Source organism: Triturus cristatus, chromosome 6 (genome assembly GCF_964204655.1).
Source record: "Triturus cristatus chromosome 6, aTriCri1.1, whole genome shotgun sequence".
NCBI lineage: Eukaryota > Metazoa > Chordata > Amphibia > Caudata > Salamandridae > Triturus > Triturus cristatus.
Window position 1 is genome coordinate 1853110379 of NC_140589.1, and position 72089 is coordinate 1853182467.

Consider the following 72089-nt stretch of genomic DNA (forward strand, 5'->3'; position numbering starts at 1 on the left):
AGTGACCATTTAGTGTATCTGAATAGTTCTAATCCACACTTGACAAGCCGTGCGATCGTGGGCAAAGCTACTTGTGTCCCGCTGCTTCTTTTCACTTACCTGCCTAAAGCACACAGCAGCACATGTAAAACAACTGCCCACCAATATTGACTCTGCATACAATCTAGAAGTGAACAACAATGTATCATTTTATATAAAGATATACAAAATATTTATAACAATATAAAATTAGTGATGACTTGTGTGATATCATATGCTTCGGAAGAAGGTGACGCAGGTTATTGTTCAAGCAGTGATGTTAACGATGACGTCATAAATCATGTAATGAATGTTATTGATCCAGCGCAAAACCGGGAAAATGGGGAACAACATATACCGATATCCTCCCTACATTATCATCCGTCGCCTATAGATCCCTAATCCTAAACATCAAGGCACTCCACCCATTATCGCTGCTACTGTGCATACTGCATATGCTGCACTCAGAATTCCTTCGTCTGTTCTCAAGCATGACCCGTCCACAAACATCACATAGTCACTTTCTGTCAAAGGTACATCTTTTATATCAGGACGTGGTTTGGTACAGAAATCAAGCACATCCAAACAGTCATGATCCACATCGTCTCTGACTTCCACATTCTCAGCATCTGGCAATAACGTTGAAGGATTCACATTCAGACATCTTACAAGGCTCACATTTGTTGCACCTAATATGACTTTCTCATATTTAGTCAGCCGACTATGCATCATGAATTGAGTGCAGCTCCTTGTTAAAAGGATTGCCACATCATGAGGTACAAACACTCGCACAGGATATCCCATCACAATTCCTTCGCTCTGTTCCAGAATCTTACAAGTGACTGCTACAGCTTTCAAACAACCATGCAATGCTACAGCTACAGTGTCGAGTATAGCTGAAAAATATGCAATTGGTCTTCTCAGTTTTCCATGTTTCTGTATTAATACAGAGAGTGCACATACATTCCTTTCGCTGCAGTATAGTTCGAATTCCTTCTCATAGTCAGGCATGCCAAGTGCTGGTGCCTCACACAAACTGTCTCTCAATTGTTTAAAGGCTGTTAATTCCTCCCTATTTAATTCAATGGGGTCTTTTACATCACTTCTTGTCAGGCGTACCAAAGGTTTTGCAATCAGGGAAAAGTTACTTATCCACTGACGACAATATCCAACCATTCCAAGAAACATTCTCACTTCTCTTTGCGTCATTGGGGCTCTCATTCCTTTTATTATCTTGATTCTCTCTACAGTTATTTTTCTCAGTCCCTTTTCAATTTTGTGGCCTAAATATAGTACTTCTTTCTGACAGAATTGCAATTTCGATGGGGATACTTTAAGTCCTCCATCTGCTAGAAGATTTAGCAATGCTATGATATCCACTACACAAGCTTCTCGTGTTTTTGACACCACAAGCAGGTCGTCAATGTACTGTACCAGTACTGAGCTCTCGCACATCTCTAGATCTTCTAAGGACTTTTTCAAGATCTGGTTAAATATTGAGGGGCTCTCTGTATACAACTGTGGGATTCGGCACCAAAAATACGTTCGCCAAACCGGAACGCAAACATCTGCTGACTGTCTTGATGCAATGGGATGGAAAAGAAAGCATGACACAGGTCAATTACTGTGTACCATTCTGCATCATGTGGAATCTGATACAAAATCACAGATGGATTTGGTACAATAGGACAACATGACACAACGATTTTGTTTATTTTTCTCAAGTCTTGCACTATTCTAAATGTTCCATTAGGCTTTTTCAGGCCTATAATTGGTGAATTACATGGACTACTCATTATTTCTCTCAAAATACCTTGTTTAACCATTTTCTCTATTATAGGAGTAACTCCTTCAATTATTTCGGGTGTCAATTTGTACTGAGGAATATTTGGGTAACGTATTCCTTCCTTAACAGTCACTTTTATAGGATCTACATTTTTCATTAATCCCACATCTTCTCCTGTGAAATCCCAGACTTCTGCTTTTACTGTCTTTTTCAGTTCTTTTGGGAGTTCTTCAGGGTTAAATACAGCAAATGCCTCAGTAATCTCAGGTTCCCTATTAGCCATAGTCATTTTATACAGTACATCTTCATCAGGGGTCTCAAATGCTATACCATCGGAAGTGCAAAATATAGTGCAATTAATTTTGCACAGTAAATCTCTTCCTAACAAATTTACAGGGCTTGAATCGCACACAACAAAACGGTGCATTTCAAAATATTTCTCTATGTTAACTTTTACTGGTTCAGTGAGATACGTTTTAATCTGTCTGTTGGATACTCCAACTACTTGGATTGTTTCGCCCGAGAGAGGAAGGTTTTTAACATCAGCTGACCTGACAGTTGAACGAGTAGCACTAGTATCTACAAGGAAAGTAATATTTTCATCATTTACCTTTCCAGCCACAAAAGGACCTGTCTGGTCTACTTCTAGAGTTGCGCCAAGTACGCACTCTTCTTCCTCCCCTCGGCACCGTCAATGGCTTTCTTCTGGCTCACTCTCATCGCGTTGTAGCCAATACTGTGAAACAGCACTAGCGCGCGGCAGCTTAGTTACCTGTTCTTCGTTGTAGAATCCTGTCTCATTACTGTATTTCTGAGGATTTACGCTCTGTGGAAAAGACGGTTTTGGCGCCTGATTCTGTTGGGCAACAACCTGCTGCTGTTGCTGTGGTTGACAACTCACCTCTTTCTGCAACTGCGAATTCAATGATGCATTATCACCATTAGTACTCGGGGGAAATTTACACTCGTATTTCCAGTGCCCTATTCTTCCGCAATTATGACATGGCCACTTCTTTTTGGCTTCTTCTATATTAAATTGTCCCTTTCCTTTTCCAACATAAAATTTTGGTTTCATACCTGCACCATTTGCCCGTTCAATCAATTGAGCCTCCTGTCTTTCTGCCACTTTTACCTGTGCCCACATAGCCTTTTCTTTTAACTTACGCTGTTTGGCTTCAATTTCATCACTAAAATATTTTCCATGTCTCAGTACTTCATCTATTTTCTTATTTTGCCAGTCCACTGTATGCTGTTTAATCATTTCACTTATTTCTGGACCTAGCCCATATACAAATCGGTATACAAAGTGACTTAGATCTTTTTCACTCAAATTTTCATCACCACTAAACTGCTTAAAGCCGAGAATTAACCTCTCATAATAAGCATGTACCGATTCCTTAGCTTCCTGATGAGTTCTGTCAATTTTTACCCAATCAGTCTCCTTGGGAGGTACTTTATTTTTCAGAAAGGTAATTACCTGTTCATATTTTTTCATAACTTCAGGATCAGGGGCACCCGTTTTTGGGTCTCTGGGGTACTCTTGTGTAGGCCAGTTTATCATTATATTGCATTCTGTCCATAAATCTGCTGGTACTATTATGTCAAATAGACTATTTAAATCAATCCATAAAACTTTTGATAACTTTACGAACCTATCTACCTGCCTATACCACTCGACTGGCTTTTCGCGTAGTCGAGGGAAATCATTGGTAAATGACAAAATATCTTGTCTAGTCCAAGTGACATGTACATATCCTCCTCCTGGAATTTCTCTCATGGGACATTCTGTTACTACCTTTTCCTTTTCTCTTACGGGGAAGGCTGCAAACGTTTTGTCTGAGACATCATCTCGTTTTTGAAATCACCTACTCTTCCATTTATCTACATCTCCCCATTTTCTTAACAAAATGATTATGTCTTTAATCTGTGTTGTTCTTCCTGCGGTGTTCAGATTTTCAATATCTTTTTCAGAAAAATCTACTCGGTATGATTTTTGTAAAGCTTTTACTCTTTGGAAGTCTATACCCATTTCATTTGCCACTTCTTCTAGTCTTTCGAGTAGATTCCTTGCTCTCCAGGTTATACTTTTACATAAAAATAATAATTCTTCATCCTGATAGGTTTTTAACTTCTCCGTGGGGATAGTCCCTACTATTAATTCTTCCAAAACAATCTTCAGCTTGGCCACATCTATAGATTGGGATTCCGTATCTTTCTGCTGTAAACCCCTTAGCCATTCACTTAATTCTTCTGAAGTAGACCCTACACTATTTTTCTCATTAATTTGTTGTACTAAACTCTTCGGTGATCCTGGGACTGATTCTGTCGTCATTATTATTCTATCCACTAAACTTTGATCTACTGTCAAATTTGTAGGCGTACTTTGTTCTGAAATACCTGCTGTTTGTCTCCATGGGTTCTCATCTGCAATTTTTTCTGGCCTCTCGGTCTGTTTATTACTGTTATAAGGAATCGTCAGACAATGCTCACTATCCTTCTGTTTATCAAAAATAGGAATTACAGGTCCTATAGTTACAGGAACGGTTACAGCTTCCAAATTTTTTGTTAATTCCCTAATCTTCTCTGTTAACTCTAAAGTGCTTTTCGCTAGTTCAGCTGCATTTTCATTACCTGGTTTACCATGTTCTGTTTTCTCTATTTCTCTAAAAGGATTGTTTCTTCCTACTTCTTGTGGTACTGATTCAAATTTTATATTTCGTGGTGTCTCTCTTATTGGGGCACTTGGTGTCAATAATGTGGGATCTGATTGATATGGGGGTGGATTTTTATAAAACATGTTGTCAAGAACATCATCCTCCGATTCATGCACACCATACCCTCCTGTCTCGATATTATTTCTCATTTCCATACATTTTCTATTGCTAATCTCTTCAGCACTTCTCACAGGAAACAACCCATCAGTCATATTTGCGCTTCGCCATCTCCTCATTCTATCATCATGGTTCTCCTGTCCATACGATCTACCAAACATATATCTGTACCTTCCGCCACTCCTCTGTCGTTCTCTGTCATGCATCTCATCTTCCCATTCTGTCAATGCTTCAAACAGTGTTGGTCTAGGTCTCGGTTCTAGATTCATCATTCTCTCTCTCAAATTTCAAATTGAACGAACCATGTTCTGGAAAAGCTAAAACTCCATAATCTTTTGTATACTTTACCCAATTGTCCAACCAAATACAAGTATGATATCCGTATTTCGCAACCATAAAGAATGCGGGTGATTTTGGTGGGGGAAACAACTGTCCCTCTCTAGTCACAATCGGTTTGTCCTTTTTAAATAAGCTCTTAATGTTTCCCGAACCAGGACTTTTTCTCCTTTTCTGGTGGATCGTAATACATCATTTTGTCTTCCGTGTATCGCTAGATGTTCCCTACGACTATTCTGTTGTTTTAACCAATCGTAGCGCGACTCACACTAACGCACCAATCAGGGGCGTCTACGTCACCCTGCAATTCTCCACTCTCAGTGCGGCATACACTAACACACCAATCAGGAGCGTCTATGTCTCTTACTAACTGTCCAATCCCTGCGTGGTCTATCTGACGTCAGCTTTTTCTCGCTACTCCTGCTTCTGCTGACCCCTCCTTTACAAAATTTATCGGCAAACTTTTTACATTCACTTTTTATACTAAAATTCTGTTAGTAACGACATAAAAACACCACCATTATCTGTTTCACTAACAAAATATAGTTAATGACCTTTCTCACAAGAATTCCGTCTTTCTCGAGAGCAGCGCTTACCTCTGCCCTACTATGAAATCATTAATTCCGTTGATAAAGTAGCACATCCCTCTACCTTACCCTTCAAACAAGCATTAGCTAACTGTTTCTCTAGAATTAAGACACCTCGTTGGAAACGCTCTACTCCTGAGAAATAAAACCAGAGTTTCACAATTAACCTGAATGTTATTTCATTCACGCGCTTTCATACGGAAAATGTAATTCGCTCACACAGAATTCTGTCTTTCCCGAGAACAGAGAACAGTCTGCCCTACTACAGAATTATTACACTTGTTAATAAAGTAGCACTTCCCTCTACTTTATCCTTCTAGCAAGCGTAGGGAACACCTATTACCTTTCCAGTGATAAGCGTAATCAGAGTGCCTTTTGGACTCCTGGTACCTAAGACCAGAATTTCACAGGTGACCTTCGCTATCATACATTTCTCTCATACAGAAAATGTCCCTAGCAGTAACACACGACAATGTTACCAAATCGAACCCAGACAATGCGTCGTGCAACTCTAATCATCACATGTTTTCCCCATATACCTACAGGGCAACAACAGTCTTTCCCGAGAACAGCGCTTACCTCTGCTCTACTACGGAACCGTTACAAACTTCCGACTTCCTACATCCCAGAAGCCGTCAAACAACATAGAACTCGACGCAACTCAACATAGAGTGTTAATACATAAACCAATTTTCATCCACAATCAATACGCAACTAACAAGCAATAATCACCAAACCAAAACAAGAAAACCATAACTCTGCTACCAGAAAAACTGATCCAGCGCAAAACCGGGAAAATGGGGAACAACATATACCGATATCCTCCCTGCGTCGCAGACTCATCGTCACGCATTCATTGGTGGGGCCCATAACACCAACTCACACACGTCACTATTCAAGGGTCTACACACACAGGAGGGATGAGTAATTCAAGCGCTGGACATGTGGGGGGGAACACCTTATAACCTATAGGGAGAGAAAAGTTATTTTACAAAATGTGCATTAACATCCGTCGCCTATAGATCCCTAATCCTAAACATCAAGGCACTCCACCCACTTGGTCGACGGACCAATTAGTTGGATTGGTTGATGGTGATTTAGAACCAGCTACAACACACTTAAGACTCAGAATCCTTATTTGCCTTAATGAAAAACCACAAACTCATATTTCTTGTTAATCAATATTTGTTTATCTAAATTTTCATAATAATTTATATTTGCTTTTGTCTCGTCAAAATTTAGAATTTCTAGACCAATTCAAGTAAATCGCAGAACATCATATTTACCTAATCTGGCTATTTTGGATCCTCTAATTCATTGGCTCTGCATAACCGAGTCTGTTGCAAATTGTCTGTATAAAGCAGGCCAAAGCTCAAAGTCCTCTGCTCAGCAAGTTACAGTCCCCAATTTTATCAAAGGACCAGAAATCGTGCAAGCATCTATCATAGCCCATGGATTTGGAAAAAGTTTGCAGTCATCAAGCGGTCGGGCAGCATCTGGACCATCAGGAAAGGTGTCATGAACTTCACATATCTATATCTCTCTATTCTATTACCCTTTTTATAATAAAATCAGGTTAAAGAAGATACATTTTTAGGCTTGGGACAGTCGTGATTGGCTGGTTGGGATCGTCCAATTCTTATTCCCAGATTCTCAGTACAGTTCGAGGGGTGAGGTCACTTGTCAGCCAAAGTGTCGGCTTGTTCCGGTTTACTGTAAGGTTGAATGTTCACCTATCTTGGCGAACCACCAAATTCATATCCTTGACCGGGAACATGATGAGCAAAGGTCGCTAAAAGGTTCAGGATACTGTTCGCACTTGCGCAGTTCACTCCGCGCCTCACGAGACAGTGGCCACTTCTGCATGCGATGTCAGCGGCCATATTGGATTTAGGCCCAGATGTCAACTTAAGCGAAACAAACACACAAAAAATAATTAATACATAAAAATAGTGACTCTAATGTTAACCCCTTAATAATCCCTCTATGTGCTTGTATTTATCTAGCATATAGTGACATTTAAAGCATTATATTCACCTTTTCGATCCTCCAGGACGATGCAACGTCACAGAGCAACATATATCATGCAATATTCTATTACCACATTTACTACTCATTAATATGCATACATATTTTAAGTATAAGAGTTATTTAGCCATGCAAATAGCAAATCCCATGTGTAGTTTAAGTTTTAATGAAGTTGATTAGTATACATGCAAAACTCGTTTAATAATATTATAGTTAACAGATTATATAATTAGTATATTCATGCAAGAATAGAGGAGGTATACAAACTTTTGCACTACCTGCTCCATCATTATCACTGGCGGTATGTGGACACTTGTGCCTGTGTTGGATGCTAGCTGCATTAATGTACCCTTGCCTCCATTGGAGTGTTAGGAACACCTGAGTATAGCCCGAGTCGCTAAGTGAGTGCCAGTGTGCAAAAACATGCCCCTTCCTTGGCGCTTAAACTCTGCCGGAGTGTCACTAAGTCAATGATAGTGAGCATGTTTTGGTCTCTCTGTGTTGCCCAGAGAGTGTGTTTGGGTGAGTAGCAGTGTGTGATCAGATGCACGATTTTTTTGTATCCAACCAGATTAGACTCGAGATGCAAAAACAAAATAGTGGCCAAATCTGGCGCATCACCCCTTCCTCGTCTGACTGGATGATGCAAGTTTGCACAGAGCGCCTAGAATCGAGCGCCTGTCAAAGTTTACGTATTAGTGTCCCTGGGAGGAAGATGCTTGTAAATTTACATTCAGTATTGGTAATTTGTGCCCCTCCTGTGAGAGGTCCCGTCTATGTGAGCAGGAGGGGTGGCCTGATTTGGTTTCTCTCTTCCGGTCCCTAACAGGTGGTATTAAAGGTGTGTTTGATGTAGAGCCATATCACTCCATGTGGTCAGGACACTTCCTTTCACACCTGGTGGGGTCAATGGGAGCACCGGTGACTACAACGCCCAGAATCCATTGTGCCATCAAATAAAAGCCTAGGACTAGGACCTACAGTGAGATGGCCACTCTAGTGGCTTAGTTCCACGGATTGGCCTTCCAGGGTCTATGTACATATTGTGTGAGCTGCAATTGTCGGCCCTTTCATGTGCATTAAATGTCTGTGAGGATTTTTATGGCGAGTCTTGAGCTCATGTGGTCAGTTTTGCCTCCCTTCCCATTCTGCAGTTTGTAAATACTGTAAATGAGAACTGCAAGCACCCGTATTTGCATCTGAAATATGCAAATTAATTGAAGTAAAAAAAGCGAGCACTTCTGGCAGCCACAAGTCACCAGCATGCCACAACTGTGCAACGTCATTTGCTAACTAACGTGCATGGAAGAGCTGTTTTACCAGCACAACTGCAGAACATTACCTGCACAGCTCCTGAGCTGTGCCTGTGCAGTCCTCTGCATTACCAGCACAACTGCAGAACATCACCTGCACAGCTCCTGAGCTGAGTCTGTGCAGCCCCTCTGCGTAACCAGCACATCCATATTATATCACATGTACAACTCCTGAGCTGTGCAGCCCCTCTCCATTACCAGCACAACTGCAGAACATCACCTTTATAGCTCATGAGCTGTGACTGTGCAGCTCTCCGCATTATCAGCACATCTGTATTATAACAACTGTACAGCTCCTGATCTGTGCCGCCCCTCTGCATAATCAGCACAGCCGTAATATATCACCATGCAGGGTGAGAATATATTTATGTCAGTCAGTGGAAGCTGCATATCACGTTGCATAAATAATGTCAGCTTTGTCAATACTAATAAGGTACCAAATGCGAGACTGATTTGCATTGCAAATGCTTGTTTCAATGGGAGCTTGTGTTCTCGTTCAGAACACATGCTCCCACTGAAGTCAATGCGAGTCCGATATAACGATGTTTGGAAGCAATGTAATCGGTCGGTCGGTCAGACTTGCAGAACCCGATTTGGTTGGAAATGATTCCAATATCGATTCGGTCGAAAGAGTATCCGACAGACATTGCAATTGGCCCCATAGTGTGAAGAATAAGAGATGCTAAGATTAAAACAGAACATGACCAGGACTTAATACTATAACATATGATCACGGGTTGAATAAGACTTCAGTCTGTCATGGTAACCCCAGAAAGAAGTAGAAGGCCTGATGTAGAAAGTGAGCGGTATAGTTGTTGGGTGGGCGGAGCTAATGGGACAAGGGGAAGAGGAGGGGACACAGCAGGAAAAGGCAGTTAGAGTAGGGACGGGGACCGAGCAAGAAGCTCTGAATAAAGCTCGTAATAAAAGCATCTCTAGTGTCTGTGATCCTTGGGCCAAGACACTACAACTGGCGACGAGGGTGGGATGCTGCAGCCCAGCACCCACTGAACATCAAGAAAAGCGTCCCGTCCCCTGGAGCGTGAAAGAAGAAAAGCGCGTTTGAAGCGGAACGTTGGTTCGCGCCAAATTGTAAGTCACACCTGATGCGTGCAAGTTGGCACGCGAGTGACGAGGAGAAATTGGGAGCCCACCCCGATTCTGCCTGCTGCCCTGGTGATCGGGAGGTGTCCGAGGCACGACCGAAGCCTTGTAGCAGGGATCGTAAGAAAGAGCGCCGTTGCGTGCCAAGAACGAAAAGCTCACCCCCGATGCGTGAGAAACGGCACGCGCACGAAGAAAAGTCGGGAGCTCACCCCGAGCCTGCCTGGGTAGGTGAAGTGCCCAGAAAGGTGCGCGAGACATTGCTGACGTCCTGGCACCTGGGGAAGTGGCTGCGGGTGAGTGCCGTATGAAGCGTGGTGAGCCTGACAAGGACTGCAGCCAAAATCTCATGGGTGTGAGAGTCTCTGTGTAGCGGTCATCTTAGAGTCAGGCGTCCGTGAAAGACAGCCCTATGAAGTTCATGGGGCGGCCATTTTGAAGTCAGGCAAGGCCAAGCAAACAAGCAATGCTCTAGAAAAAAAAAAAGCCTGAAAAGTAAACAAACACCAGTTAATGCAAACAAGAAAGAACAAACAAGCACGTGCATAGACAAGAAAGAAATAGGAGCGTACTGCCAAGATGTCGAATCATAACTCTCCACAAAGAAATGAAGTCAAACCACTCCTGACGGGAGTGTCACATCTGCGTCCCCCAGAACCCTTAACGCTGACGACTGGAGGGAGCATGGGGCCCGATGGCAGGAATGGCTCGAAGACTTTGAAGATTATATCAAGGGATCAAAAGTGACAGAGGATGAAGACAAAGTGATTGCACTGCGCAACCTTGTGGGTAAAGAAATCAGCAAGTTAATCAAAGAACTGCCGAAGGCAGACACAGGAACCTATGATAAAGTGCGAGGCGCTCTGAACAAGAAGTTCCTACGTAAAAGAAATGTGGATTACGAGAGATATGCTTTTCACCAAGCTCGTCAAGGGAAGGCGGAAGTGATGAGCACCTTCATAACGAGACTACGTCGACTGTCCAGGTATTGCGAATTTGATGCGTTCTCAACGGATGATGCCATCAGGTCACAAATAATCGATGGCTGTCAATCCGAGACGCTTAGGAGGAGATTATTAAGAAAGAGTCACAATCTGGAGGAGATTGAGGAAATGACCCAAGTTTACGATCAAGCGGAGGAACACGCCAAGAGCATGGAGACCGGGTGCACTGAAAGAAGAGAGCAGGTATGCCGAGTGCAAGCCAGCCGTAGTCGCAGACATTCGAAAGAGCGACAGCACAGATCCCGACCGTCCTCTCGCCAGCAATACACAGAGCGTAGAAGGCATGGGTCAGGCCGGAGAGACAAGAAACAAGACAGCTTAAGAAAATGTTATCGGTGCAGGTATGACTTCCCGCACAGAGAGGCCTGTCCGGCCATGGGCCAGCAATGTCGGAAATGTGGACGGACGAATCATTTTGAAGCTATGTGTGGAGAATATCGCAGGGAAAGAAGGCATGAAAGGACAAGGCCAACTCGCTCTGACACCAGACGACACCATGTGAAAGCCGTACAAGATCAACCAAAGTCGTCCTCTAGCTCTTCACATTCCAGCAGAGATTCAAGGAGGTCTAAATGGTCGAGGAGGACGTCGTCCAGGGATTCCCGATCAGGGTCGCGTGAATCGGAATACACTATTGAATACGCTAGTATGGTCGCAGATCCTGACCAACTCAAGAAATACCCGAGACTGAACATAAGTGTAGGGAATCACGCCACGAAGTTTGTTCTGGACAGTGGAGCATCACTGAATTATATCCCCGTAACGGAATACAAGAAAATGAAGCCACAGCCGCCTTTGAGTCCAGCGTACGTCAGGGTATTTACCTGGATGTCGAAGAAGCCCCTTCCCTGTCTAGGAAAATTCTCAACAACACTCAGGCACCAGACCATGTCTGTGCCTGCATTCATACACGTAATTGATGGCCCGGAAGCTGATTGTCGTCTCAGCTTACCAACTGCGGAGCGCCTTCGTCCAGTTGAGATTCTATACAGGGTTAGTGATGACCCGGACATTCTACACAATTTCCCCAAGCTGTTCACCGGGCTGGGAAAGATGAACAGATGTCAAATTCGACTTCACATTAATGAACAGATAAGACCTGTTGCACAAAATCCCAGGTGAGTGCCTTTCCACCTTCAGCAAGCAGTGGAGGATGAACTTCAAGAACTATTAGCAACTGACATCATTGAACGGACCGGCGGTCCCACCCCATGGGTGTCGCCTGTAGTCATTGTGCCAAAGAAAGGCACACCCGGAAAGGTGCGTCTATGTGTTGATATGCGGCTTCCTAACACTGCTATCGAAAGGGAACGTCACCCCGGGCCTCATTTGAGTGACATGATTTCTGCATTAAATGGTGCCAGGGTATTTTCGAAACTTGACTTGAATAAGGGATACCATCAGCTGGAGTTGCATGAAAAATGGAGATACATAACAACATTCGCAACTCACTTGGGGTTGTTTCGATACAAACGGTTACGTTTTGGTATTTCCTCGGCTGCGGAGATCTTTCAAGAGGCCATCCGTCAGACTATACACCACATACCCAACACGCTGAACTACAGCGATGATATTCTTGTGTATGGGTCAAGTGTTCAGGAACATGATAAGGCTCTAGATCGGGTATGTCATGCCCTCTTGGAAGCTAATCTGACCCTAAACAAGGACAAGTGCGAATTCCATCAATCCACTCTCAAATTCTTTGGACATGTGTTCTCTGGAGCTGGGATGAAGCCTGACCCTGAAAAAGTGATGGCACTCAATGACACTAAGAGTCCTCAAGATGTCAGTGACATTCGATCGTTTCTGGGCATGGCCAGCTATTGTGCCAGATACATCAAGACTATGCCACGATTAGTCATCCTCTCAGAACTCTTAAAAAGCAGGGACAGCATTTTGACTGGACCACTCAGTGTGAGCGGGCGTTCCAAGACATCAAACGGGCAGTTGAGTCTGCTGACAATTTAGCATACTTCAGTCCCAAGAGGAAGACGGAGATAACTGTAGATGCTAGCCCTGTGGGCCTGGGTGCAATTTTGGCTCAGTATGACAATGACTTTGATCAGCGGCATATTGTGGCGTACGCCAGTCGCAGTTTGTCGGACACGGAGAAGGCGTATTCTCAACCAGAGAAAGAAAGTCTGGCAGTCGTATGGGCCTGCGAGCATTTCCATGTTTTCATCTATGGCAAACATTTTACCATGGTAACCGATCATCAGGCGCTTGTCACCATCTTTGGAAATCCCAGGTCAAAGATGCCACCTCGGATTGAGCGATGGGGTTTGCGTCTACAGGAATATACATACACGATACTGCACAAGCCGGGAAAATCAGCAAATCCGGCTGACTACATGTCACGACACCCTCAATCATCGCCGGCATCACGATCATCGATGGCTGAGGAATACATCCACTTTGTGGTGGGCCAAGCTCAACCACCAGCAGTTCCCCTGGAAGCCATTCAAGAGGCCACTGCGCAGGATGTCATCCTGCAGAAAGTATTCCGCCGACTGCAGACCAATAGGTGGAGACATGACAGCGAAGAGGAAGGGAATGATCCCAAAATCCGACAAGAAATGCAAGCATTCCGACTTGTGAGTGAGGAACTCTCTGCCACCTCGGAAGGTCTTCTACCGAGAGACCAACGGATCGTCATTCCGACGCAACTACGTCAGGGCATCATCAACCTCGCCCATGAAGGCCACCGGGGAGTGGTCGCGACTAAAAGAGCTCTCAGGGAGCGGGTGTGGTTTCCGCTTTTAGATCAAATGGTGGAACTCACCCTCAAAGACTGTCCCCAATGTCAACTCATCAGTCAAGGAGCTCCCCCAGCTCCTCTGCAAATGACAAAATTGCCCAGTGGAGTGTGGCAAGAACTTGCCATGGACTTTCATGGACCTCTTCAATCGGGAAAATATATCCTGGCAATTATGGATGAATATTCAAGGTTTCCACTTGCCCAATTCGTATCATCCACCAATGCATCTAGCACCATTGCGGTGTTAGACGAAGTGTTCGCGGCATAGGGTATTCCCAAAGAACTCAAGACGGATAATGGCCCTCCTTTTAATGGACATGAGTTTGGTGAATTCGCAAGGCATTTGAATTTCAAGCACCGTAAAGTAACGCCCTTGTGGCCGCAGGCCAATGAGACTATTGAAAGGTTCATGGCCACTCTAAAAAAGAACTTTCAACAAGCCACCGTCGAAAAAAGGGATCTTCAAGTGGCTCTCAATGAAGTTCTAAGGGCTTACAGAACAACAGCGCATGCCACCACAGGAAAGTGCCCTGCCACATTAATGCTTGGGCGACCAATCAGGACTCGGATACCTACCTGGGAAGGCGCTCTGAGAGCGGTCTCACCTGCCCGTGTTCATCAGGAGGTCATGACAGCTGACCGTATTGGAAAAGACAAAATGAAGTCATATGCGGACGCCAGAAGGAGAGCAAAATCACCATCCATGCATGAAGGGGACTGTGTCATAGTCAAGCAGGAACAGCAGAGGAAAACGGACTGTAAGTTCAGAGCTGAGCCTTTGACGATTACTCAGCAAAAGGGTACCATGGTGACCGCAGAGTCTGACAACAGGAAAGTCACCAGGAATGTATCACATTTTCAAAAATGCACTCCAGCCATGAGAGAGTCGCTCCAGAAGATGATGGGACGACCAGAGAGTGAAGGGAGAGAACGGCCTGAACCAGCAGTCGCGGCTCAGCGTCCTGATACTCACGTAGAACCTGAGACTGAAGCTGGGAGCGTATCCCTCCGACCTCGATGAGACATTCAAAGGCCAAAACGACTAATTGAAGAACTATGAACAAGTCAGTCATTTCATTTTGTTAACAAGGGGGAGATGTAGAAAGTGAGCGGTATAGTTGTTGGGTGGGCGGAGCTAATGGGACAAGGGGAAGAGGAGGGGACACAGCAGGAAAAGGCAGTTAGAGTAGGGACGGGGACCGAGCAAGAAGCTCTGAATAAAGCTCGTAATAAAAGCATCTCTAGTGTCTTTGATCCTTGGGCCAAGACACTACACCTTCCTCCTGCTGAAAGCGCTACAAGACCATACCAGTCACAGTTACAACATCCCTTATTCAAGTCTGGGCTTTTTATTTGATCTCTGGTACTTATAGCCTTGTTTATTCCTTTATTAAAACCAAAACTACAGCTCCCAGAATGCAAAGAAAACCCATGGGGGGAATAGCTAGTCAAGTAGGACCTGTAAGTCTTGGCTGCTATGTTGCAGTACAGTCAATGGCATTACATGCACCTGTGATCTCAGGTCTTGGATACCACATGGCCCTGACAGAATCACATTGCATACATTTCTCCGCCATTGCAGTGTTTTAATTAGTAATACACACATCGGTGGCATAAAGGAGAGCAGTCGTTCCGCCTCCCCCGCTCCAAAATGTGATGAGGACCCCCTGAAATCAGGCACCCACCAACATAAAAAGGCCTTAGGGTGAGAAACTCCTCCCTCCCTCCCTCCCTTTCCCACAGGGCCCTCAGGGGCCTACTTTACAGCCCTGATGAAGAACACATTCATATATGCAGTTTACACCCGCATTCCTAACTCAAACCCCTCTAAACATGAAAAAGCTCATTACCAAGATCAACTTAATGCAGACTTTACTATTGCTGCGCTGTGTCTCTTACACAATACAATACTATTTACTTATTTCTGCAGTGATTTTCCAGAAAGAGACACAACCTCAGCCCTTAAGAATGAATTTTGAAATGAGATGCTCAGAGCCTGTAGCCCGATCCCTGTGCACTCACCTACAGGAGAGCCCGCACAGAGCCCAAGGAGGGCGGCCAGGAGCAAGATGGTGGCTGCAGCCTTCATCATGAGGTGGACAGCAATCTCTGATCCCCTGCTGCCCCTGGGACCAGGATTTATAGGACACCATGGGTTGAGACGAGGGAAGGGTGACGCTGGCAAGGACAGACTGGACACCAGCCAAGGATGGTTTAAACCCACCCGTCACAAGCTGCAGCAGTAAAAAATCACCACCTTGACAAACCAGTATTCATCACTCTTACAGAGATTCATTGGGGACAAAATAAATGTTTGACTTAAGGAAATAACTTTAGAACTGCTTCAAGGGATTGCACTGTGAAATAAATGCCAGTGATTATATAAACAACATTTGAGATTACTGATGAATCTAATGCTAATTAAAATAAGATCCATGTGCCGATGTTGAAGACTACTCCGATAGAGTCCTCGGTAGGAGAGTTTATTGAGGCAGCAGAAATGCTGAGATGGTGATCAGGGCAGCAGAGGGTTACTAGAAAGGGTCCTTTGGCCACACAGCATGGACTTGCCCCTTGCGAGCCCTGCACCTGTGGGTTCTGACACAATACCATATTAACAAATACTGCTAGAGAGAGTTTTCACACAAATCTAAGGCTGCCTCGAGGCAGTAGTAACAAGGAGAAATGTTTTCATTTCTTCTCATTTTCTCCCTTTGCATGAGTGCTGTGTTGTACAGCACACATCCGAAGTGGGAGACGCTTTAAATCATAATGCATATAAGAGGGGGCCCCTTCCAGTACAAAACCTATGCCTCAAAGAATGCACACACCTTGTACTCTGGCAGAACTTGGATGTCATTAACGGGTCACCAGAGGTCACAGCTGTGACACATGGCTTGCCCCTTGCGACCCCTGGCACTGCCTTTGTGACTCCTAGCCTCAAGGACTGCAAAATCAGTAAAAAGAAAACTCTGGGGCTCCACATTCCTTATTGTCTGCCTGTTTTTCATTATACTACTAGTGAACAATATACTATAATTCACTAGTAGTAGAATAAAAAATGGAACACACTTAGCACCTATGGTGGCAACTGTGGAAAGTAAAAATGGTTTTAAAGTGATGTTGCACGTGTGCTGGCGGGTGAGAGCATGTCCAAACGAGTTAGAGAGAGAGTGTGTATGTGTGAGAAAATGTTGCTGTATGTGTAAGCATGTGTGAGTGAGTGAAAGTGAATGAGAGTCAAGTGGCAGGTATTAAGGGAGATTATGTTCGACAGAGGCCACATTTACTATTCTTTAATGCAAGGTAACACTGCATCAAAGTTGCCGTGCTGCTTTGTGTCAAAGGGGGCACATTGTTTCTTACCTTTGGCAGCCATGCACCAAAGCACATACCCTTGTGCCAGAATGCAAAGTGTGTGCATCCTCTGAGGCATACTTCATCTCCAAAAACGATGCTTTAAGGCTATTCAACGTTGTATGTGTGCTGTACAATACAACACACATGCAAAGTAGGAAAAACAAGAAGAAATGGAAAGATTTCCCCTCGATACGCCTGCCTCGAGGAGTCATAAGATTTTTGTGAATTTCCTCTGACCTGTGTTTGAAAATAGGGATTTGCATCATAACCAATGGGTGTTTGCATGGGAACCCCCAAGCACCATCCATGGAACGCCAACTCGATACAAATAATAAAATACTTTGTGATACTACCCAACACAAATCCCAAATTGTTATGATGTTTGTATGTGACACACTTTCCGGGAAAAAGTCAGGGGTCATGTGATGACACTTCCTGTGATGACATTGAGGTCAAAAGATATGTGAAGTCACTTCCGCTACGACTGGCATTTTGGTTAATTGAAGTCCTTGGTCATAACAGGACATGTCCAGAGTCAGTTGCCAACTGGTATTCAATCATAAAATGAAGATAATGCACCCTACAAAGGCACTAGACAACTTTATAAAACTGTTGCCCATGCACTCTTGTAATATAGTCAAGCAAGACTTCCTTTCTATAAGTAAAACAAATACCTTTATATAAGATAGCTCATAGGCCAGTGGTGTAACATGTAGTAGTTCCTCCTCCTGCAGAATGTGGTGAGGGAGCCCTGAGACGCAGGGATAAGTGACCTCACAGAACTTTGGATTTGATCATAGATACCAGAGCTATATTAGTTTTTACAATGTGATCAATGTTTGCTACAGTAAAGCACAGGTGTTGGTTCCTTTTACTAAATTGCCCCGTTGAGCTGGTACGGGGCTGTACCCACATTGTACATTTTTTAGACCTCCTAACCCAGTGATGTCAATATGTCATGCATTAGTAAGGTGGTTATGGTGTACTGCAGCCTGTTTCACTGGGGGAAATGTGCATTCTGGTGAACAAAACAGTCAGGAAAGCAGAAAACACCACATTCATACTTACAATATGACACTCATGCATCTGTACTAATGATGACTCAATGTTTGTTTAAAAATATTTATCCTATTACTTTATAAATTACTACATGGGCTGTGACAACAAAACATACGAAAGCAGAGTGATATAATTAGGGTTAAATTAAGTGTAAACACCATAAACATTTCTATCAGGTTCCCAGCACTAGACTCCCTCTTTTTACGCCCACTATTATTACATGCTAATATAAGAGAGTGTAAGTAGACTAAACATTGCCTGCAGGGGAAGCGTTACAATTGTCACTCTTTTATACCTATGACACAGCAGGCCTCTCTGTTATAAGACTTTCAACCGGCAAGGCACACAGAAAAGCGGGGCCCTTTGTTAGTAGAGCTTAACCAAACTTGGTTTCAGCTCCCGGTGCCCAACCCAGTTCCAAGATGGACAGTAGCAATAGATAAGAATCTGACTTCTCTCTTGACAGCTCATGGGCAAAGACTGCTCTAACTAGACTGGTCAAGTCTACATGTTTATATAATAAACTGACCATAGCGAAATATAACGGATTGTAAATGACAAGCAAGGCAGACACATGGTCGAAAAATCCAGCCAGTTCCTGTATATATTGCATGTGTCACCTCTGTGCGCATCTCACATCTATATCTCACATATGTAACAGATAACCCTGAGAGGTAGATAGCTAGAGATCTTAGCCAGACTTGTGTCGCTCACTCTACTGATAAACTAATGAGAAACTGTTGGTATGTTAGGTTATGCAGATTTGTACAAGCGCACTATCAGCTGGGAGGGTATACTGGCACTGAGCAGGTGTGAGTCTAGGTATACATACATCCTAGTGGGACTACTCGAAAAGCCAGGTCTTCAGCTTCTTGTGGAACTCAAGAAATGAGAAAGAGGCTCTTATCTGTAGAGGCAGGTTGTTGCACGCTTTAGAAGGGTGTTTGTTTTTCAAGCTAAATGTGCCTGCATTTTATACCAAAGTGTAAACGTGTAAAATAGCTCACTTAAAGTAAACAAAAGTGAAGTACTTGAAGTAAAGCTAACATTAAACACTTCCAAAACATGGAGTCTGGTGCAGGAATCTATGTCAGAACTATGCCTGGACTTTAACAAACTGCATATAAAATAGCTAATATGTCTGTCTTCACTAAAGGCTTAGGGACCAATTACAACTTTTGCAGTCTTAGCACCAATCTGCCATGGCGGCAGTCCCAAAGGGACCCCAGAGTCGGCGGTCTTGGGCACGCCCTATCACCGTGCGTGCAGCCTGAACCACTGATGGTGGTGACATAAGGTGACCTACTGGCATGTGTGCAAATTCAGGATGGTGAGTGAATAAATTCAGGACAAAAGTTCTGTACCGAAGGTCAAAATACAGGACACAAATTCGGGATAGAAGATAAGTATTACAGACACATCAGAGGAGTTTGCACAATAGTATATACGTAAGTAAATAGACAACCAACATAAGAACAGGTCAAAACAAGTTTATATCAGTTTAAAATGTAGTACAGCACACCAAGCAGAATCTAACCACTGATGTAAGTGACAGTTTGAAGATGTTGCCCCCTTAATATAATTGCTAGTACATGGACTCATAGACAGTAGCAATATTTATTTCCTGCTAGTTTTTCAAGTTGTACTTTTTCTCTGAACTAACACACTTCAGAAGTTCTTTGTTCCTAAGAGAAAATTAATAGAAGTTTGCACACAAATGTTACATGTTCACCTGGATCTGTAATTCCGCCTCAACAAGTTCAGTATCACACCTTTTTCGTGTTACAATCCACATGAACTACAAATGAGAAAACATCTTCACATTAGGTGCATTGCTGCCTGGTAAGCTAAGTATAAATGCCATGATTTCTTTCAGGTTGGGAACTTTGCAAGGCAATTTGACAAAACATTCAGCCATTTCTATGCACATGGCAAGTTGGTGCCTGCCACAGCTCACAAAGCAGGAGCAATTAAACTGTATTCGTTAAATAAGTATTGCAGTTCCAGTTGACAGGGTTAAGTTCACTGCAGTACAAAAGGGGGTGGTGATGGACGGAGCATCAGAACCTATCAAACACTCACACCCCAGTTCAGCCATGGCCATATGCAAATCAGTCTGACCCTGTGCCAGAAACCGGTCCTAGGAAGCTTGTTTCCGGTCCAGGGAAGGCATGGCTTGGCAGTTCGGGATGGACTGTTCCCATGAGGCACAGGGTCAGACTGATTTGCATATGGCCATGTCTGAACTGGGGTGGCAGAGTGGGCTAAAGAACGGTGATGGATTAAACCCAGATCAGTTGACTGGGGGTGAGTGCTTGCAACGTTCAACACTCCGTCCATCATCCCCTTTGGTTTTGCTAAGTTCACTGCACCAGCAGCTTTGCTGCTGAAAAGTGAAAGTTTCTCGTAAGCAGCATGGTTCTAATGCAGACAATAAATGGCTCAGTGAAAAATCAAATCCTTTTTCTAAATACTTTAAGGAGTGCTTCAAAAATTTCAGGAAATCGCTCTGCATGATTGCGCTTAACTTAGAATTATGGGACATTAACTAATTGTGAACTTGGAAACCAAAGAACTGATTTTCTACTCTGTCCTTTAAGGTGTTCTTCAATATCCTGAAGATGCCTGTACCTTCGAGGTGCTCAGCTCATTCTTTCGAAGCTGCATAATAGACGCGTTGAAAATTATCAAAGTCATGTGAACAAAGAAAAGGTAAGCTTTGCCTTGTGACACAGTGGCCTTCCCACTTTTAAGTCCTAGAAAATCCCATATTGCTCTGGGTAATTTCTCTTGCCGAAAGAAAGTAAATAGGATTTCAGTGCTGCCCAGCACTTCAACAGCTGATCGATGGCTGGATACAAAGTGAGCCACTGTGTTGAGACATGCCGAAACAAGGAGTGCTACTCTAGGTCCACAAAAGTAAAACATTCTCTCAACTCCGCTATTCTCCTAGTGGAAGAAGAGAAATGTTTGTAGACTTTTAGAATAAAGGATTCTACGTACATAAAAAGTTAATTAATAGCAAGACAGTTTGCAGGCAGAATATCTTCATTCAAAGCAGAAATACTGAGTTATGTCGTCCAATGTTGACACCTGCAGTGTCAACATTATGCAGTGACGTGCTCTAATTTTAATCCATGCTCTTGTAATTTTGTTGCGATCTGCTGTGCAATTGCTGTAGCAGTCTCAGCAGCATCCTCATATAAATCCAGCAGAGTGTAGGTCACACCTAAAGTAAAATTAATGTGCCGCATCTAAAGTGGGTAGAGTTTAATGTTTCCTTCATTTGAGGCATCACTACAAGCTGAGAAATATCCATCTTTTAAGTCTTCATATGCTAGCTGCAACAATAGAGGTGCAAGCACATTCTTAGTGATACTTGATGCATTTGTGCTGCCACAGCATGCTTTCATCCCAATGCATGAGTCAGGATAAATTACTTTGGACAACTTGAAGCCACAATCTAAAGAGCGGTAGGAGATGTGATGCTTCACAGCATCGTACAACGGGGTGACCTCTGCAGCTGTGACCTAAAATAAAAAAGGAAAATACAAAGGTATAAACAGCACAGGAAGAAAATCTCCACTTGTGAAGAAAATATTGGACACAATGGTTCTTAGAGCTGCTAAAGTGTCAGCTTCTAATCCAAAAGCAATTCTAATATGCTATTGATATACACTGAGTGAGAGAAGCATGTCAAAGGCAACCTGACTTGTAAACAATGCTGCGCATTTAAAGAGAGTAATAGAAAATTGCAAGGTGGCTTGCGTAATCACTGGGGGAGTCTTAGAAAGAGTGTGACAAAGCAAGAAGAGTGTACATGAATTACATGCAACCTATATTACATTATGACAACGCAAGAAATGACTTACTTAGGCTACTTCTGGCTGGAAGCTTGATTGGCAGTATAATAAATTTGTCGCCAATTGACGGTATACTAAAATTGTTGCCATATTCGTCGTCCCTCAGGCATTTTTCCTATGTTGTGCTCCTGACTCATGCATTTTGATTTCCCTCTTTCTTCCGTGTACAACAGAAATGTCTTTATTACAGAGTCTGCACTTGACCTTGTACACATCTTCTGAAGACTTACAGATGTTGGGGTGTGTAAGTTCCCATTCTGGTCTGTGCTTCACAAAGCATTTCTTTGCTTTTTTCTTGGGTGTGCTCCGACAAGGAGTCCCCCTGCAAGGTAGATGTTGCTTTCGAATATGCCTCACAATCCGATGTGAAGGTTGCCTCTGCAGCACCTTCGCCTGAGTCATAATCAAACTTTTCGTTTTTTCCTTTAAAGTACTCTGTAAAATACCCCACACACTTGAGATGTAGATGCATACTGCATTCAATGAAGAAAATAAAACATATCAGTTGCTTACTTCACTCTTGCTCATGGACTGGCCCACCTATCACTGCCCTCTCACGCTCATAATTCTACCCAGAGTGGAATAGAAGGACTTCTGTACAGGCCTATAAGTTTAAAAGGCCTAGCAGTGATTGGAAGAGGTTGTCAGCTAACAGTATGTCGTCTTTGTTATTGATCCTGTATGATAAGTGTTTCCATGTTGTGTGTGATGACTACCGAGGTGTGGCTATTACGTTAAGAGGCATTGTGACTTGTAATGTGGTGAAAATGTGTGAGAGACAATTGTGCACTAACTAGCCAAATATCAGTCCTTTTTATTTTACCTGTATATGGGGAATAGTATAGTGATTGGGCTGTTTTGTTTCTGTGAACTGTAAACTGCAGATTCTCAATGATGCACAGAAGTGTACCCCAGACTTGAAACTGTATACATCGTTGAGGCGTTATTGTAAGTCAGAAGGAGGCACTGTCTTTTATATACAGAATATTTCCATTGAAGTGGCAGCAAAATACCATCCTGTAGTTTTACTGATTAAACTATATAGCGCACAAATAATAATGTGTGGAAATGTGGTTTCAGCAAATATGCATCATTTGAACATCAACAAGTTAAGTTCCTTGATTGTTCTGATCCTATTAAAACTCTATTTCCAGCATGCATCAGAATTACAGACAAGTGGTCCATTTGTGGTTTCCAAAATGCAGATATGTTTTGAAACATTTGCACAATTTACAGGTATTTAAAAGGTGTTGTGTGACACAAAAACTGACAGCTTACAGCCTTTGTTTTCACATGCCCTTTACTGCCACCACAAGACTGCCAACTAGTGCACTTTACTATTCTGTCTTTGACTGCAAAGTTAGAGAATTTTGTAAACACCAATCCACATGTTAAAGGGATAAGCAGAAATATGTCAAAAAATATAGCCTGACATATGCCCCCTGTTCTTGAACACATAGCATTTGTGACAAGCTGAAAACAAAGATATATTTTTTGCCTGTTCACCTTCTCAACTCAAACTCATAAGGCTGGGATGATTGTGTGATAGTTTGCTAGACTTTGTGCACTTGGTCCTAGGCTGGTTGTGCAAGGATGTGAAGTTGGGACATTTAGGGTTTTCTCATGGGTGGTACTGCACAGGAGATACCTGGGTTTCTGTTGCTCATTATCTCACAATAATTGTGTTAAAAAGCAATATTTTGTCATTATCAGCACCCAATTTTGTGATATGGAAAGGCTGAAGCATCTCACTCTTCTGCTGAAAAATATGTTCAGTAAGAGGATGGCTAATAACACTCTGATCAGACATGGCGAAGAAGTGGGGAACTCTGAGTGCTTCTATTTATATTAGATTTGGAGTTCACAGTGCTCTTCTTCACAGCAGTAGGCCGTGTAGGCACCAGGACGACAGTGTGGGTCTAGAAGCAGCTAACATGACAAAGGAGAGATTAACTAACTAACTCCTTCAGAGAAGAGACTTTTCATGCACGCTCTCATCCTTAAACCACTAATGGGTTTCCCTCTGTCACTACCACTGGTAATCTCTAGCCTTTGTTCTACATTATTGTTCCGTCATGCTTATCCATGGAGATGTCCACCTTTATGCTTTTCCCTTAATCCCGGATTCATAGCTCATGCACTGGATCCCTGAGGTCCACGCTATGAGCACTGCTCAACAGGGCAGGAATTACAAGTGTATTTTTTGAGACGTAATTATTCAAACTAACACAGCCAAGAAGGGTTCACCCTGCTTCTAGGACAGTTAATCTAATTTATATAACATTATCTGGTCAATGCTCCATAATCTCGAAAGCTGTAGAGTTTCTAACCCAAGGAAGATGTCTTTGTGTCATAGCATGCTGTACAGAACAAAACCATGAACCAGAGGACTGGACCTCAACCCTAAAGGTATTGTCTGCAACATTTGTGGACCATCTTGGGCAAGGGACTTGCTGTTACCACCATTAGCTATATCACATGATGTTTCTAAGATATATTAAAGTGTTGGCTCTATCCAAATACTAACCTTGGCTTGAAGTCATAGTTATTGTAACAACACTGTTATTCTGTAGCTGGCTCAATGTTCACTATCCCCCCATGTGCTAGGCCTTGACTGCTACAGTAACAAACCTACAAGAGTCTAGGAGGCACTGGAGGCACAACTATTAGCTTAAAAACAAGTATTACCTACACTTAACAAAGTGGTCCCCGTGACTTCAAGAATACTGAAAAGGCCCTCCCAGTAGCAATATGGTCCAATTTTATCATTTTAATGAGAGTGTACTGGAACGCTTCTACTAGATAAGTCTGTCCACTTAAAGAACCTGTGCAGTTAGTTTATGTGGTAGGTAATAATGAAATTCACCTTGTTTCATGCTGCTCCCAAAGTTGGCAGATAAAGGTACCGGTGGCAATGGATAAAGTAATGTGCCTGGATCGCATAGTTTTGGCCATCGGGGAAGATGGGTGAAATAGCTGTGATCTGGTTACCACATTTGCCTCTGGTGCACATCTCTCCTCTGTTTGGCTGTTAACCATTATGATGATGTGTGTATCTTAAAGTCATGGATAACATCTTCTTCATTGCAGAACAGGCAGTTAGGCAAGAAAGTGGCAGATGGCAGGAAGATGATGTAGCGGGGAGAGGATGTAGCCTTACGGCTAGAGCTGTCGACCTCAAAGCTGGCGAACCGGGTTTGAGTCTCTGCAGGGACGCTCCACATCCTGTGATTCTGGGCAAATCACTTAATCTCCCCGTGCCAAACACACAAAAAAAAAATGAATGTTTCTGTTTCTAACGCAACTGGTGCTCATGTAAAGCGCTCTGATACCCGATGTCTCGGGTCTAGTTCGCGCTATATAAAACTCTTAAAAAATAAAAAATAGGATAGCAGTAATTCTTTCTTAAAAAAGACCTTAGAGCAGACATGCCTGGATAGCAATTACTATTAGTAAAATACTCCTTCTAGAAACAAAGTCACTAGAGGACACTGCTGAGAAACATATAATGGCATATCGGTGCTACAAGAGAAAGTCCCACAGGCTCTCTGCTCTACACAAATCTCATTTCAACAGAAACATAGGACATTTCAAGAAAAAACTGGAGACAAGGAAGAGGCACACAGGAAATGGGGAAAAGAGCACGGAGAAAGCAGTAAAGGTAGATAAAAGCAATAGCCCTTCGAGAAGTTGATTGCAGGGGGTAATGAAGCCCTTGGCTGACTCGGTAGTCTGCTTCTTCTGGGACCAGGAGATTGTGCTGGCATACGACGTCGCTCTTCCAAAAGTGCAGTAAACTGAAAGGCACTTCTGCTCAGCCTAAAGTAACCCTACTAAAGCTGTTCTCATTGGCCCCAGTGGAGCAGTGAGCACTAGGATTGGCTGACAACTCTAGGCGGCTTTATAGTCTCTCCACACATCGTCCTGGGTGACAATTGAAGGGTGAAAAATGCCACATCACTGGCTGTCACCCAAAACCTTTACAATTTGGGACAAATGGCATCCGTTAAAGAAATTCTCACGAACAAAAAGGCAAAATTACGGGCTGTCCATGAAAATTACAGGTTAGTCACCCTACGTCGATGGAGTGTGTCCGACCAGCCACACGGCAGACTGCAATTTTGGTGAGTCATACTCCTCCGTGGGTTCCTGCTGTGTAGATTATGAAAACACAGTGGTACTGGCAGTTCCCCGATGGCAGTAGTCCATTGTAGTGAACTTTCAGCAAAGTACCACAAGAGTGGCCATTGGATGGATACAAACACAATACAACTAGGGGCTGATTATGATGTGGGATGGAAAGCCTCCTCATGAAAGACGGATTCCCCTAGACCATGTCGGAATCCTTTGGACCGACTTGTTTGGACTACAAGCCGACGGCTGATTACGATTTTCGTAGTTGGAGTGTAAATCGCACGGTCTTTCAGAATTGGTTCCTAGCAGGGCCCCCTTAATCCTGCGGCCTACGGTTGGTGGCCGAGGGGGTACCTAAGGTACTCCCTATAAAACCCTGCACTGTGTGGCAGGTACCATGGGGTGCCTGCCACAGGGTGCAGAGTTTTCCACCCCCCCCATTTCCCCATTGGAGCCTGTGTTGTTGGGGGAACACAGGCTCCCATAGGAGTCAATGGGAATCTAACCAAACAGTGTGCAGTCATATCATAATTAGTTGGGCAGAACTGTTGACCTACAGTCGGTCGGTCCGGATTCCAAGATGGTGTCGATTGGAAAGTTTCCGCATGACATTGGGATGAGGCTCCTAATGTCCAAAGGCCAAGTGGATACATCTGCAAAACACTATAAAGCACACCCCATTTCAGACCATGATCCTTTGCCACTCCACATCAGCAAAGCAATTCAGAGGCATCATTCTGGTGAATGAAGGCAGGCCTTTTTTGCTCCATCCCTTTTACCACTCTCCAAACACTTTTTCTGCACAATTTATTTTCATTACTAGGTGAATTATATGTTTGTACTGTCACTCACATCGCTGCTAACTCTCCTGTTTTTGGCGGGACAGTCGCGGCAAGTTGGAGACTGTCCCGGGTAATTCACTATACTTCAAACTCCAGACAATACAGAACACCGCAACCAGACTCGTCCTCGGCATCCACCGGCACGAACACATCAGCGAACACCTGCGGAGACTCCACTGGCTCCCCGTGGAGAAGAGAATCACCTTCAAAATCCGCAAACATGCCTACAAATGCCTACATGACAACGGACCCAAATACCTCAACGACAGAATAAACTTCCACGTACCCAAAAGAAACCTCCGATCTGCCAACCTCGCACTGGCTGAAACCCCTTGCATCCACAGAGCCAGAGCAGGCAGAAGACATTCTCCCACATTGCAGCCAGGAACTGGAACGAGCTACTGGCAGACATCAGATGAGCCCCCTCCCTGAACACCTTCAGGAAGACTCTCAAGACCTGGCTCTTTGGCTGAACGAATCTGCACCCCCCCCCCCCAGCGCCTTGAGACCCTCATGGGTGAGTAGCGCGCTTAATATTCCCTAATTGATTGACTGATTGAGACAGTCCCAGCAATTGCACTTCCAGCCCTGCCAGGTGCGACACATGTCGCGTTAGTAACGCATTTTAAGTCACTAATCCGCATTACAGCAAGTAAAAGGGTTGTCATGCAAATCATCTTATTCAAAAAGATGAGTGGTTCACCTCTTTTGATTGTAGAATCTGCTGTTTTTCATGAAGCAACAGTGCTGGGGCAGCTCCTCCATGTGGGCAGAGAAGCGTCGCCCCACTGCTTTCTCAGGGTGCCAGAAGCAGAAACGTAAAATGGTATTCTACATACCATTTTATGTTTCTGCTTCAGGCACTGCGAGAAAGCAGAAGGGTTTGGTTGGGGGCGGGCGGGTGGGTGGTCCTGCTTTAGGGCAGGGGAGGAGTGGCTTGCCCACTCTAAGGGCGCCGACTGTTTAGTCGGCCCAAGGGCCGACCAAATCACTCACACACTCTCCCCCTTTTCTCCATGTAGACTGCATGCAGCCTACATAGAGAAAATGGTCTCCCCATAGACGCCTGTGTGGTCAGTGTCCCAACGAATCACAACGCTGCCATTGCAGCATTGTGGTTGGCTTAGAGGAGAGGAGGGAGGCTGCCTCCTTCCTGTTCCTGCGGAGGCAGGAAAGCAGGAGCAGACCGAAGATGCGGGACCGGGGACAGTAGGTACATTTTTGAATTATTTTCATTTATTATTTAAACCCCTCTCACTGTGTGACCCCCCTTACCTTGTGACCACTCGCCTATTTCCCCCATCCCGTGTGACCCCGCGCTCGCGCCCCCTCCCATGAGCCATGCCGTCTGCGACTGCAACCGTGATGCAAGGTAGGTGTTTCACAGCAGCCTATGGATGTTCAGTGAAGCCTCAATGGGGCTGCTGGTTAAGCTGATTGGACTGGTTTTGGTTGCATTACACAGTGCAGGTTACCTGACTACATCCCCTGGCCCTATTGGTCAGCATTAGTTGTACGCATGTGTGTGCGGCTGTAAGGCCTGCTGTCTACCACAATGAGAGTTACTGCTGCCAGGAGGCAAGTGCAGTGTTAGTGCCCATGAACGAAGTTCAGCAGCCGCCTCATTTGTGAAGTGACAGTGAATAAAAGGCACCAGTCACCGCAGTCAGGATCATATTTTTTATTTTACATTTCTGTAAGCAGCCATCCTAGGCCACCAGGAATTGCTGCTGCCAGACCTGAATGAAAGGACAAGGAGTGTCCTCTGGGACCTCCTCGACACGTGCTGCCTCGCCCTGCTCTTGGGGGGTCACCGGGGGCTCGCTTGTGTCCAGTGTTTAAAGGTGCAAGGCATGGCACTGAAGACAGCATGTCTCACGCCATGCCCTCTTCACCCTGACTCCAGTCTACAGCTCAGCTCAGCTCCAGATTAGATGTGATGCAGAAGTGGCTCCACAGATGCAGCTGACCTGCAGTGACCAGGCCGAGCAGGAGGAGGTATTTTTCCTGCACTGTCAGTGACTCCGCTGTTAAGTCAAGGAGAACGTGTTATTTAATGTTCTTGCTGGTGAGAGATCGGAGTCTTGTCTCGTGCAAGTCTTGACACACCAATAGCGCAGAGGGTTACATGTGCCTGCTGCAAAGAATGTGTATCATGCATATCACAGAACCTAATATTGCTAAAAGTAGTTTGTTAGGTACAAATGCATTCTTCTTAGTAAAGCTAACCCAATCACTGTGGTACGTTTCTACTTCTCCATACAAAACACCCTTAAAATATACTGCCCCCTAGTATCTGTGACATGTGACTCTACCCCATTGTTTCATTTCCTAGACGGTTTTTAACCTTGTATGATTCATTGTCTATCTGTAATGTGTCTGTGATGTTAAGTGCTCTGACACCCTGCATTGGTATGAGCAGCGCTATCAAACAAATTCAATGTTTGTGACCGAGGGATTATGGAGAGATGAGGGGCACTGTTGGCCAGTGGTTATGAGGGGAGCCGTGGAGAACGAGGTCATAGGGAACCAAAAAAGATTGTTGCACTGGGCGCCATCTGCTGGTCTTGAGAGAGTGAGTAATGTCTGTCACTGTGCTGTTTGAGATTGATAGTTATGTCCAGTTGGGAAGGTGTTGGTATCGGTCTTGACTGTATGTATGAATGAACATTAACAGCACATTGCTTATTTTTTAATACAAGTGACAATCCCTGACAGTATTATTTTTAATTCAACTACATGTTTGTTTGCATATGTGCACACAATTTTATAAAGTACTGACTCTGAAAGATGTGTTTATCACAGATACACAATTGTTTTACTATACACTCAGCTTATAAGGGCACTAAATTAGCGCCATTCCATTTCGGTTGTTTGGCAGCAGTTTCAAGATCTTCTTACAGTTTTGTGATGCTTATATGGGTGTAATTTCTGGTATTGATTTTTTCCATGAACTTATTTGTTTGATTTTGCTCACCAGAAAGTGCCTCCCTAATTGTCTCACATTTGGTCATTGAATGTCATTCTTGAGTGCACTGAAACCATGGAAATGTCACATTATGCAATCTGAAAACTTGGCAACTATGATTTAGCTTTAAGTGTAAAGTTGCCTGGCCTTCTTCTATTACAAACTGTTCCATCAGTATTTGGAAAGGAATACAACCAATACTGTTCCCGTATCAAGATAGTATAGGGGTCATGTACAATTTGCTGATAGTAACATGACCTAGTTTGTGTCTATCTATGGTTCGAGGTTAGAGTACATACAGTGCTTCATTTTTTTTTTTGCTACAGGAAAAAAATAAGATATCTTTATATGCATATTAGATTTCTTTAAAAAGAGATCTGAGCAGGGTAAAGACAGGCAAATATTGCTTTGCCACCGGATAGAGCAATTGCAGAGAAATTAGTGTGAACTGATGCTCCTTCAGCTGAGAGAGCACCTGAAAAGGAAGGACATGTAAGTGTCTCTCCTCCAGCTGAGAGAGTTCCTGAAGCGGAAGGGGAAGACTAGGGGAACTGAGCCAAAGCTTAAAATTCAAGAGATTAAAATCAGTGAAACCCCTACCACCTAAAAGAGGAAAAAAGGGAAGAAGGCCTGGTCCTGCTCTGACCCTTAAAACAGTTCTCATAAAGCGAGGACAACCAAGTCTTTCTCCGTCAGTTGATAGAGGGGTGGTCAATAGCAACCTAGCTAAAGTTCCAACCTCTGCCTCTACTGTCTACACCCACTCCTACCCCTCCCTAGCCGGCCTCCTAATAAACTGCCGGTCAGCTGTAAAGCATGCATCTGATCTCGCCGACCTCATCATGAACCTTGACTGAATCTTGACTCAAGGATTCTTCTTTGCCCCACCTTGACCTTTTAGTCCCGCCCAACTATAGCATCGTAAGGATGGACAGGCACTCAAAGAAAAAAGGGGGTGGCATTGCCTGTATCTACCGCTCCAACCTCATTGTTACGGAATTGCCGGTGGACCCCGCGGACTCTTGCGAATACCTCGCACTCGCCATCTCCAACAACACCTCACAGCTGTGCAAACTGCACATCTTTTACCACCCCCCCGGCAAGAACGACACCTTTACGGACCTCCTCATGGAAATCATCACAACCAAGGTGTCCCCAAACTCTAACAACATTTTTCTTGGTGTCTTTAACTTGCATTGGAACGATCCCAAAGACCCTCAGGTCAATGCCATCAGAGACCTCTTGGCCGATCAAGCCCTTACCCAAGCCTGCTCCCTCCCCACTCACTCAAAAGGTGCCACCCTCGACTGGATCATTGCTAAGAAATCAGCGGTCAAACTTATCTCCATTGATCCTTGTGATTGGTCTGATCACCATAACATCACTTTCCTCCTGCCAAGCACCCACAAATCATGGGCCCCCCAACCCGTGATTCCCAAACAATGGGTTAGGGACACCAAGAACCTCGACCACGAGAAACTGGCAGCTCGTTGTGAGTCTGACCTCCCGCCCCTCCACAGTGCACATCGGTCACAAACCTAGCGGACCACTACTCCTCCACCATATCCGACATTCTTGATGACCTGGCACCGCTAAAACTAAAAAGACAGAAACCCTGGTTCAGTGGATCCCTCAACAAGGAGAGGAGATCCCTTCGACAGTCTGAACGAATCTGGAAAAAACACCCATCTGCAGCACATCTAAAACTCCTTCCCCAGGCCAGAAATGCCTACAATAAGAAAATCCTCAACAGTAAAAAGAATTCTTCAGAACTGAACTGGAGATCGCTAAAAGTCGGCCTCGCAAGCTGTTCGACTTGGTCAACCACCAATCCAACAAACTAGTGAAAACTGCCAAAGAAACACCTAAACCCTTAATATCAAGCAAGGAATTTTCTTTCTTCTTCTGTGACAAAATCTCTGCCCTAGGAAATGAACTTAAATCCGCAACCCACCACCAAAATCTAAATCAGCCAGCTCCACCTCTTCTCTTCGTGTTGTCCTCCCAAACCTCACCCAAAAACCTTGCGCACTGGTCCAATTTCAAAATCTATGACGATCAATCTATCTCGAGAATTCTTGCCTCCTTAAAACCTAACAATCACTTTAATGATCCTCTCCCCTCTAACTGCCTAGCTGCCGCCTCCAAGGCCTTCATCCCTTCCTGGACCACAATAATCAACGCCTCCCTCCCACAGGGCTCAATTCCTGATTCGCTCAAGGTGGGCCAAGTTGTCCCCATCCTAAAAAAACCTACGCTGGACCCTGCCTCCACCGAGAACTATAGACCCATATCCAACATCCCACTCCTTGCCAAAGTTCTGGAAAAATGTGTGCAACAGCAGCTAAGCCTACACATCAACAACTTTCACCTGCTAGATGACTTCAGACCCGGACACAGCAAGGAAAACCACCCTCCTCCAAATTGTTGATGACGTTCTCCAAGCCCTAGACCTAGGCAAAACCTGTCTCCTAATCCTTCTAGACCTCTCTTCCGCCTTTGATACGGTTAGCCACGAAATTCTCCTTGAACGCCTCAAACTCAGGATGGGGTTGGATGGCACCGTCCTTGAATGGTTTAGATCCTTCCTCCAAAACCGCTCACAGAGAGTCCTCATCAACAGTGGCCTATCTGCCCCCTCTCCAGTTTCTGTTGGAGTCCACCAAGGATCAACCCTCTCCCCTACCCTTTTCAACCTTTAACTTGAACCTCTCACCGAAGTGCTTCGTGCCGCCAACATCTCCTACCTTATGTACTCCGACGATACACAGGTCTACATAAAAATCTCTTCCCCTGAGGACATTGTCTCCCTAAACGAGGCACTGAAGCTGACAATCCACTGGCTCACCGCCAACCAGCTTAAACTCAACGCAAACAAAACTGAATTCCTTCTGATCTCCCCACCCAAACCAAATACAGACATCCAGTAAATGGATCAAGACCATCACTGCACTAAACTGCCCTGCTACCATTGTTGACTCGGCGAAATCCCTGGGAATAACCCTTGACGGCAGCTTGAATATGCACGGCCATATAAACCCGATGGCCAAAACAGCTAGATTCCACCTGAGCTACCTAAGAAACCTAAAACCCTTCCTCGATGTGTCCGACCTTAAAATGGCAACTCAGGCCCTAGTCATTTCCAGACTTGAATATGGATGCTCTACTCTTGCAGGGCTACCCAAGAACTCTCTGGCCCCATTGAAAGCCTGCCTCAACACCGCCGCCAGACACATAATGGGCTCCAAAAAATTTGAACACATCTCTCCGCACCTCAAAGCTCTGAACTGGCTTCCCCTGGAGGCCAGAATACAATTTAAACTGGCTTGCATAACCCACAAAGCTCTGTACACGAATTCACCTACATTTCTTGCACAAAAACTCGTGATATCCAGACAGGCCAGAAACTCCCGATCTGCCAAAAACTTGCTGCTGCAGCCAGCACGCTTCCTGAAGAAAAAAACCTACAATCGAGCCTTCTCTGGGGCCGTTCCAAGAATCTGGAACTCTCTCCCACCCTCCATCAGAAGACTTCCGTCCTTGGCACACTTTAAGAAGGAGACCAGAAAGTTCTTAATGGGAAAATACCTCATCTAATGAATACTTTACAATCACCTCATACACTTGTTCCACCCTCCACCTCGGCATTATCCACGGCCTCCACGGATTACACATCTTTCTGGAGTCCTGGGCATCCCCCCATGAGCTGAGACTGCGCGCCTTCTTGTATATTATAACTACCCGCTTGAACTTTCTATCCCACATGTAGCTTCGACCTCAGCTGTGGTGCACCTCGTGGATATGGAATCCTTTTTGTATTTTTTTTTATCTGCATGCTTCAATTTTCTCCATCATGTAGCTTGGACTTGAAACTGCGTGCTCCTCCTGTATCCCTATCTCTCCCAATCTGATCTCTCCCATACTTATGCTTTATTTCCCCTCCCCCTCAATCCTGTAAAGCGCACTGATACCCTTACGGGTCTGGTTCGCGCTCTATAAAACTACAAAATAATAAATAAAATAATAAAATGACAGCATATAAAAGGCTCACTGAGGGAGGAGAGAAAAAGTCACACTCTGTGATATGACGTAGAGAAGGCAGGGGAAACAGAAGACTTAACTATTTATATTAAATTATAATGTTTCAAATGTTATGGTCTCTTTGTATACATTGTCAACAACTATTTACGTTCAATATAATATGTCATGGTTGGAACTTGAAACTACAGGAATCCTTTCAGGTGGATCAGAAAAAGGGTGGTCATAACAATTCAAAAACATGAGCAGTGTAGTGTCTTCTAAAGACACCCATTAACTAGAAAATTGGAGTGGTTTGTATAAAAAGATCAATCAATCAATCAATCAATCAATCAACAGCCACTTATAGAGCACACAGCTACCTCAAAAGTGGTGCACCAGTGCTAGCAGACTAAAGAGACTGAGAAGCTCCAGATGTTACTTCCCCTTCCTAAAGAGCCAAGTTTTTAAAGCCTTTCTGAAATCCTGTTCTGCATTCAGCATGGGAAGGTGGCTGGGCAAGGCATTCCACAATTTGGCTATTCTTATAGTAAAGGACCTGCCTGTTAGAAATGGGGGTCTCTAGTTGGCAGAGGTAGGTACCTATGTCCAAATAGGGACCCTTGCTTCTAGTCAGGGTAAGGAGGATACACACTTTAGATAACCCCTGCTCACCCCCTTGGTATCTTGGCATGAGCAGACAGGCTTATCCCAAAGGCAATGTGTAAAGTATTTGTACCAACACTCACAGCATCACAGTGATAACACCACTAATGGACACCACACTGGTTTAGAAAAATATAAAGTATCTTTATCTAAACTTTTTTTGGGTTTTTTTTTTTTTTTTAGTTTCAGAACGTTTTTATTGAAATAAGAGATGCTCAAATATTACATAAAAATATATAAAGTAAGAAAAAGGTAACTAAAAATAAGCAAATATCAATTACAATAACATAGGCTGTAATATGAAACACCAAAGATTAAGAGTAAATATAAGCAAAAACTGGCAATTGATATGAAATAAAGCATTAAAAAGGGATATGAAATACACAATATAAGCAATAGCAAAGTTGAAAAAAAAAAGAACGAAAAAGAAATACCTTGTTTAGAAAGAACAGGAAATCATGGAGGTTTAGAAACTTCTTGCTGTATCGGGGGTAAAGACAGAGAAGTACAAGCACTCAAGTAAAAAAATACTGTAACTGGGCTCCACAATTCTCTTCGTTTAAGAGCTAAGGTTAAGGGATAAACAAAAGTTGTGTCTAATCTATGATTGTAGCAAAACAGCATACCACCAAGCCTTATAAGATAATTTGGTGAAATCCTTCCAGTTTTTGGTGATTTGCTGAAATGCCACAGCTAATAGCAAATCAATTATCCCAACGCTACAAGTGCAATGCTCCCAGATGGGAGACAGGCTCCCTAAAAAAATATGAGATAGAGAAAAGGAGTGAGTGGAGGAAAAAATCTTATTAATTTGAGACCAAACCTGCTTCCAAAAATTAAGAACAAGGTGGCAATCAAAAAGATTGTGGAAAAGATCTGCACCTGGTAAAGAGCAGGACCAACACTTGTCAGAGGTATCTGGGAAGTGATTGCTGAGAGTGAATGGTGAAAACAATAAACGATTATGAATAAAAAATAGTGTTTGAGTAGTATTGGCCGCCCTGGAGGATCTACGAATTTTCAACCACAATTTGTCCCATAACACAATAGGCCATGAAGTGTCAAAATCCTTTTCCCAATGTTCCTCTGTAGTGGTTTTAATGCGGGGATAGGACAGAGTGTGAAGAAAAGCGTATATCTTTGAAGCTTTAGAATGTGTAAGAAGTAAAGAATTCAGCGAGGACGTAACAGATGACGTGGGAATTGATGAGGGAGGTGCAGCAAGATGGACCTCGTAGGCTTGCTGTAATGCGTGTGTCAACAATGAATATTTGGTTCGAAAAGCGAGAGGAAGGTTTGAAAGAAGTGGTAGCTAAATCAAAAGGAATTATCTGAGCATGATGGAACAATTGCCTCACCCAAATAAGACCACATGTTCTCCAAGATTTCCCAAAAATTGGCTTATTGTTGATTAAAATGGACGTATTATGCCAAATAGGTTGATAAAAAAAGGTTGAATCAGGTAAACAAGGAAAGATTTTGGAAGTATGTTTAAGAATGGGAGTTGAAATAGACTGAGGTCTACGAGAGAACATAAGATATTCTTTGAAAGAAAAGGGAAAAATGAAAGACTGTTCTAAGGTCAACCAGAGAGGAGATGTTAAGGAGATTTCTTCAATCCAATGAGAAACTTGATGTAACAGGAAGGATTTATGATACAAGGAAAAGTTTGGAAAATTCACCCCACCCTCCCTCTTAGAGCGCATTAGCTTAGACAAAGACATACAAGAGTTTTTATGCCCCCACAAAAAGGAGGAGAGAATAGAGTTAATCTTCTTAAAATATTTCAAGGGAATAGCAAGTGGTATGTTGGATATTGTGAACAAAACAATGGGAGAAAGCATCATTTTGATTGTGTCTAATCGTCCCCACCATGACAAGTAGAGAGGATGCCATTTGTTAGTGAGAGTAGTTATTTTTTGTACACAATCTTCCATAGACTTAGTGATTGTACCCGAAAGAGAGGAATGAAAATGGAGGCCCAGATATTTAATAGAGTTAGGGCTCCAAGTAAAACATGAAGCAGAGAAGTCATCTTTGAAGGTCATTTTAGTGAGTGGTAAGATTTCGCATTTATCTTTATTTAGTTTATAGCCCGATACCCGAGCAAAATAATGAACTTCGTCTAAGAATGCTGGAAGGGAGGTGTCTGGTTGGGATATAAATAGTAAGACATCGTCAGCGTAGGCTGCCAATTTAATGTTGGAATTATGAAAATTAAAACCGTGTATATTATCATTCTGACGGATTGGCAAAAGCAAGATTAAACAAAAAGGGTGAAAGTGGGCAACCCTGTCTAACCCCACTCCCTAGTGAAAAATAAGAGGATAGGCCTCCATTTGCCGAAATAGCGGCTCTAGGACGAGAATAAAGAAAGGAAATCAGGGAAGAAATTTTTGGTCCAAACCCAAAGCACTTCAGAGTCTTAAACAAATAAGGCCATTCAACTCGATCAAAAGATGTTTCCGCATCCAAAGCTCTGGCTGCAAGGGAATGAGGGTAATGTGAAGTCTTAGAAAGAATATCAAAAAATAATCTAGTATTATCCGACAGCAGTCTGCCTTTAACAAAGCCGGATTGTTCTTTCTCTAAAAGCTCGGGTAGTAAAGATTCTAAACGCAATGCCAAAGCTTTGGAAAACATTTTGTAGTCAATGTTTACTAGAGAAATAGGGCGGTAATTTTTACAGTGCTGTGGATCTTTACCCGGCTTCGGGATAATACAGATAAGGGCATCGGAGAAGGAGACAGAAGCAGAACCAGTTTGAAGAAAGTTAGAGAGAAGCAAATGCAATTTGGGGATTAGCAAATTTGAAAAGCAGGAAAAGAATTCAACAGTAAAGTCATCTGGCCCCGGAGCCTTACCATGTTTGAGAGTGTGAAGAGCCTGAAGGAGATCCCTGTGAGTAAGATCAGATTCTAAGGAAGAAAGGTCCGGAAGAGTATCAAAAGGACAAGATATGGTAGACAAGAATTGGGAGATGGACTGTTCAGACGAAGATGCTTCGGAGGAATACAATGTTTCATAAAAATGTAAGAATTCTTGTAAGATGTCGTCACTTTTATGTTTCAGCAACCCATCCCGACCATAAACAGATTCAATGTTGACTTTGTTTTGTCAGACCTTTAAATAATTAGCCAACAACTTACCAGCCTTGTTCTGTCCACCGTAGAACTTGGCGCTGGACTTTAAGAGAAAATTAGAGGCATTGAATGTGGAATCTTTATTAAATTGAAGTTTGACAGAGATGAGGTCGCTTAAGCAATCTTTTGATTTAGAAGTATAATGTAGGTGCTCTAAATGTTTAATTCTGGAAAGTAAAACATTAGTGTCTTGTTGGGCTTTCTTCCGTTTACGAGAAACATAATTAAAGATGAAATCCCTGGCTGATGCTTTGAAAGCATCCCAGACTACAGGAAATGGAACTTCACCTGTATGATTAAGCAAAAAATATTCGTGAAAAAAGCATGTGAAAGAAGAAACAAATTGTACATCAAGAAGGAGAGCGTTATTAAAACGCTATTTTTTAAAATAAATAGGCTTCTGCAATACATCCAATGTAATGGAAACTGGGGCATGATCCGAAATTAAAATGGAGCCAATGTCAGAAGAAATAAGGGACTGAGTAAGGTGGTGTGAGAGAAAAAAGTAATCTAGTCGAGATTTAGTTTGGTGAGGGGGTGAGAAGAAAGAGTATTCTCGTGAGGTGGGATTGCAAAGTCTCCAAGCATCAGTAAGTTTGAATTGTGTAATGAGGTGAGTAAAAGATTTTTGTGACTTATGAGGGATGTAAGCGCTAGCTGAATGCCTATCCAAAAAGGGGTCAAAAACGTCATTGCAATCACCTACTAGAATGAAATTATCAACATAATGTTGAGTGATTAGCGGAGCTAAAGAGGTCCAAAAAGAAGCGTCCCCACAAGTGGGAGCGTACACATTTAAAATGGAAATAGGAACATTATCGAGATTAAAATTAACTAGCACCCATCTACCTGAAATATCAGCAAAATGCGTTACTGACTGGACTGGAAGAGCTTTTTTAAATAAAATCAAAACGCCATTACGTTTGCCGTCACCTGGGGAAAAATATACTTCACCTACCCAACCCCTTTTCAATTTGGCAGATTCAACTGCCGATAAATGTGATTCCTGTAAACAAGCTATATCAGCATTGAGTTTGGTCAAATGGGATAATACTCTCTGTCTTTTAATTGGCGAATGTAAACCTCTAACATTCCAAGAAAATATTTTCAAAGGCATTGAACAATGTTAGAAAAACATATCAATATATCAGTAGAGGAAGAAGCATAAGAATAAACAAAAAAACAAAAAAAGATATCAAAAGCATATATATATGTTAATAAGAGACAGCAAAGATAAAGGAGAATAGTGTCATAAAGAACAACAAAGTGAAAACCAGTTACACGATGAAGAGAAAAAGGGAAATTAAAAGCAAGGAAATGCAGTGTAAACATGAGCAAGAGCGAAGAAAAAAGAAAAGACTGGATCAAGAAGAAAGAAGGAGTTAAAGAGCATAAAGAAGAAAGAAAAATAAATGAGAGAGCAATAAAACAGACGAGGAAGAATAATAAACTTACATATTGTTGAGAACAAACAAAAGGAGAGGAGGGTGGAGGCCACATAGAGCAATGACGAGTCATAAGCTCCCAAGGGAAGCCAGGGAAGGAAGACAACCGCAACGAACTCCAGGGGTATGAAGGTGAATGGTGATGTGAAGGAAGAAATCTGTATGAAGGGGAAGAAAGGATGAATGTTAAATATGAAGAACATACACAATTAACAAAAAACAAGCAATTGGGAAAACTGTATAAGCATAACAATTATGAAAGACCAACCAGGAACAAAGCGTACAGGCATTAATACGAAACAGTTAAATGTAACCAAATATTAGGAACTGGACGAAGCAGCAGTATCCATACTGGCAGCGTTATGAGAATATAGAAAGCTCTTCAATTTCAGCGGATCGTCATAAGTAGTAGTCTTGTTATTGAAAGTCGCCTTGAAAAGGCAGGGTTGAAAAAGTCCATATCTCGCTCCCATAGATCGGAGCTGTGGTCTAAGTGAAAGGAAGTCTTTACGCCGATCTGCAGTGGATTTTGCGTAATCCTGTGAGAAGAAAAGCCGATTACCAGACCAGGTGAGTCGAGGAAGTGCCCTGGCAGCAGACAAAACGGTGAGTAAATTCCAAAAAGTAGAGTATGACACCTCGCAGCTTTTTAGCATGAGTGGTAGAAAATCCAGTAGGAGGAGGACCTAAACGATGAGCCCTTTGTATGTTAAGATTGGTGGTATCCGGCAGCAGGGGAATCTTCGGTAAAAAGGATTTGAAAAATGCTAAGGCATCAGATCCCTCTGAATTTTCCGCCAGGCCATAAATGCGGAGATTGTTTCTCCTACTTCTGTTCTCCAAGTTCTCAATTTGTTTGTGGAGTGTAGACACTTGAACACACAATGGATCGACCTTAGCAACAGAGGAAGCAAGAGTGTCTACATGGTGTTCTAAAAGGGTTACACGACCATCAATATTCGACCACTTGTCGGAAAGCAGCTGAAGAGTAGATTTGGTTTCCTCAAGAGTAGTTTTAGTTTCTTCAATAAAAGGGCGTAAAGCCCTAATTTCCTCCAAAAGGATATCCATCGTTACTGATGAAGTTTGTTTGGGAGGAGAAGGAGGGTCTTTTTTTAGCCTTTTGGTGGAAGCTTTAGTGACGCCACTAGTGTGTGGAGTTGAGACAGAGGAAGAACTTTTAGCAGAGGGATCAGAGGAGTCATCCATCTCTAAACACCTGTATCTAGACCCCGTTTGAAGAAGAAATTTACGAGGAGTTGGAGAAGGCTTGCGTAGCTCCTTATACAATCTACCCATAGATGAAATAACAAAAGCAAAAGTAGTAGCAACAGAATGGGGAAAAATGGACAGCAGTGAAAAGTGACAGTGGCATCCAAAAGCGTGAAGAAGTCAACACTGCGTCAATACAATTGAAAGAGCCAGGACTAAATAACCTATAAGTGGAGCAATAATCAGCATAGAGCGCAATTAGAAACCCTTTTACACTGCAAAGCTGCGAAGAATAGGGTTCAGTCAGGAGAATCCACAAAATGGCGGTCTCAGTGTCATGTATCAACTCCACACACATTTATGAATAAATAAAAACATGTCACATTGGAGTGAGACATAGAACGCGGTCCATATCTGGTGAAGTGTAGAAAAGAGTGTCCTCAAAATAATGCTCACACATACTGCAACGTCACTATGAAGAAGAAGGGAGAGCCATAAGTGACAGGAAACCCAAGTTGCACAAAAAACGCTCTAAAAAGAGCCAAAACTCTGCCCAAAAGTGAGGAGGGCACATCGAGGCAGGCAGCAGGCTATCAAAATGAAGAATAGTCAAGTTAATCCGCCATTACCTCCATTAAGTGGGAAACGCTATGCGTGAAGCTCCGTCCGCGCTGAGACATGAAGCTCCGTCAGCGCTGAATCAAAATGGCGGTCGCTGTGAGTGATATCGGCGCTTCAAACATTCGCCGAAGAAACGGAATAGCCATAGGTAAATACGAGGCTTCAAAATCACCCCCGCAATGCTTCATCCGTTTCGAAGTCAAAATTCATGACTTCTAGGTGTTGAAGAAACGCCGGGAGTCTCGTCGCGGCTCTCCCTCACCGCGCTGCCCAGTAGAGCTACAGAAAAGCCGCCATTGTCCACGGGCGCTAGCCACGACCCCCCCTTTATCTAAACTTAACAAGACCAAAACGACAAAATTCCAACATACAAGCATTAAGAAAATGCCTTTCAAAAGGTTTTAGCAACTGAGTCCATAGAAAACAATGTATGCGTTATTTCTTGCAAAGTACCTGTTGTTGCGACAAAATTCACTAAGCTAAAAAGCTGCAGCGATGAAAAGTGTTGAAAAAAAAAAGATATGAGTTGTTCCTGAGACCTTCGTGGATGCGATGCGACAGTTCCGCTGTACACAGAAGAGTGATGTATTGGGTCCGGTCTGTAGGGGGAAGCTATGCGTCGATTCTGAGATGACTCCGATCCGCGTGTGATGTGTCAGGGAAAACTTGCCACACAGTGACAATGCGTGGAAATTAGGGATGCATCGGCGAACGATTACAACAACTGCAGGCCAACCAAAAACGCGAAGCATGGGCAGTACTTCTCAGTTTCTCCAGCTCGTCTCCTTGGTAAAGGTTCCTCTTGATTCCAGAACTAGTCTAACGTTCAGGGGTTTTAGGTCTAATACTTATATCCCAAAATGTCTTTGTTTTCTTTGTGCAAGGGTCTCTGAGCCCCTGTCCAAACCAGTTCTATCCTCTCTGGTGCAGCTGCCTGGCTGGTGGAGACATCATTGTAGAAGGCAGACATGCCCTATTCAGGTGCCAGGGAAATCTTCTCCCACAACTCTAAATCCAGACTGGGCCTATTCAGGTGCTAGTGAGAACTGAACTCTCTGAATGCAGGCCAGGTCTATTCAGCCCAGCCCTGACTCATTCAGGAAAGGCAGGACACACATCAACCCCCCCCCCGGTGGCTGTCTGAGAGAATGCACCTCCCCAGCCCCTGTCATTCCAAAACCAGACAGTCAATACTCAAACAGGCAGAGGCACACAGAATGGTTTAACAAGAAAATGCCTACTTTCTAAAAGTCATTAACTACCACAGGGGCAGCCCTGTACACTTGAACCAGGGGCAATCAATACTTAGTCCAAACAATGATTCAAAGTATTTAAGAAATTACAATTACACAAACAAATACTGGCAATGAAAAATTATTTAAGACAAAAACATGAAAAAGTGAAAAATAGAAAAACAGAAAAAGCACATATAGGAAATATTTGGAAAAACATACAAAATGTATTCAATGAAAATACATTTATATCATAGAGCTCAGGGATATAGACTGGTACACATAACATTTGATTGTAAAATACAAAACCAGACAGGTGGCAGACAGAAGGGATTACATAAAAGAAGAAGTTTCAGAACAACACTGATACTACAACAAACAAGACAATGCGTCCTTCATTAATTGCGGCCACAATTGCGTCAATGGCATTTCGACCTTTGTTATAACTACACAGTCATCATCAGGACTTAAAAATAGCTGAGCATCCGAACAAACAATCTATAAAATACAAGAAAAATAACATATATATAATTATTTCATTCTTGAATTCTGTATTCCCAAAGACGGGCAAAAGAGAATTTTTGTAATAAAAGGGGGAGAAAAGATAAAGTCATACACCCCAGAAAAATCGTGATATCTTTGAGAAAAGCAACATCACCACACCCATTGTGAAGACAAAAAATATTTGTTTTTAGATCACAAGTGAGGAAAGGTGAATCAATCTGAAGAAAAAGTGAGGAGAAAAAAGAAAAACCTTAACCATTTCTTTCCCAAGCTAATGATACTACATAGGAGTATGGTGTGAACTCCACTTACTTCCAATCACATGATAGGACCAGCATAGCTATTACCAATGCATAGGGGGAACTGGGAACGGAACAGAAAATCAAATAAATCTGCCACTCAAGTATGGTTACTTATCAGAGATAGAAACAAAAATAAATAAAGCCCCAATCAAGAGTGAATTCACTTACATCTTAATGCAATGATGGGTAGTTGAAAACAATTTATTCAACTCAATTTATTCAACTCCTGTCGCTATATTGCCCCCCTGGCTGTGGAAAATAAGGAGGGCAAGGGATAAAGAAATACAAATCAAAAAGCTGTCCAGTTGCAGAAGCTGACATCCAAACAGTTACTCAAGTAACATCTCATAGTCAAAACAAACGGTCTCGTAATCAAAACAGTTACTAATGCAACACGGGTCTATAAAAGGTCATAATTAATATAATAGGGGCGAAAAAAGAGTATTTTACGTGCTTTGAATAAATCCAGCAAAATTAGCCACAGGATAGGAGAACGGTTTTCCTCTATGTTTCCATCAAGCGTGCGGGCTAAGAAAGGGAAAGGAAAAAACATTCCCTGAAAGTACCAGCTCCCTGCTCCCTAGACATAAAATAAGGCTCAATACTTAACTAGAAATGGCCATAGTTTAAAATTGTCCGATTTCTACACCCGCTAGAACTTACCAAAATCGTCCCTTCACTTGGCAAAGAAATTCAGAAGCGCCGATCGCCTCCGCACAGAGTATATAAATACTCTAAAACCCCAGACAACAACAAACCGGAAGCGCTGACTAGAGGCTAAGAAAGTGAGAGGGGACTCGTTCACACGACCTTCCCACAGCCACGCCATCTTTGAATTGAGGTAAAATACTTAAACTCGGGTGTTTTCAAGGCGCAAAAAGTATTTTGCATGAAGGGAAAAAACGGACGAAACAAAAGGGGGGGAGGGCAAAAAATGATTACCCTGCCGTAACCATAACTCCTATATTTCAGGCAGCTTGATAAGAACATCAATAAAAACAAACACCATCCCGGGCAAACAGCCAATTGTGCAAAACGAAGATCAGAATGGACAAAAATTAATATAGAATAGAAACCAGCACATATCACCCAAATTAAAATAGAGTCATAGTGTAAAGACAGTTCATAATTAATTGAACATATTCCACCATTTACCGAGTAATAATGAATCTATATCTATTTGAAATTAATTGCTCAAAATCCTTTCACACAATTAAATATTTAAACATAATACATCCACAATATAGACAGAATATATTACAAATATAGCGACCAATAATGAATGACAACTCAATATACAAAGTGATGAGCCTCAGTCACAGAATTCTGTCACTCTCTATACACTACCATTGGTAATTCATTTGGTAGCTTAATTAGGACTTTCCCCGTAGTTCAATTTGTTAATCTGTAGAACAATTTCCATAGTCTCAATTTTCAAGTTACATAAAATGACAATACCCAATGTCACGTACTTGTTGGCACCAACATAACCACACAAAATTACAGATGAACATTATTTAGAAAATGTTTGATTTCTATCATTTCAGAATACAAGAAAAGATGATAAATGTTCTTGTCTATAATTAACGCACAATTAAAATAACATTTCAGAACACAAGAAAAGATAACATATCTTGTTGTCTACAACTAGGGCACAAATGAAGTATCCTCATTGGGATACTGCACATGATATGTAATGATGAATCTACCCAATATAAGATGATGTAACCTAAATACTTGACTCAGTTCTTATCTGAAAGTTAGAGAATGGCATTCCTCCATCATGTTAAGACACTTATTTATACTGTCACAATGCAGGATCCAACGGCTTTCACTTTTATTCAAAATGTTAGCGATATTGCCACCTCGCGGGGGAGTCCGTATGACCTCAATGACTTGCCACCGCATATCAGAGGGCTCATGGTTCAATTCCAAAAAATGAGCTACTAAAGGCGCATTCTCCGTTTTACTTCGAATGCGACTCTTATGTTGGCCCAGACGTAGTTTAATTTTCTGTGTCGTCTGACCAACATAAATAAGGTCGCAAGGGCACCAAATTTCATACACAACGTTTTGCGTGTTGCAATTGGAATAGTCCCGCAAATCATGACATATGTTTGCATGAATAAATTGTTTAGTATTGAGGCTAGAGTCACACATAAGGCAGCCACCACATCTATAGTGTCCCACAATTTTGTTCAGACCCCAAATAGTTGTTAAATTTGGGGATTCAGAACGGGGCAGTGCCACTCGAACCAAATTATCTAGCAAATTCTTCCCTCATTTGTATGAAAAAAGGGGCTGTTCCTTTGTGATTCCCGTGGACATGACCAAAGGCCAATGTTTCCTGATAATCACAGAAATGCGATTACTTTGTGTCCCAAATGAGGTAACACAGGGGATCCTACTGGTTTGTTTCTTTATTTGGGAGTCAACAAGAATTCATGGTGATTGTACCACGCTCTCTTCATGGATCTCTTGACCAATTTCCTCGGGTATCCACGTTGTCTTAGTTTTTCCGCTAATTTGTCTGCCTCTTGGAAATAGTCATCCTTAAAAAAACAATTTCTACATAGAAACTGCCCATAAGGCAAGCCCTCCCTCAAATCTCTCGGATGGTTGCTTGAATACTCAACCAATGTATTGCGGGCAGTGGGTTTGGTAAATAGTTTTGTTGTTAATTCACCATCATAGGGATAAATGGTCAAATCCAAAAAGTCAATTTGAGTATTGCTAGAATGAGAAGTAAACTTCAAGTCAGAAGAGCAAGAGTTTAGCCAATTTAGAAATTCAGTCAATTCAAAACAAGTCCCAGTCCAAATGAAAAAAATTTCGTCGATATAGCGTCGCCAATGGCGTACGCTAGAAAAGTAAGTATTTTTTCTACAGTCATAAATAAAATTCTGCTCAAAATTGTCCACAAACAAAATAGCAAAATTGGGGGCATAAGAAGCCCCCATAGAAGTACCTTTAATCTGTAAATAAAACCGTCAAATTCAAAATAATTGCGTGTTAATGAAATTGTCAGTAAATCAATAATGAAATCAGTCGGTACCAACACAGGAGCCGAACGTGTATCAAGAACTTTTTTGATCACTTCAATTCCTTCCATTTGGGGAATGTTGGTGTATAAGGACTCCAGGTCCAAACACACCAACAATTCAGAGTCAGGACAGAATGTCAATGTCTCTAGTTGTACAATAATATCGCCACTGTCTTCTACATAGCTGCGAGTGGTCATTGCAAAGTCCTTAATAACGATGTCGATATATTTATAGAGTGGTTCCAGGACCGACCCACAGCTAGAGACTATGGGCCGGCCTGGAGGCTTTTCCACATCCTTATGCACCTTTGGAAGTGTGTACAACACCGGAGTCCTTGGGGTTTTGGAATTGAGAATCCGGGAGATGTTGTAAGGTATATATTCAAAATCTTTATTCAAGCCTGAGACTTCTTTGAGAACCATGGATTCAAAAGCTAATAGCTCGACTGGTATTTTGTTAGTCAAAGGATTAAAAGTCGAAGGTGGGCTCAATCCAGAAGGATTGAAACAATCATTGCTCGTGTGTTCCAAGAAAAATACCTTCAAACGCAATTTACGAAAAAATTGCAAAAGTTCCAATTGGGTTTCAAAAAGACAAGACTTCTCAGTAGGGACAAAGCTCAACCCCTTACTTAAAAGGGAGATCTCAGACGTAGAAAGAGAATAATTAGATAAAGTGAAAATGGGGATAATTTCTGTATTCGCAACATTTGAATCCAAAGTTGTTGTTGGAGCTGCAAGATTGGTAACTAAAGCTGCCAAATTTTCTACTGTGGTGGCCCCCACTGATAGAACTTCCGGCGGGTCTGTCTCTCGCCTGACTGGAAGTTCCACAGCGGTTGAGGGTGAGGCGGTCTGGTTTTCCCCCTTCCCCTCCCTCCTCGCCCACGCTGTTCTAAAAAAGAAGGATTGTAACCTGATGTTGATGGACCAGGTCTAGAATGTGCATTCAATTCAGACTCATCCCCCGAACTTGCTGAGGATTCTGAAAAAGTAATAGCATTTTTATTTCTGAATCGGCACCATGTAGGATAATTCTCAGTATATTGTGGCTTAGGCTGAGAATAGAATTCATCCTGTAAGTATGGATGAGCCTTTACTTGGTTAAAATTTGCTATATTTTTTTGTATTTTATTCGTTTTTTTGTTTCGTTCAAATTTTTCAAACACGGCGATAGTTCTGTTAACTTTATCAAGGGTGGCTTTAGCATCATTAACACATAGCCTTCACTCAAACGTCTCTCTAAGTCAGCAATTATTTCCTGTTCTTTTTTACTGTGTTCCAGAGCTGTATCAATGCCATGGACAAGCCAATGGCAGGAACAAGTTACTCCTATATGGCTAAAGCCTTTTCTGAACTTAGGATCATTGATAAAAATCACAGGGACATTACGTACTTGCAGTCCCACCGGTATTACATCTTTTTTCAAATACTCAGTCATCATTAATGCATGCAAGGTAGTTCGCACATGCTTTTTCCTGTACTGCTGTAGTTCATCAAGCAATGCCTGCGATTCACTGACAACTGGTTGCACCGCTGTAGATCCTAACAGTGATGGACCGTTCTTAATCCTAGAAATATACTCCTCAGAATATGTAGGTGCTTCGGCATTAGCCATAATAAATGTAGGCAAAATGTCGAGGCAAAAACAAACGAGCCCTCACAGTTAAGCAACTGTACTCAAATCATTAACTACCACAGGGGCAGCCCTGTACACTTGAACCAGGGGCAATCAATATTTAGTCCAAACAATGGTTCAAAGTATTTAAGAAATTACAATTACACAAACAAATACTGGCAATAAAACATTATTTAAGACACAAAACATCAGTGCACACATAAAAAAGTGAAATACGGACTCCGTCACGAGGTGGAAATATCTCTAACATTTTGAATAAAAGTGAAAGCCGTTGGATCCTGCATTGTGACAGTATCAATAAGGGTCTTAACACGATGGAGGAATGCCATTCTCTAACTTTCGGATAAGAACTGACTCAAGTACTTAGGTTACATCATCTTATATTGGGTAGATTCATCGTTCCATATCATGTGCAGTATCCTAATGAGGATACTTCATTTGTGCCCTAGTTGTAGACAACAAGATTTATTATCTTTTCTTGTGTTCTGAAATGGTATTTTAATTGTGTGTTAATTGTAGACAAGAACATTTATCACCTTTTCTTGGATTCTGAAATGTTAGTAATGAAAAATATTCTAAATAATGTTTGTCTGTAATTTTGTTTGGATATGTTGGTTCCAACAAGTACGTGACATTGGGTATTGTAATTTTTTGTAACTTGAAAATTGTGACTATGGAATTAACAAATTGAACTGTGGGGAAAGTCCTAAATAAGCTACCAAATGAATTACCCATGGTAGTGTATAGAGAGTGACAGAAAGTTGTGACTGAGGCTCATCACTTTGTACATTGAGTTGTCATCCATTATTGGTCGCTATATTTGTAATATGTTCTGTCTATATTGTGGATGTATTATGTTTAAATGTCTAATTGTGTGAAAGGATTTTGAGCAATTAATTTCAAATAGATATAGATTCATTATTACTCGGTAAATGGTGGAATATGTTCAATTAATTATGAACTCTCTTTCTACTATGACTCTATTTTTAGAAGCTTACACTTTTGATTTGGGTGATATGTGCTGTTTTCTATTCTATATTCATTTCTGTCCATTCTGATCTTCGTTTTGTACAATTGGCTGTTTGCCCGGGATGGTGTTTGTTTTTATTGATGTTCTTATCAGGTAGGTAGAGAGAAAGTGGGGGAGACACTACACATAGACTTAAGTTGTTTTATAAAGGTTTGAGTGATCCCGGACCCCATTTTTAGACGGCATAAAGATAGCCGCTATATGATGATTTAAAACAAAGATGTTTTGAAGTTTGAAGGGGCTACCGATAAAAGTTTATCACTGGATACATTTATGAGCAGTTCCTTTGTTGTTATTGATTGATGAGTGGGGGGCGACCTGCCCATTTACCCCCTAAGCCCCTTGTTGTATATGGTTATGAGAACGGCAGCTTAGCCGTGAGAGCTTTTTAGACTGACTTCCAAACAAAAGGAATTTCTCTATTGTTTTGGAAGATTTTTTGCAATCAGCACCGCATTAAGAAAAACTTTTCTGTGTAAGTGGGTCTGGTCACCTGGACAAATTAAGAGTATTTAGAATGGATAAGTTCTGTTTGGCTTTCACTGATGAACATATAGCCTCTATCCTGGCAGGGCCATCATTATGAATGCTCCTCTAAGTGGAATCTCTACAGCTAGGGAGGAGTGGGAAAAATTATCCAACACCAAAAAACGGCAGGTCAGAATAGCGCTCCATGGGGCATTAATGACTGAATACCTGCGAGCAGGTGCACCCCCGCCCAGTCTCTTGGTTCGTATAGAACCTAAAATCTTCCTGGAGGATAAAAGGTTCCGGGTGGACTGGAGCTATATAGCCAACAAGTGCACCCGTGACTGGCTTATCCTCATTATTAACACGGCCAAGAGACTGAGTGAAGAACTATTGAAATAAATATTAGACCTTGAGCAAGCCTTAAAGGCAGTTACTACCATAAAAGACACCAAAGAACAATTGGCCCAGATTCAGAACGATCTAGGAGAATATCAAATATACATGGTGAATCAAAAAATGAAAGGCATAAAAAGGAATCTGGATAGATTTAGCCATGACTGGGCTTTCTCCTATGTTGAAGACAGTTATTACCAACAACCCGCAGAAAAACCATCATATATACGAGGACCAAAGGGTGGGCGACGACAGGGTAGACGTACTCCTAACAACTGGACGTTCGATAATACGAGTAGTGAAGATGATGACTATAGTGGACAAACATCTACTACTAATCAAGGGGTGAGATTTAACACTGAAGAAAGGACGAATGAAGATTTAGGCGTCCTGTTGCGTACTTTTTCAGGATAACATCCATCAGATCAGAGAGGGGCCAGTTACAGGGGCAGGGGGAGAGGGCGCCCGCGGCAGAATGCAAACACAACATGGCAAACATTTTCACCCAGGATCATGCGCAGTCGGGGCAGAACACCTCTATAGCTCGCAGTGACAATGACATAGTGGTGAACTTGTCAGCATATCAATTGACTGTAGATGAACATAGAGTTTTAAAAAAAGGCCTAGGATATGTCCCGACCCCCTAAACATGGTAGTTTTAAACTTCGTGAGGAAATATACGGATTAATGAGAAAGATCAAATTGAAGAAATTCTTTGAAGGGAAGGAACAAGATGCTCCTTCAGTATTTTCTACTAATCTGCGGCGACCTTCACAATTTTGCCCTCCAAGTAATACCATTGGCCCCGAGGTGCAAGTATTTGAGCAAAAAATAATACAAGAAATTGCTGATTTGGAATAAAGCCAGCAGGGTCCCTGTCGGAGTAACATGACATATTGTGATTGGCAAGCTGTCCAGTCTTTACAGCATAATCATGCCATCACCATCAAACCGGCCGATAAGGGCGGGGCGGTGGTGGTGATGAATACCCTAGATTATGAAACCGAGGTAGCAAGATTACTAGAGGTTCGTCATAATTATAGACCCTTGATGAGAGATCCCACAAAAAATTTACAGATGGCCATTATTAAAATGGTCACGGAAGCAAAGGAGAAAAAATGGCTTATTTCCAAAGAGGCAGATTTCCTGATCAACGACAAACCCAGGGTGCCTGCTTTTTATATTGTTCCAAAAATACACAAAGTGCAAAGGCCTCCACTGGGTCGCTCCATAGTATCGGGCATCCAATCAGTACTGGAACCTTTGTCCCAATACTCTGATTTTTTCTTCAGGGAATGCGTCATTACGCAGCCCTCCTATGTACAGAACACCACAGATGTCTTGAGAATGTTGGACAATATTGAATATGATCCTGAACATCAGTTTCTAGTCACCATCGATATTGAATCATTATACACCAGTATCCCCCAGGAAGCAACACTGGTGGCAGCAGCTCGCGCCCTGGGGGAGTGCAAATGGTTCTATGATGTTCCTCAAACATTCATTCTGCAATGTATAGAACTGGCCTTAAAGCAAAACTTTTTTGCTTATAAGGACCAGATGTATTTGCAGGTGTCCGGGACTTCAATGGGGGCTACTTTTGCCCCCAGTCTGGCCTGCATTTATGTGGGCCAGTTTGAAGCAAACCACATCAATCATACCACCAATCTCTTCCAGGGGAACATTGTCTTCTGGAAGAGATATATTGATGATGTGTTGTGCATCTGGACAGGCTCTGAAACTGATCTGTACAGGTTTTTGAACTGGCTGAATAACCTTGATGAGTGTCTTAAGTTCACCTGGACCAAAAACAGATCCATAGTAACATATCTGGACCTGGATATCAAGGCGGTCAATCACAAACTAGCCACTAATGTTCATAAAAAACCAACAGATAAGAACTCGCTTTTACATTACAGGTCCTCTCACCCCAGGGCCCTTCGGGACAATTTACCCGTTGGACAGTTTTTGTGATACCGCAGGAACTGTTCCTCTACTGAGGCATACATAGAGCAAGCAGATGATTTGTCCCGCAAACTGGAAGAGCGAGCATATCCTAGAAAAGTCATCAAACAAGCAAAAAAGAGAGCCCTTAAAACCCCACAAGCTGCTCTACTTGAGAGAACATCCAAGAACAATGGGGATTGCATTCCAGTGGTCACTAAATTTGGACCACTATCGACCAAAATCAGACAAACAATCAGGAAACACTGGCATTTGCTGAGCACCCCTACTATGACTATGCCACAACCTAGATTTGCCTTTAAGCGATCAACTAATTTGCAAGATCGTCTGGTTCATTCACGACCTATACAAGAGACTAGAGATACAGGGATCTCATCGGGACACTACTAATGTGGGGGCTGCTCAGTCTGTGAGCTTACTGGACCTGCCAAATGTGTCACCCTGGTGGGAGGTAAGATCTGGCACCTTAACATGTTCAGCAACTGCAACACATCCAATGTTATCTATAGATTCACGTGTCCATGTGGACTCCACTACAGCGGTCTCACGACACGCAAGGTCAAAATCAGGGTGCAGGAACATCTTAGCACCCTAAGAACAGGCAAACTGACTACGAAACTCGTGCAACATTTTCGAACAGCTAAACACAGTCCGAAGGAGTTGCGATGGGTAGTGCTGGAAAGACTCACGGGCGATCAATACAATATGGAAACGAGGCTGAGCATAAAAGAAGCACGCTGGATCTATCAGGAGAGGGTGGATCAACAGGGGCTGAATGTTTCCATTGAATGGAATAAGGTTGTGGTCCGCTGAATATGTGCTGAATCCCTTCCCTTTGATATCAGCTAATAGGGCCATATTATGTGTTTGACTTTGGCTATGACGGGAAGGAGACTATTTGGCTTCCTTTTTTGCTGCAGTATATTTTGTACTAACGAGTAGGTGAACTGAGTACCTCTGTGAGGTAATATGCTTAGAAAAAGAAAAAAGAAAACAAGAACGAACAGTTTCGTGTTATGACACTAGATGGTGTCAGTTAAATATGAACGGAACGAATTGAGGATACATTTTTATATTCTCGTAATAATCTTATTTCCTTAAAAATGTTTTTTCAAGCAAGCATGTCATTTATGGGTTACATGCAATTGGCTGGACCACTTTGGAGACAGTACACGGGAGAATAGTTATCCTGCCCGTTACTTATGACAATACCTACACAAGATGGCCGCTGGACCCCTCAATACAAGTCCAATAAGTCAACAAGTAACTGCGCATGCGTGAACGCGACGCTTCGCGCCCATAAGAAACGGGCATTTTGCAGCAGCATTGTGAGGCTGAGTGAAGACCGATTTTACGGGCTGACCAGGTGAGCGGTCGAAAGGTGGGCCTTTTAAGTAATTTGGCCATTGTGTTGATAACGCGCTTGAGGGGAGAAACAGCGTCGTATATATACTCCAGGGTTTGTGATATGCCAGGCGACATGCCCAGAGACTCATGGGGGTACACAGCTCTATCAGTCCCCAGGTCGTGAGGAATAGTTAGTTTCTATCGTTAAGAAAATAGATATATCTGACACTCACGCTAGGTACAGCTATTTGCCATCGAGTGTATGATTGGTAAACACACGATAAAGAAGTGCATCATGGGGTACAAGTAATTGTATTTTAAATAAAGATGACACTGACCCAGATATTTTACTTGTTCTTTTACTGACATCTATTTTCATGTTTTTATGTTTGCTCTATAGATTAACATAATTGCAGCTATCGGGCGGCAAGTGAAAGAGTGGACGGGTACACTTTGACACAAATGGTACCCATTAGTTAGAAGGGTAAAGGTATGCAAAAGGAGAGCAACCATGTGGTAAATATCCTTGTATGTTGCAGGTGACAGTTTTAAAGCACGATATAATGTAGAATCTTATGCGGTGGAGATGGCTGATTGGGTGTTTTTGGTTGTGTCTCCCTTAGGCGCTAATAAAAAACAAATTGGTTTAATAACGGGTGCAGTGTGACCAGTTGACCCTAGCCCTGATGAAATTGCCGCAAGCTCCCTGAGGCAATGAAACATGTTGGTTTTTAAGTGAGCAAACACACAGCATGAAATAAAAAGTTAGATAGCTAGTGTTGTTTAGCTCGTTTTTAACGTGGATTGACGAGGGTTCTGATCAGACCCCGCCACTCCTTTGAGGGTTGACATCGGATATACACACCGTAGCCTAGTGTCCACACACAGCACTATATATTGTCTTCACTTTAACTATTTCTTTGGAATTTGTTTTCAGGGTGGCAGTTGCTAATGATGAGAACCTGAGGTAGCAGGCGAGTACCTGTCTGCTGAACCCCCATGGTGTTACTCCTGTGAGGCACTGCCATCCTTTTTCATTATATATATTTTTTGCACATGTTTTTCTTTCTCATACACAGTAGGTAGAGAGAAAGTGGGGGAGACACTACACATAGACTCAAGTTGTTTTATAAAGGTTTGAATGATCCCGGACCCCATTTTTAGACGGCATAAAGATAGCCGCTATATGATGATTTAAAACAAAGATATTTTGAAGTTCGAAGGGGCTACCGATGAAAGTTTATCGCTGGATACATTTATGAGCAGGACCTTTGTTGTTATTGTTCTTATCAAGCTGCCTGAAATATAGGAGTTATGGTTACTGCAGGGTAATAATTTTTTGCCCCCCCCCCCCCTTCCTTTTTGTTTTGTCCGTTTTTTCCCTTCATGGAAAATACTTTTTGCGCCTTGAAAACACCTGAGTTTAAGTATTTTACCTCAATTCAAAGATGGCGCGGCTGTGGGAGGTTCATGTGAACGAGTCCCCTCTCACTTTCTTAGCCTCTAGTCAGCTCTTCCAGTTTGTTGTCGTCCGGGGTTTAGCGTATTTATAGATGCCGTGTGGAGGCGATCAGCACTTCTGAATTTCTTTGCCACGTGAAGGGACGATTTTGGTAAGTTCTAGCGGGTGTAGAAATCGGACAACTTTAAACTATGGCCATTTCTAGTTAACTATTGGGCCCTATTTTATGTCTATGGAGCAGGGAGCTGGTACTTTAAGGGAATGTTTTCCTTTCCCTTTCTTAGCCCGCACACTTGATGGAAACATAGAGGAGAACCGTTCTCCTAACCCGTGGCTAATTTTGCTGGATTTATTCAAAGCAGGTCAAATACTCTTTTTTCGCCTCTATTATATTAATTGTGACCTTTTATAGACCTGTGTTCCATTAGTAACTGTTTTGATTACGAGACCGTTTGTTTTGACTATGAGATGTTACTTGATTAACTGTTTGGATGTCAGCTTCTGCAACTGGACAGCTTTTTGATTTGTATTTCTTTATCCCTTGCCCTCCTTATTTTCCATAGCCACGGGGGCAATATAGCGACAGGAGTTGAATAAATTGAGTTGAATAAATTGTTTTCAACTGGCCCATCATTGCATTAAGATATAAGTGAATCCACTCTTGATTGGAGCTTTATTTATTTTTTGGTTCTATCTCTGATAAGTAACCATACTTGAGCGGCAGATTTATTTGATTTTCTCTTCCGTTCCTAGTTCCCCCTATGCATTGGTAATTGCTATGCTGGTCCTATCATGTGACTGCAAGTAAGTGGAGTTTACACCATACTCCTTTGTAGTATCATTAGCTTGAGAAAGAAATGGTTAAGTTTTTTCTTTTTTCCCTCACTTTTTCTTCTCATTGATTCACCTTTCCTCACTTGTGATCTAAAAACTATTTATTTTTGTCTTCACAATGGGTGTGGTGATGTTACTTTTCTCAAAGATATCACGATTTTTCTGGGGTGTATGACTTTATCTTTAGTCCCCCTTTCTTTCCAAAAATTCTCTTTTGCCCGTCTTTAGGAATACGGAATTCAAGAATGAAATAATTATATGTATGTTATTATTCTTGTATTTCATAGATTGTTTCTTCGGATGCTCAGCTATTTTTAAGTCCTGATGATGACCGTTTATGTATAACAAAGGTCGAAACGCCGTTGGCACAATTGGGGCCGCAATTAATGAAGGACGCATTGTTTTGTTTGTTGTAGTTTCAGTGTTGTACTGAAACTCCTACATTTATGTAATGACTTCTGTCCGCCACCTGTCTAGTTTTGTATTTTACAATCAAATGTTATGTGTACCAGTCTATATCCCTGAGCTCTATGATATAAATGTATTTTCATTGAATACATTTTGTATGTTTTTCCAGATATTTCCTATATGGGCTTTTCAGTTTTTTCTATTTTTCACTTTTTATGTGTGCACTGATGTGTTTTTGTCTTAAATAATTTTTCATTGCCAGTATTTGTTTGTGTAATTGTAATTTCTTAAATTCTTTGAACCATTGTTTGGACTAAATACTTTCTAAAAGTGACATTTTCAAACACACAATTTAAAAACCATCTTTATTAAAACAGAAAGCCTAATCTTTATTTTTCTACCTTATCCCTACCAGAAGATATGCTTGTAAAATGTTACAAAGCATTCCCCATTCTGTCCTTTGGTGCAAGATAGTCTTTAAATAGTGAAAAACGAAAGTGGCACTATTTCACTATCAGGACATGTTACACATGTGAGTACATGTCCTACCTTTCACATACACTGCACCCTGCCCAGGGGGGGTACCTTGGGCCTACCATAGGGAAGTTTAGGGCCTGGCAAGTGGGTGCACTTGCCAAGTCGACATGGCAGTTACCAACTGCGCACAGACACTGAAGTGGCAGGTTTGAGTTACCATTTTAGAACAACTCATGTGGGTGGCACAATCAGTGCTGCAGGCCCACTAGTAGTATTTGTTTTACCAGCCCTGGCACACTCAGTCTACTTTACTAGGGACTGACCAGTAAATCATATATGCCAATCAGGGAGAACCAATCATAATAACAATTTACATAGGAAACATATGCACTTTAGCACTGATTAGCAGTGGTAAAGTGCCCAGAGTCCTAAAACCAACAAATACATGTCAGGAAAAAATTGGGGATAACCCTGCAAAAAGGGCCAAGTCCAACATAAACCCACTAATACATAAAACGGTAGACATCGGTCTTGCTTTGTGGGTGCAGTAATTAGTCGGAAATCTTGCACGGTAGCTTCTGGTCTATCAAATCCTAATATTGAAGCCACAGACTCTTATCCCCCATTAGATTTGGTTATGAGTCTTTGGTTGGAGAAGAGTAAATAGCTTGTTAGAGAGCTAATTAAACGAAAAATTGCACAGCTCATGTTGAGATTGGATATAATGTCCTCACAACTGTTGGCTATAAATAACATAACAGACAAAAGAAAGTGGCAGGGGGGAGGGAACTCAGTGTCACCTTCACTGGATCCTGGAATGGATGTGACAAACAATGTATTGGTCAGGGGACAAGCCGCTAAGGGGCAACAAAACCAAAATCTGATAAAATAATCCACCCCTCATGCAATTTCATATCGTCCCATGCAATTAGTGTGTGATAAAAATTGCAGTGGTCGGGATTCTGGGGGTTATTTTAGTAGGAAAGATGATCTATACAGAAATGGATATGCCCAGCTCCCTCCTGAAGTACCCCTTACACAATAATACTTAAGTGTGGCCAAGGCTTTTAAAGGAAGGCAAGGAGGACATTGAGACCCTGCTGTGAATATGTCAGTTCACTGGTTGCAACAACATTCTGGAGGGGAAGGGGGTTTGTCACGAGAAGTCTTATATATAAAAAGAGTCCCATAGTTAGGTATTAATTCTAAATAAAATTCAGGAGATTGTATTATTATGAATTTTTATAGATCACCTACTGTGGGAAATCTCTTACAGTGGTTAATGCGGAGACCTCCCAGCCCAGGTAGAACAGATGCCCTTCCTCTGGGTTATTTCTACAGACCAGTTTGTCAGGGTGGAGTGTGTCCTTCGGATACAGATCAACGTGGTTGTCTGCTTACGGCCAAGTGTTTATTACATTCCAATCCTGGTAGTCAACAGTGTTCAAAAGGTATTCCCCTTCCTACAATTGCCATATCTAACAATTATCACATTTGAATGAGTAAGATTTACATGATAACTTAAGGGAATCTTGTGGTGCGAATATTGGCCTGGGCGAAGAAAAGTAAAACAGGGCAGATAGGAAGTAGCAAGATAAATGGAGAAACGGTCTGATGAAATAAGGGAATTAGTGAAGATCATGACCTGGAATACGTCCAGAGGCAGGTCAAACATAAAAAACCCGGACTGGCTCATAGCCTCAAAACTTGCAAATGTAATTTGTCTTCAAGAAACCTGGCTGGAGGAGAGCCGATGTGTAAATGGTTACTTTTTCATCTCAACTCCTGCCGTACCATCAGTACATGGGTGAGCAAAAGGCAGCTTAGCTGTGCTTATTTCAAACCATACTCCCATTAAGGTTGGGAAAAAAATTACAAAATCTTCTTTTTATCAGATAAATCATCTTATACTTAACCATAGTGTGGAGGGTGTTTTGATTAACTATTATAATAATCTCCTTAATAATACCAGAGGTAGAGTCACAATGGAAGTAGGAAAAACCTGAAGAAATTTTTTAAATCAGTTACCTCTAGATCCCATGTATATTTGGGCTGGAGATTTTACCATTCAAAAATAACAGACTAATGGTAATGTTGTTTGTGATTATGTGGATTGCTTCAGGGCATTTCAATTGCATTTTATACATGATACTATGGGGATATTTTAAATGAAATAATATGTCAGTTTAACATGGAGACTGTGGCCCAGAATTTGAAGGAAGATGGAATTGATGTGCCAACCTTTGTTGGTAACAGGCAAGGCCATATGCTTGTTACCGCTAAGGATTCCTTGATTATAGAACAATCTGTACAGTTCTCAGCGATCATGCTGCTTTAGTCATACAGTGCGTAGAAAGTAAAACTATCAAATGGTCTGGTGTTAATAAACCCTTGTTATATAGAATTGTTGTCTCTGAACAACAGGAGTCTTTGGTGATATGTACCGAATGGGGGGAAGGTCATAACAAAATTGTGGAAGCATTTGGTTAAATCACTGTGGCCATTTCGGGTAAGCTACATAGACCAGCCCGAAGTATGGAGAAAAGAGAAAACTCCCTGCAGTGATTTAATCCAACATCTACAAAATCTAACCACATTTTTTGAAAATCCCTCCAGGAAATCCCAAGGGATAACGAAAAAATTAGGATGTTAAGAGCTAATTACAAAACTGAAATGACCTCTAGGAAGATGGAACTTTGGGAACAGGCTCAGGCAGATGTGAAGAAGGCAGCCGACACTGGCAATGATATATTGTTTGGGAGAATTATAAATTTATCATTTTTGAAAGATTGTTCCGCGCCAAGTTTGGACGCCGAGGAGACCGACCCGTCATTGTCGCCAAAATATTGCGTCAGTGCGGACCCCACCTCTTTACAGAGCTTCTTGTCCTGGAGAAACCAGGCATTGAACCGCCACATCTGGCGGGCTCCACTGGGCGGGGGACCCAGACCCAGCAGGACCGGAGAATGATCGGATATCCCCCTGGGAAGGATATGGACGTCTTGGATGCCTGCACAGTCGGTGGATGGGACAAAGATCGCATCAATTCGTGCGTGAGTGTGGTGGGCGGCCGAGGTGTGAGTGTATTGCCGCTCGTGTGGGTGCCAGATTCGCCACGCGTCGCATAAGCCCTGATCCTCTGCCCAGCTCCCCAGCTGCCTTGCCCGCGCGGCGCGGGGCGCCGAAACGGACCTGAGGAGTCAAGCTGTGGAGCCGATACAGCATTGAAGTCCCCTCCCAAAACAATGGTGCCCGGTGAGAGAGTCGCCAACAAGGATGCGACGTGGGATAATGCCTGTGACAACCCGGTGGGCGGCGCATAGAGTGACAGGAGATGGAGCGGCCGACCTTCCAACGTGCCGCTAACTGCGATCGCCATCCCGAGGGGGTCAGGGAGCACCCGGGTGCAAACAAAGGGGAGGGAGCGGCGCAGCAGGACGGCGACCCCCCGAGATCCTCGGGAAAATCCAGAGTGCCATACCCGGTCGTACCCATATCGCGCCAAAAAGGGACAGTTTTCGCCGAGCAGGTGGGTTTCTTGAAGCAGGAGCACATCGGCCTCCATGCGCTGGGCGTACTTAAGAACCGCAGTGCGCTTGAGTCTGTCCAGTAAGCCATTCACGTTCCAGGACAGGACGCGTACTTGAGCTTTGGAGGCGGGGTCACCAATGGAAGTGAAAGGAATGGGGCGCGTTAGGACTCAATTGGGCAAGGGAGGCCAGGACTGCGGGCCACATGCTAGGGGAGGCCCGCGGGCAGCGCAGGAGAGCGAGTGGCTGCAGAGCCGCCGCGGGCGACTGCATGGAGAGGTGTGGCGGCGCGCAGTGTGTAGTGCACCAGATGAGGCTCAACAGAAAACAGATCCAACCCAAACAAAACAGCTTCCCAAGGAGAAGCAACCAACAGGACCACAACCCCCACCCCCCACCCTACACTTCAAGAATGGAAGCATCTGTCGCCCTAACTGACCCAACAATTACAAAACCCCAAGTCTAAATGCTCGGGTGTAAAGAGCGTGGTGGACCCCTCCTGAAGCACGGATTCCAGTATCGCGCCCTAGGTAGTTGCGGGAAATCTTAAGATTGCAAAGCTCCCCCAACCCTGCCCTCGATTTGGGCCGCCGCCCCTCCTTGTGGATGCATGAAGCGTACAGTAAGTTACATAGTAGGACTGCGGGAGAGGTCGGACAAGTCAATATGTACGTTGAGAGGAGTGGGAGACCCACCCGGCAGGGGCGACGAGCGGCACCGGAGCCCCCCAGCCGCCCAGGATGATGCACCGGAGGAGGCCGAGGAGTCCCTCACTTGCCTCTCAGAGGTGTTGGCAGACCGGGTCCGCGCGTTCACCGCGCCTCTGCGCAGTCGGGACTGTGTGCGCCTCCTGCGCCCCGGCCGCCGGGGGCCAGCCGCATCGCGGCCCCGGGGCACAGCAGCAGACGACGCCCCAGCGGGCTGGCGCAGAGGCCTTTCCTCCGTGAGCCAAGTCCAGGCTGCCCGGGGGGTATCAAAGAACAGCGTCTTGTCCCGGAAAACCACTCGAAGACGGGCCGGGAATTGGAGCTGGTATTGAAGGCCCAGGGAGCGCATCTTTTGCTTCACCTCCGTGTAGGAGCGGCGCTGCTCCTGGACCTCCCGGGTGTAATCCGGGAAGATCATAATGGTGTGGTTGTAGGAAAGTTAAAGGGCCTCGTGCCCGCGCCTCTCGCAGGATAGCGTCCCTGTCCCTAAAGTTGAGGATCCGAAGGATAAAGGGGCGCGGGGGGGCTCCCACGGGAGGTTTGGCCGCCAACGACCGGTGCGCCCTCTCCACCACGAACCAGGTCGACGGGCCGGTCGCCGGCATCCAAGACTTAAACCACGTCTCAAGGAAGTCGTCAGCTCGGCCAGACTCAACCCCCTCCGGAAAGCCCACCAGGCGAAGGTTGTTACGACGGGCGCGATTTTCGGCATCTTCCGCCCGCCTGTGTAATTCCTTGGATTGGGTTGTGAGCTCCCGGACCTGGTCCTGTAGTAGGGGAATGTCGTCCTCCGCCGTGGAGATCCGGGACTCCGCTTCCGTAATGCGAGTTGTGGCGTTGCGGAGATCTTGCCGCAGGAGCGCAACATCGACCTTCACCTCCCCAACCATCCCCTCCAGGGATGTGCGGGAGACATCAATGGCCTGAAGGATGACGGCCAAATCCTTGTTCGGGGCCGGAGCCCCCCCCCGCCCGCGCCCGGCGGGTCCGAGCTCTGAATTGGTCAATCCGCGTCTGGTGGGGTGCGTTCGATGGTCTGGAGCCTTTCTCCTTGCCCATGATGGACCCCGGAAGCACAGGCCGGGTACGAGAGCGGGTGTAACGAACCAGCAGACGGCTCCCACTCGCCAAGCGACTCAGCCCTTCGCACCAGGCCAACGAAGGGGGAGAGCGAGGAGAAGGGGAAGGGCAAAGGCGCTCCTCGTCCTCAACCTTGGATCCGGGCAGAGCCGCCGTCCCAACGTCCCGAGCTGCGTGCTACAGTCCGCGCCTGCGATAGCCGTCCGTCGATGTACAACGTGCAAGCCACTGGGGGGCGCCGGCCAACACCCTAGCCCATCGGCACAGCCAAATCACCAGGGGGCTTCGCGTCCACCCCACTCCGGAGCCAACAGCCGATCCCCCCCCAGCCCCGGGGGGCCAAGGGCAGCGCCGGGGAAGACAGTCCAAGACGAGGGCTCCCGGATACTGGTGCAGGGCCAGGGAGACCCACCTCAGCCGCCCATTCAAGTCCGTGCTGCGGCCGCCAAGAGTACGACTCTGCCCCTGGTGCGGCGGCCGCCCGCAGGGTCTGTCAAGGCCGCACCACCTCCGGGGTCACCCCTACAGGAGTCCGCCAAGGCAAAGCAGCAGGGGGGCCAGGGGGAGCCGTCTCCCTCAGTCAGCCCCGGCCCAGGCCCGGGAACGGGCCGGTACAAGCAGCGACAGGTCGTCCATGCAATTCAATGCGAGCCGGTCTGCCCGCCGAGTAGGCCTCTCCACCCCCCGGGGGGGTGCCCGCCAGCCGCCTCTTCCCCCAGCTCACCTCAGGTCTGGAGCTAGCATGGGTCCGCTGCGCAAGCCCTCCGGTCCCGGGGCAGCCGCCGTTGGTCCTGCAGTCCTCACCCGCGCCACCATATAAAGAAATTTCCCTCACGACCTCTATTGATGATAATACAATTTAATTGTGATTTGGGGGAAAAAAAAAAAGGGAAAGGCCTAAAAAACAGTGATGCACCACACAGAGATTTACACTTTTTTACTTTTTTATTTTTTGTCATTTAGCCATTTTATATTTTTCTTAGAAAAATTCAATACATTTCTTATCACAAAAAAAAATAGGTTAGACTTTTAGTGTTCACTGACTAAATGCATTACAGTGAATCTGCATCATATCAATTGACAACAAACAGTAGTCCCTGGGACAAACTAATGTAGACCGCAAAGGATCTGTATCATCACACAATCACATCTACACACATACCAGATCATTCCACATTCATACACCTTTCATAAAAACATAGAAAAAGAGACAGGATTTTCATCGTATATTGAACATTGGAGGTACAAAGTAGATAATGATCTCCTATGGCTAACAAAACAACTGCAAAAGCAGAATAGTGATGTCAGGTCAATGTTCGACGCGTTTCGATGGCGTGGATGCCACCTTCATCAGGACCACAGATGTATTCAAAAACGACAAAGCCCAGGGAATACCTGAAACAACATATACATAAAAAACACATATTCAATTAATGGCCCAAAATTCCCTATAAAATTGCGGAAGGGAGATATCTTCACAAGTTAGGTGACCACTAGATGCAAAGTAGAGACTTATTTTTTTTTAAAAAGAGAGAAAGGAATATATATAAAAAGAAGAGAGAGGGTCCTATTAGGGTGAAGTAGCTATTAACGCTCCACTTTTGAAGCCCATGTATTAAGAATACGTGAGCGTAGCGATTTATTCAAGGACCTATCTCCAACTAAGAACAACTAATCTCAAAGCGGAATAGAATGCCACCACCATAAACAATGTAAAACACCACGTGTAACCCAGCATAGCAGTCCTCTGTGCAATACCTAAACCCAAATGCTACAAAGGAAAACGGGGGGGGGAAAGATTACTTGTATATTAAAGATTTTCTGTTAAGGATGCATTATCATATACTCGATTGTAGGAATTCATAAAGAATCTGTCAAGAAAGTACAAGAACCTAGTAGTGAGATACTCTACATCGTTACAAACCGAAGTTTAATGATAAAGGGGCAAAAAATGGTCCAATACCTGTATTTAACAATTAGTTTCGCTGCCCATCCTCATAATTAATTCAACAATTGTTCGCAAAGTCACAGTCTCCAAAGGAGTTGGTATCCAAATGTGATTTTCTAAAAGGCCAAGAAGACCGAATGCAGTATCACTTTTCTAATGGCACTAGAAGTGACAAACAAAATCAGAGTTAAAAAATCCAATATTCCGTTGATGGAACACGACTCCTAGGACAATCTCTGGAGAGGTTATGTTTCCTAAAGAAACATCAATAGCGTATTTGACAGTAGGTTATCTAACAGGTAATTTTCCTTTAAAAAAAGCGTGTCCACTTTATAGTACTATTCCCAGAAGAAGAATAGTGAATTTCTCGGACACATACTCCTCAGACTCGGATAACGACAATGGACAGGAGGTACCAGGTGGACAGTATGGCTCGTATAGAGGCAGACGGATGGCACAACAATCATTCCGTGGCCGGTCTCCTTTTTTATCGAGAGGCCAATTCAGAGGCAGGAACAGGAGGTGGGCACCGAACAGAGAGGATTCTCAATCGATGGCCCCTCAACATCAAAATCAACAACCTTACTTAAAAACCCGCAACCAGCAGTACTGGCGCTAGAAGGTGAGAATATGAGACTGGGAGGTGATGACACCATGCCTATTTTTAATCTCTCTTCCACCACCCTTAAAGATGATGAACGCGCTGTGCTGAGTAAGGGTTTATCATTTGTTCCCTGTACTCGCCCGAATTTGTTCAAATTGCATGAAGACCTTTTTTCCTTTTTCAGAAAAGTAAGATTAAAAAAGTTCTTCCTAGACCGTCCCCCTACTGAAGATACAGACAATCTATCTAGATGTAAACCTCCATCACAATTTACTCCCACCCTTGACATGGTGGGCCCTGATGTTAACATCTTTGAACAGAATGTCCTCAAGGAAATAGAACGTGTCATCAAAAAGCCACCGTTTGTACACAATAATCATACCCCTTCAGAAAATACCGCATTATGTGGCATCAAGTCCAATAAAGATTTAGTGATAAAGCCTTGTGACAAAGGTGGTGGGATAGTCATTATGGATAAAAATCAATATCGTGAAAAAATATCCAATATGCTGGCTATCCCCCAACACTATACCAAATCTCACCCCAAGGAATTATCAAAACTTAAGGGGATCATCTTAGACATCACGAGTAAAGCTCTTAACCGTGGTGATATATGTCAAGATGAGTACAATTTTCTTAACAAATCTTGCCCTAAAACTCCAGCCTTGTATGGATTACCTAAAACCCACAAGAATATAGTGGACCCTCCCATGCGCCCTATTATTTCCACTATTGGCTCTAGTACTGAGCCTTTGTCCAAATTTGTGGACTCTTATCTCTGTCCTCTTACGCAGAATTATGCCTCATTTATTCGCGACACAGGGGACATGATTAATAAGATTGAGGGCATGCCATTTAACTGCAATCTACACATATTAGTGACGCTTGATATTGAGGCTTTGTACACCAACATCCCTCAATATCAAGCGTTACAGTCTGTTTCAGCCTTGCTACTTAGAACACCAGGTGTAAGACCAGATGCATTCATTTTGGAATGCTTGGAGGTGGTGCTCATGAACAACTTCTTTGAGTTTGAAGGCTCCACATACAAACAAATCAAGGGCACCAGCATGGGAGCATCTTGTGCTCCCAGTGTGGCTAACATATATATGGGAGAATGGGAACTTAAGAATATCTTTAATGAGGCTGCTCCTTTCTCTGACAACGTCATCGGTTGGAGATGTTTCATCGATGATATTTTTTTCATCTGGTCGGGTACTAATGAATCTCTGAACGAATTTATACTTTGGCTTAACGCGAGTGATTGCAATTTAAAGTTTACTGCTAAAAGTAGTGCCCAACAAGTGGAATTTTTGGATATCCTCATCTCAGGGTCAAACAACGTTATTGAGGTAAGTTTATATAGAAAACCGACTGCAAAGAATACCATATTACACTACCAAAGTTTTCATCCAACGAGCCAAAGAGATGCAATCCCGTTTGGAGAATTCTTGCGTATCAGGCGCAATTGCACTGACATGCGGGAGTTCCATAGACATGGAGATGCCCTTCGGGTACGACTTCTGGCCAGAGGCTACCCACACAGGTTAATAAGACATGCCTATAAAAGGGCTAAATATTATGACAGAGAGGCGTTATTGGCAGGCACAGCCCGTACATCTAAAAATCAGATAGTATGTGTCATAAATCATTCTTCATTGAACTATAAGATCAGGAACATCATAATGAAGAACTGGAAAATCTTGAATAGTGACGAAAATGAAACTCAGCTGGAAAAACCGTCGGTAGCGTATCGTAGAAACCGCAATCTACGCGATCTCCTTGTGCATACTAGACCGACTCAATCCAACGCAGCACGTCAACTAACTATATCAGGCCTGCCCCTGATTTTAGGTAACCACAAATGTGGCTCCTGTCATGCTTGCGATAGTGCTATGGTCACAGACTCCATACAATATGAGGGAAAATGTGTGAAGTTAAGATCTTTAACCAATTGTAGAAGTCACAACATTGTATATATGCTAGTCTGCCCTTGCGGCTTAGCATATATCGGAGAAACCGCACGAGAATTCCGCATCAGATATAGTGAGCATAAATCAGCTATACGCACCAAGAAAACCACAGCTCCGCTTGTACAACACTGTATCGATAAAGACCACTTGGAAAATGAATTTAAATGGCTAATTCTGGAAAAAATACAGAGTAAAGCAGGGATACCGATGGAGACTATCCGCAAACAACGCGAAACTTTTTGGATCTTTACCTTCAACAGTGTTAAAAAAGGTTTGAATCTGGATATACAATGGTATGTGACTCAGTCTTGGTGAGGTCACCTTTATATCCTGGGCACCCTTATTATCTAACACATCGGGACATTTTCTTTGAAGATGTCTAGTCAACCCTGATAGGTTTTGTATATTTTACTGGGATAGCCTGTATCTTGCAAGTATGGTAGTGGTAAAATGGTAATGATAAGCACTATAGACCATTCCACATCCCGCTTATTCTCTTTCTAGCTGTAACCATCTGGGTGACGTAAGTAAGTTCTTTCGTTACTCCTGCATGACTCTAATTTGTAAGTCAATAATGATCCTCCTGAGAGATACACTCTACGAGACATTTGTTTCTTAGCATCTTCCACAGTATTGCACTCTGATCTTGCTTTTCCTCGTATTATGAGTGCCGCTTAATAATGACTTTCCCTTTTGAGAGTAATTATTGACATAATTGTGCACTATGCGAGCTTCTAATAAAAAACATTTTTTTTTTCTTTTTTGCTACATTGTGAATTACGCATTCATTCCGCATTGGCATTTACTTTTACGAAACGTATGTGCGATATGTATTATATCGATTCCTATTTAACTTAAAAATATAGGAATGTCCTCCACTTATCAGTATGGTACAATTAAGTTTTGTAGGGACAAGCGGGAATGATTGATCGCATAACACCCGTTCCAAAATGGTGCCGACAAACTATGTAAGGTAGTCCTTTTTCTTTCGCTCGGTTTTTTTTCATACTCCGCCCACCCATATGTTGCGTCGTCTCGATTTGCTAGCTACTAACATATTAGTTTGAGGTTCACGACGTCATTGCGTATTGCCGCACCGCTATTGCTGGTCTACCTGAACGGCCGTTTGGTCGAGAATTACCTGACGTTGAAGGAACTCTAAAGAAAAGGTAAGCCGTTAGACGTATAGACTGTTTACGAAGAGGTGCTCGTTTTCGTCACATCTCTTCGCATTTCCTTTATAAACATAACTCGGCATAGACCGGTCTACGGCGTTTCTAATACATTCTTCTATGTTGGGGTGTTTATAGATGTGACGATCTTTCGGGTGAAAATCTTACAACATAGATCCGAACATATCTGGCTGAGATTCACAATTTGACTACGTATTGGCATACCGCTGCAGCAGGTCTATCCATACGGCCGCTGGGTCGATAATTACTCTATGGCGAAGGGATCTTTTAACAAAAGAGGTAAGCCCTTTTGGCGTTTACACTGCTTACAAAGAGGTGTTAGTACTCAACACATCTCTTCGCACTTCCTTCTCAAACACAATCTGGTATATAACTGGCTACAGCGCCTCCAATATTCTTCGATGTTTGGGCGTTTTTAGATGTGACGATATATCGGACGAAACCTTTTCTATATAGACTTGTGTTGAAAAACTAGTCTTAAAGACGACTCCTTGTTTGAACTTTAGATAAAAAGGTTAATTTTTAAATTCCTAGACAATACTTTTGGAATAAATCCCGCCTTTTTTAGAGAATCGTTTCTTAGAGGAACATAAAAGCAACAACCACCGTATTTGTGATCGGAAAATAGTCAATTCTCTCACTATGGTGGAAATGTACATATCTATCTATAGCAGCGGATTAGTACAGACATAAACAATATATGGTGGCAATAGTACTATAAAGTGGACACGCTTTTTTTAAAGGAAAATTACCTGTTAGATAACCTACTGTCAAATACGCTATTGATGTTTCTTTAGGAAACATAACCTCTCCAGAGATTGTCCTAGGAGTCGTGTTCCATCAACGGAATATTGGATTTTTTAACTCTGATTTTGTTTGTCACTTCTAGTGCCATTAGAAAAGTGATACTGCATTCGGTCTTCTTGGCCTTTTAGAAAATCACATTTGGATACCAACTCCTTTGGAGACTGTGACTTTGCGAACAATTGTTGAATTATGAGGATGGGCAGCGAAACTAATTGTTAAATACAGGTATTGGACCATTTTTTGCCCCTTTATCATTAAACTTCGGTTTGTAACAATGTAGAGCAGCGTTTCCCAAACTGTGGTCCGCGGACCCCCAGGGGTCCGTGACACATTCCCAGGGGGTCCGCAAACTGGAGTGCCTTCGAGTCAGCTATTTTTAAATATTTAGAAGCATTGAAGCGCATACAAGCACTGTGAATGACAGCGCAGGGGCGGCGGGACCAAAAAAAAGCGGGCCAATCACCATTTCAGCTTAGGCCGGGGAAGCTGAAGGGTGATTGGCTTATTTTTTATAGACGCGCACGCTCCCACGGCAGTGCGTCTTCCCTCGCGTCTGCAGCCAGCCCAGGAGCATTTTGCCGCCCAATGCCCTGTCTCCGCTTCGCCTCGCTAAATACCTGCATTCCGGCACCACTACTACAGCACGTGAGTGTTTATCTATTTATAGTTAATTTAAATTTTTTTACATTTAATCCTGTTGGGCAAGGCCAGGGGAATTAGGATGCCGTGTGTAGGCCGGGTGTACCAGTCGCGCAACACCGATTGTACTCCCGTTGTGTGTGTCGGCCCTCAGCCCGGAATGAGACTTCACCCGAGCACTTCAGAGGTATGTAAAAGCCCATTTGTACGTTATTGAGGCCTTACTGTTTCACCCCTTCTAAGAGCCCCGCAGCTGCGTGGGGCTCTTAGAAGGGGTGAAACAGTAAGGCCTCAATAACGTGCAAATGGGCTTTTAAATACCTCTGAAGTGCTCGGGTGAAGTCTCATTCCGGGCTGAGGGCCGACACACACAACGGGAGTACAATGGGTGTTACGCGACATTTATGTGAGGCCTAGTAATTGCCGGCGGAAAGAAACGCTGCAGCAGGTGCTTCTAATGTCTAAAAAGCATAAAAAACTTTCAAAAACGGACCCAGGAAGCCAGCGGCCGGTGGGCTTTAGGGCGGTGCGACCGGTGCCACCGCACCGGCCGCTGGCTTCCTGGGTCCGTGTTTGAAAGTTTATTATGCTTTTTAGATTAGAAGCACCTGCTGCAGCGTTTATTTCCGCCGGCAATTACCAGGCCTCACATAAATGTCAAGAAAACTCCTGTGATTAATTATCTTCCTGGAGAGAGATGAGCATTTTGTATAGTTGAGGTTTTGTCTTCTGTGAAGTTAGTGCAGACGAGGGTTAATATGCCTGCTGCAAAGAACGTGTGCCAAGTAGATTACAGAGTGGGTATGATAAACAGATCAAATATTACTGCTTTCAAAAGAGACATCCTTTTGTTACTTGCAATTTATAACTTAAATTCCTAACATAGAATAGTGAGCTTTTAACTTTCACCCTGCACTGCATACACACTGCAAAGTATACAATATTAGAACATTGATTAATGTTGCAAAAAGGGTTAATTTGGCTAGAAATCGATTCTTATTATTAAAGAAAACTCCCAACTATGCTGTTTATTTTTCGACTCTGAGTTTGTGCTTCTCCACACCAAGCACTCTTAAAGTATACTGCCTACCAGTATGCATGACATGTGACTCCTACACTTTCAGTCCTTTGGCTCTTATGTAATATTTCCTATACACTGATTTACACACGTATGATTGATTGTCTCTGTGTAATGTGTGTGTGATGGAAAGTGCTCGGACACCCTGGCCTACACTCGTATTAATTCAATGCATCTGAGAGTGTGTGATTATGGAGACTTGGTCACTGTTAAAGGGTGCTGGTGAGAGAATCCGTGGTGGAGGTGGTCATTGGGGGGGCGTCAACAAACATTGTCGCACAGGGCGCCACCAGCACTAAAGCCGGCCCTGTGCAGCTCCACTCTGCCGTTTGCTTAAACTAGATTCAGCCACCCCCCCCCCCCCCACCGAAATCAGCCCCACTCTGCCTATGTCGTGTGTGTCAGCCCTCAGCCCGGGATGAGACCGCAGCCGAGCACTTCACAGGTCTTTAAAAGACCATTTGCACGTTAATGAAGCCTTACTGTTGTTTCACCCCTTCTAAGAGCCCCTGCAGCTCCACTCTGACTTTTGCTTAAACTAGATTCAGCCACCCCCAAATCAGGTCCACTCTGCCTATGTCGTGTGTGTGTCAGCCTGGGATGCGACCACACCTGAGCACTTGACAGGTCTTTAGAAGACTATTTGCACGTTAATGAGGCCTTACTGTTGTTTCACCCCTTCTAATAGACCCTGCAGCTCCACTCTGCCTTTTGCTTAACATTCAGCCCCCCCCCGAAATGTTTTCTTAGCCCCCTGCCCCCCACAAAATTTGGCTCCAGTTGCGCCTCTGGTACTTACTAAATACATTACAATTTGGCTGGAATTGTCCCACCTCTGGGTAAGCCCTGTTTGCGCAGTGATTGGGTGGTATTCACTGAGTATGTAATTACCAGGTATGTTAAATATTGCACCCTTCTTAAAATTTAGGACGGTCAAACCTGCCGTAAACTTACAGGGGAAAAGTGTGCTATTTATAGTACCAAAGTACCACAGTCTGCATGTTAGCCTCCAAAAACTCAAAACAGATGCTATTTATCGTGCCCCATTTTTCTTGCTTGATTTAAATTTCGTCTCAGATTGAGGATAGTAACAAATAAGGTTTTATTCAGGACAGATTTGGAAAAAAGGCCTCTCAGACGTTCCTGCAGGTCAAGCTGCTGGCGGATTCTGCCCTCTCTCATTAGATCTGTTTGAGAGGGTTCTGTTTCTAGCTTATGATCACTCAGTCTGGGTTTGGTGACCATTTGCGTATGCCTGGTAACTTGTACCTATTCGCACTTTATGACTTGTCTGCTTGCTCCTCAGTCAGTGCAATGTGTACAGACTGCTATTGTGCTGCTGCTCTCAAAGTCTGTTTACTTTAATGTTGGCATATTCATGCACTCCTTTTGTAGAATGTTGAGAGTGATATTATCATGATCTGAATATTTCAAACACAGTAAATCTGCAGGCGCAGGGCAGCTCAGTGTTTTAGTGTTACAAGTGAAATGACTAACTGCTAGCATGAAAATGTAATATGCATTTGGTTAAAACGCTATTCTGGCTGGAAAAGTAAAACGCAACAGAAAAAAGTTGGGAATTAATGTGGTCTGATAAATGAATTGTTTCTTATGCTTTGAAGCAGTTAACTTAGCCTGTCTTGTTGCTCAAATTGGTGTATTTTCGGGTATTTATGTTTCCCTCATCTTCATTGCTTTATTTTGCTTGTGAGCAAGTGTCACTCATAGTCACTGAAATGTCACTCATAATTACACTGTATTTATGACAATATCACACACCGCAATCTGAAACCTTGGCAGCTATGATTTAGCAGCAGCCTTTCTATAATTCTTCTTGTGTGTGACGAGTGATCAGCTTGTGTGCTAGTAGCAGTGACATTATGGTTTATTCCCGCCGTCAGGGTTGGTTTCATGAAAAGTGTGGCTGCAAGTGTAGTCCACTCCAAAATATTGCATTGATTTTAAAATGGTTTATTTTAAAATGGTTTCTGCATGGCACATTATGCAATCAATGCGTGTAATGATGTTGATAATCCTCATTCTGAAAACTGTATTTACCCGAAGCAGGTGCAGCGTGATTGTCATCACAATGTCACATCATACACTGAGTACTTTCCCCCGCAGGAGACACAGCCCTGCCTTGATGGAATATGCATATGTTAAAAGCGTATGCACGCATTTAAAAAGTGTTTCCTTTTTATTTAAATTGTAAAAATTGCTTGGGGGTCCCCGGACTCCAGTAGTGATTCAGTGGGGGTCCTCAGGAGTCAAGAGTTTGGGAACCACTGATGTAGAGTATCTCACTACTAGGTTCTTGTACGTTCTTGA

General features: G+C 43.2%; 1 pseudogene; it reads right to left on the minus strand.

The window, feature by feature from the left end:
• Positions 1–21291: 21291 nt before the first annotated feature.
• Positions 21292–28366, minus strand: LOC146822195 (uncharacterized; annotated as a pseudogene).
• Between the last annotated feature and the right edge of the window lie 43723 nt (positions 28367–72089).